This window comes from Vitis riparia, chromosome 18 (assembly GCF_004353265.1).
Source record: "Vitis riparia cultivar Riparia Gloire de Montpellier isolate 1030 chromosome 18, EGFV_Vit.rip_1.0, whole genome shotgun sequence".
NCBI classification, from domain to species: Eukaryota; Viridiplantae; Streptophyta; class Magnoliopsida; order Vitales; family Vitaceae; genus Vitis; species Vitis riparia.
In genome coordinates this window covers 29686034-29741669 of record NC_048448.1, presented here as the reverse complement: position 1 = coordinate 29741669, position 55636 = coordinate 29686034, and the positions used below count along the sequence as shown (strand labels likewise).

The 55636-nt window shown below is 31.7% G+C and overlaps 3 protein-coding genes across 5 annotated transcripts; 1 reads left to right on the top strand and 2 right to left on the bottom strand.

Annotated features, from left to right (window-relative positions):
• Positions 1 to 9220: 9220 nt before the first annotated feature.
• LOC117906370 (coatomer subunit beta'-2-like) lies at positions 9221 to 22358 on the bottom strand. Of its 3 annotated transcripts, none has more exons than XM_034819365.1 (10): positions 22314 to 22346; positions 11283 to 11303; positions 11103 to 11164; positions 10947 to 11001; positions 10634 to 10670; positions 10223 to 10548; positions 10010 to 10141; positions 9771 to 9919; positions 9588 to 9656; positions 9221 to 9452 (listed from the first exon to the last, which is right to left on the bottom strand). In XM_034819365.1, the coding sequence occupies exons 1-10, from the start codon at positions 22314 to 22316 to the stop codon at positions 9332 to 9334; spliced, it is 975 nt and encodes a 324-aa protein (XP_034675256.1). In that variant the 5' UTR covers positions 22317 to 22346; the 3' UTR covers positions 9221 to 9331. The 3 variants fall into 3 exon arrangements, with proteins under 3 accessions (XP_034675256.1, XP_034675255.1, XP_034675254.1); XM_034819364.1 differs by lacking the exon at positions 22314 to 22346 and adding an exon at positions 11441 to 11503; XM_034819363.1 differs by lacking the exons at positions 9221 to 9452; positions 9588 to 9656; positions 9771 to 9919; ... (4 more) ...; positions 11103 to 11164; positions 11283 to 11303 and adding exons at positions 19870 to 20334; positions 20466 to 20534; positions 20650 to 20798; ... (4 more) ...; positions 21993 to 22054; positions 22176 to 22196 and having other exon boundaries at positions 22314 to 22358.
• Positions 22359 to 26621: 4263 nt separating this feature from the next.
• On the bottom strand, positions 26622 to 28995 carry LOC117907587 (coatomer subunit beta'-2-like). Its single transcript, XM_034821178.1, has 10 exons — positions 28933 to 28995; positions 28794 to 28814; positions 28613 to 28674; positions 28457 to 28511; positions 28139 to 28175; positions 27728 to 28053; positions 27515 to 27646; positions 27276 to 27424; positions 27093 to 27161; positions 26622 to 26957 (listed from the first exon to the last, which is right to left on the bottom strand). Exons 1-10 carry the CDS (start codon positions 28933 to 28935, stop codon positions 26849 to 26851), a joined length of 963 nt encoding a protein of 320 aa, XP_034677069.1. The 5' UTR covers positions 28936 to 28995; the 3' UTR covers positions 26622 to 26848.
• A 20416-nt stretch (positions 28996 to 49411) lies between these two features.
• On the top strand, positions 49412 to 50575 carry LOC117907352 (zinc-finger homeodomain protein 2-like). Its single transcript, XM_034820861.1, has one exon. It carries the CDS (start codon positions 49555 to 49557, stop codon positions 50386 to 50388), a length of 834 nt encoding a protein of 277 aa, XP_034676752.1. The 5' UTR covers positions 49412 to 49554; the 3' UTR covers positions 50389 to 50575.
• Positions 50576 to 55636: the final 5061 nt, after the last annotated feature.

Genomic DNA, 55636 nt, shown 5'->3' with positions numbered 1-55636 from the left:
CGAAGTAATAACAACTCGAACTCTAAATCTTTTCTTAACATCTCAAAATTGTATAGCTTATGTATTCAATGTAGCAACATTGAGCATTTAATAAATCTGAAAATAAAATGATAAATGAAATCTTAATATGAATGAGTTTGCAATATAACATTGTCAAAGTTATATACCCCATTTCCAAATTGTTTAAAGGCTTTTAGACTAGGTTCTAGTTTAGAAAATAAGTCATGTACAACTTGAAATAATTCAGGATTACTACCAACTCCATCTTTGTATTGGAATCAAGGATTGAGGTAGTATGTAATAAAAGTTAAATATAGTTAGAACTTTAAGAAGAAAGCTAATATTATTAAAAAAAAAAAAAAAAACATATGATCATGGATTCATTGATAACTGTTAATAATTGAACAATAAATGGAATTACTTATGTATGAAATAAATGAAGAAACATTTTAATCCCAATGTTTGATAATGATATCTAAAACCTATGAAGTACCCTTTAAAAAGTTGAGATTCTCTTTCATTGATCATGTGAATCAACTACTGGGAACCTCGAATTACTCTATTCACTGGCCATGGATCTCGTAGGGTGCATGTTATTTATCTCAAGGGCTCTCTAGATCTAACGTAGTGAAAAACAATGGTTTCAAAAACAAATAATTAACATAGATTTGGAGATTAAATGCTGAAACTTGCAATATGGATGTTCCCAAATTGAATCTCATCCGAAAAAGATGCTAAAAATTGTGGAACTTGTCTACCTAAGAATCTTTCACCCAATCTTTTTCCATGGGTCCAAGCACAAGAAAATGATGGGTTTCTTTCTTCTATGAGGGTGGCTAAGGTTTCTCTCTCGAGGCTCTCTGGAAGTTGACATGCAAAAGTTGAAATCCTAAACCCCTAAAAGGGTTTATATAGGGCTCTTTATGGGCTTGAGTGACTTAAACCCAAATTGAGCTTGGGTCACCAAATCTAGCCTACCTAGATCGTACTTAATTAATTAACCCTATTGGTTCCAATTAATTAATTAACCTAGACCAAAAAGACAATTCATAAGATCTAGTCCAACCTTACATTTTTATCAAAATTTTCTTATGCAAACCATCTAAAACCCAAATCCCTCAAAGCAAATGTACCACCATGAACTAGGATCACGAACAGGAATTGTTAGGACCTATAGGAAAATATTGGCTCCCTCATAATCAAATTCTGAAGTTGACTCAGTACTCCACTAAAGAGAGTCAACTGCACTCCAATATCCTATCAAATTATGAGTTCAAGTTCAGGTTTGTAACCTATTATTTATTACATGCGGACTTCACATAAACTGATGTCTATAATCTAACAAGGTAGTGTTATCAACCCATCAAGATTATTTTTCTAATATTTCATTTACAAGTTCTCTTATTATGTGATCAACTGTCACACTCTTGTTCCAAGGAGTATATACCAAATTACACTAAAGGAATTAATGCGATTACAAATTTCATGATCACATGTCCTTATATCACCCAAGGGGACATGTTGTCTCAATCCCATGAGATATAATGGTATCTTTATTGAGAATATCTGTTGTCATCGGCCTCCATCAACAATGACTCAATCCATAGAGAATATATAACCACTTTAAGGTCTCCCCAATAGGCCAAAGACTCCTATTGATTTTATCATAAGCTCAATATCATCTTAAGGTTTAAAGTTCATGCAACATAATAGTTTGGTGAATCATAATGATACAATAACCACATATACTAGCACACTAACCATTGAAAGTCCATCCTAACGGTCAAGAAGAGTTTTCCTTCCAATTAGGAGGTCATGCACTACAACCTCTACTAGATTACTTAAATCAATGAATTGATTGTGAACTATTTATCATCTTATAAGGAACCAATGACTTGTATCTTTTGTGCAACTCCTAATGCACTTAAGTCATGTACAATACAAATGATATGAGTTTGAATGTTCAAAACAATATCTATGCATAAAATGGAGGGAAAACGAAAGATAAATCTAACATTTTTACATCATGTCTTGATTTTAAGGGCTCTATCTCAACTCCTACTATAGGGCAAGGAATGGAGATGTGAACGTATCATAAACTTCGTTTATGACATATTCACATATGGAGATGTCCAACACACATGTTGAAACCAAAGTTAGACAAGGTGAAAACAAGTTAGGAGGTATATTAATTAGTCTATAAGATGTCTAAGAGGATCTTAGGAATTATTACTTATATAGCGAAAAGGATTAAAAGGTATTTGTTAGTATAAATGTCAAATCTTTTGTGAAGACTATATGATGAGCAATTAGGGAAAGGGTGAAATAGATTGAAGATTACTAAAAGATAATCCACATTTGCACAAAATACTATAGATTTAGGAGCATAAGCACCTACCATCCTTGAAAATTCTGATACACAAGTTTCATATTGTAGTGGGAGGGTTGTATACCACATATTATATCCAATGAAGTAATGAGCGATGTTATGCTCATTTTTGGCAAAGAACTATAGAAGCAGAGTTCCTTGTGTTCTAACATACTTTAGATTTTGTAAAAGCACCTAAAAGGTTAAATCCTGTAGGTGTAAGTTAGTCTACAAGAGGGAGAGTAAAGTAGATGGAAAGGGTGAGACTTTTATGGGTAAGGTTGTAGCTAAAGGTTATAGTTCAAAACATGTTTTCGACTATGAGGAAATCTTTTCATTAGTGGTCATCCTCAAATCCATCAAAGTACTCTTATACATTATGATGCTTTCGATTTGACAATGTTCTTGAAAAAGCATCTTGATGGGAGCATCTATATGATACTACCAAACATTGTCATAGCAAAGGGCTAAGAGCATCTATTATATTGCAAGTTGCATAGTGATGTTTTAAATCTTAAATGAAAGTGGCAGTCTATTCATTGGGAATAATATAAAGTTATTTTCATCAATCAAAGATTAGCCCACTTTAAAATCAAGGTATTAGATGGATGTTAAACATATACTCAAGTATCTTAAGAGAACGAGGGGTTATATGCTTATGTGTCAGTGTGATGAGTTGGTACCCCTTGGTTATATTGATTTAAACTTTCAATCTGATAAGGACACTTGCAAGTGTACCTTTAGGTATATTTACACTCTAGCTGGTATATGTTGCTACTTTTTAAGCAACAAAGGAAGTCATTTAGCTTATCAAATTCCCCATGAGACTTGGGGGTAGTTCACTTGGTTGTACTATCCATGATCCTATTTTGTGATAATAGTATATCAATGACACAATTTGAAGTACCAAGAAACCACCAGAAAAGAAAACATATAGAGGGAAAGTACTATTTTTTTTTTTTTTTGTGAGATAGTTTATAGAGGTTATATGACTATGGAGTCAATTCTTTAAACCTAATATGATATAATAATAAATGTATTTCATTAGTATTTATATTATGATTTTGGTTTTCCATTCACTATCCTATTTATGCATTATCTCTATTAAACATTCAAACATATATTACATTATACATGACTTAGGTGTATTAAGAGTTGCATGAAAGAACCAAGTTATAGGCTCCTTACAAGTTGATGGCTTGTGCATTAGGAGTCAACTTTAGAATTAAATTCTAAGAGAACTAGTATTTTCATACGAATCCCAATGGTGCCCGCTCAAGCTTATATTCTTTGGTGGCATATTATTTCAAGGATATTTAGGCTCTTTATTTATATGTGTATAAGGACATTTTGCTAAATACACAATGTTACACACAAGCTTATGAATAGTATTTTTGGATTAGGCAAATTAATTAATTGGAGCCTAATGGAGATAATTGATTAATTAGGACTCAATAGGTTAGATTTAAGTGACCCGAGCCCAAAATGGGCTCAAATAAGCCCCTTAAAGGTTTAAAGCTTGCAACTTTTTCTATTTAGTCTTCTAGGGAGAGAGTCCTAACCTCTATCCCTATAGAGAGAATTCCACCATCCTTGCTTAAAGTCTAGGAAAGAGTCATTAGGTGAAAGATCACAAGGTTTTTGAGATCCATGACCCTCTTCACCAATTAGAATCAATCTAAGAACATCCTAATCACCAGTATTATTGTTTTGAGCACCTATATGTAAGATTCAATTGTAGTAGCATGTGCCCCAATGATCTAGAGCTTGGAATGGATTTTTCCTGGAATTCCAATATATTTTATCTTGGAATTAATATTTTCATGGAAATTTATTTTCCATCAAATTACTAAGTTTCCTTAAAACTTCTTGGTAACTTTCTTATTAATAAATTATCTATCATGAATCTTTCAAAAATATTTATTATCTTAAATTGGAAAGCATGCATAATGAAAATACCATATTTTTAAGATTTAGAAAATAAGATCATTTATCCTAAAGAGAAATTTTTATTCTTAAAGATCTCAAAAAATATTTTGAAAATATTTTAAAGATAAAATCTTGAAGAATATATATATTTTTCTAATGTAAAGGAAAAAATTACTCTTAATTTATTTCATAAAAGAAAATCCTTAATACATGTATTATCCAATTTAAATAAATGTATCTCTTTAAAAAAATCATGAAATTTATTTTTCATAAGGATCACCAAAAAATTAATTTTTATTCATATGCATGCATATTCACATTCATATAAAATCAGGCTTATATAAAGAAAAAAAAACATATATAGAAACAAAATAAACGAATCTCATGGGCAAGAGATTCTATTGTGAACGGTTAGAGTTTGGTGAGTAAGATTTTATTTGGTCTGACTCGAAAAGTTTACAGTACTACATATGTGGTGAAACTATAATTATAAGATTTTATGGGGGGTCTGTGGTGGTAGTGAAGAGATTGGGCCGATAATATGTGTGTGTGTGTGTGTGATGATGTACAATTTTAGGGTAATGATGATTATGTTTTTGTTGTAACCGCTCGCAACTCTCCCTTCTTATACCAATTTTTTTATATAGTGGATTTTCTTCTCATTTGCATGTCGTTTTCCGCATCTAGGGTTTTCCACATAAATCATTGTGGTCTTATATTGTTTTTTTTTTATTTTTATTTTTATTGTCTATTCTCACAATTGTGTAACATGAACATTTTTGGCAAATTCTTTTTTGAATCAAACATCGAAAACTTGTTAAAAACCCAAATGGTAGTCACAGAACCAAATTGTAGGTCAATTTGGAAATTGATAAGTGGATGCCGAGAAACTTATAAGTTTGTTTAATTATTCTTTACCCTCCGATAATGGATGCAAATTAGAAAAAAATTCCATAATATTTTAAATTATATAAGAATTATTTTTATTTTATTCCGAGTTCTTAAAGAAAAAAGGTTTGAAAATGGGAAACTATTAAATTATTATGTTTTGAAATGTCTCTTTTAAAGAAAGTATTATAATTTGTTGTCCGAAAGAAAATGATTTTTATTAAAGAAAATATATATTAAGTTATTAAAATTATACCTATCGATTTTTTCTTCTTGACCGTTTAATATTTGTGATATTGAATTTTATTATAAATAAATAGGTTTGGATGATGGTATAAATAAATGAGAATAAGGTATAATATTATAAAAGAATAAAACACCGATTCAAATTCGTGAGACTCCAAGGTGCATACAAGATACAATACACCATTATTTTGATACCAATTGAAAAAGTCAGCCCTTTTATTATTTTTATTTCCTTTTTTTAGAAGAATTAAAAAGTTCTCAATTTTAAAATTGTTTGTTGTGAAGCTTTAGGGCGTGTTTAGGAATGTTCTTAAAAACGGTTCCATACAACATTTTTTTAGAAGAGTTTTTAAAAATTGTTTAATGTTATTTTCAGAGATAAAATTAGGTTTGGAAACTGAATTTTGAGAAACAGTTTTCTATTCTTAAAAATAAGAAGACACTTTTGGTTGAATCAATAAAAACAGTTTTGTAAAAAAAACAAAACAAAAAACTTGCTTAAAATTTGTTTTGTAAAATGAGTGTTTTTTTTACCATTATTAAAATCATGTAGTAAAAACAAATTATGTATGAAATTAAAATTTTAAAATATAAATACTTGATTAGAACAACAAAAATTTTCATTAATTTAAAATTTTCTATCTTTAAGTAATTTTATTTTATCTTTTAAATTTTCATTATTAACATCGCCTTCAATCCCGTTAGACATGGGTTTGCATCCCTACCTTTGCCAATCGGGCCCATACTTTTTGATGGGTTGAATTGGTCAGCCCACCCAAATGGGTCATGGTTGCATGGGCTCAACCAAAACTAATACGATGGGTTTTGGTGGATTCATCTTGAAGATAAAGGAGACAGCTAACATTGGCAGCCATGGGTGGAGGAATGCAGAGGGTGTAGGGGTTTCCCTCCACGTGTCCTCCCCCAAATCAAAAACCCTTGGTCTGTCAAAGGTAAGTAGACGATCCATCTGGATCCATCCGTCTGAACCAAAACAAACTCCGTTTGGCGCAAGAGGAAAGAGATTTCCTTTTTTTCGGGTGCTAAACAGAATGAATAGACCAAGTCAATTGAGATTTCCAAACGGATTAACTAACACAATCGGAGACTCCAAGCATTGAACAGATGGATAATCACATCTAGTGCCTGAGTAATGACCCAGATAGAATTTACGCCCGAAAGTCAATGTCTATTAATTGCTACGCACAAGCTGTGACATTGACAAACATAAATACATAATCAACTACATGGTCTGAGGCTCTTGCTCGACAGCCAGCAAATGGTACCAGACAACAAATTTTGTTTGGTATGATTGCCCAATCTGCATAGAGATGATGACGTTGACTCTCTTGCTAAGGCTTGATTTCCGCCCTGATGGAAATCATCATCACAAAAAAGGCATGAAGGCACCATCGACGCTATGGCGATGGTGTCATCCACTCTATAAAAACCCCTCGAGAAGCATGAGACAAGTATGTGCATATAGAGCCATTCAAAATAATTAGACCCATTCTTACTATTTTCTAACTTAAGCTTTAGAGGGGCGTGCCTAGACCACTTGTCTGGACATCCTTTTGTGCAAGGAAAAAGCCCATCTGACTCTAGAGAAGCTAGACAAACTCAAATCTGGTTGGCACTGCACCAACAAAAAGGGTGAGGAAAAATCTATTGCAAATCTGCAAAAGAAATAATGAATTCATTTGGGTTGTAAAACCCATTTTCATGATTGTCTCAGTAGCTTCAACCCCATAATGATTCAAGAATGGAGGCATCCCGAAACAGTCTCAAAAACCTTCAGTTCACCATCAAACTCAGGGTTTTGGAGTGGGACAAGCTCTACCACTCTGTTTCTTCCTTTGCTATTTTTTTTGGAGGAAAAAGGTTTCGCAAAAGGATTTTTCTTGTTCTCTGTTTTTATGCTCAGGGCATAATAGCAAAAACAAGAGAAAACTTACTTTTGGTGTTCTATGAAAATAACTTGTTTTGGGAAGAATTTCCTAAAAATAGTTTTTAGAAAACTTTGGAACCAAACGTGTTTTTTACCTAAAAAAAGATGAGGTGTTTGTTGTTTTAAAAAACTGAAACCAACTTTTGAGAATGATTACCAAACACACCATTAACTTCTATCTTAAGGAAAACAATATTTAAAATTTTCTATCACATAAAAAGGTTTAGGCCTTGTTTGGTAATTGTTTTTAAAACAGTTTTGAAAAATAGTTTTAAGAACAATTTTTGAAAACTGTTCTTTGATGTTTTGTAGAACAAAAGTATGTTTGAAAACCTAAAATGTTTTTAACCTATTTTTAATATTTTTAAATATATTTTAAAAATGATTTTTATATCTATAACTTTAGTTTTAATCATTATATATGTTTATATGATTATTTTTTAAAACAACTCTAAAAAAACAACTAAAGATGTTATCTTAAAACACTATGTTTTCTATTTTCTGATAACAGAAAACAGAAAACAATTTCTGGTTGTCAAAGGTATTTTTTAGTTTTTTTTTTCTAAAAAACAAAAAACTGTTCTTAAAAACTATTGCCAAATAGGTCCTTAACTTTCTCAATTTTTTTTTCCTAAGAAATTTTTATATAACAATTTTTTGTTTTTTGAAAACTTTAATATATTATAATATTTTGGAAATCTGAAAATTTCTCTATTTCAATCATGATTACATAGTAAAAATATCTACAAACATGATTTTAAATTGATATTATAATATATTTTTATTTTCCTCAAATGTCAACAATCAATCAAAATTATGCTAAAACATAAGAGATTTGTGTTTTGATCGAATATTAAGTACTTTTAAGTATCATAGTTTAAAGATTATGAAACGATAAAAGGAATGTATTAAAAATAAGATGGTGGATAAAACTTTCTTACTTGCCCGTTGTCTATTGTTTTTCCCTTTTCCATAGAGTCATAAATAATGATTAGTTTGAAACTATGAGAATATTGGGTAAAATTTAATATTTATTATTTGATTATTTTAGTTGGTTTTAAGTTAAATAGTTCTTAAGTTATTGAATTATATCGTATTACTTATTTTATATTTTAAGTACTAAAAGTATTAAGACTGTTTAGTAAAGTGAACTTAAAATTAATTCTCAATCCTGAAATTGACACATTTACGCTTATTAATTTTAATTAATATTTATTTTAATAATTTTAATTTATTTTTATTTTTATTAATTTTATTTATAAAACATTGATATTTAAAGTATTGTAAGTATATAAGATAACCATAAAATATTTACTATAAAAAATGAGTCATGGATATAGAATCATAATTTTAAAATATATTTTTACCGATGTGAACAAATGAGATAAAAAGGATTTGACATTAAAGATAAGTTAATAATTTGGATTTAATACTTTAAACTTAAAAATAACCTTAAGTTATTTTATCAAATATGCTTAATCTGTTTAATAACTTAAATTAAGTTATTAAATTATTTTATGTCATTAAATTGATTTCCCAAATGGCCTTTGCCTTGACTTAATTGATTTGTTTATTAAAAAAACGTCAACAACACTAAAATTTGGAAGACATTACCAATTCAACCAAGAAATTCCATAATATTAAGATGTCAGTATTTATAGAAATCATCCATCTACTTTTATTTTCAAGTATAATCCACATTGGAATATCATTAGAACGATTCTATAGATTATTCACCATAGTTGCCTTTAAGCACACCCCCATAGACATAGGGATCTTGAAAAAAAGAGATACAAATTAGGCTGCTACAAATATTTTCATCAACCATTCATAGAAGCTGCTTTTACTTGAAATTGCTTAATATTATGACATTATTCTTCCCCGTCTATCTTCTACTCAAAGATAAGAGTTATTCAATCAGGAAACGCCCATGGTACATAATGGTAATACTATTAGTTGTACAAATCAACATTCTTCTTCTCTTCCTCCTCAACCCGGATGCCCATGGAAGCCCCACTGTAAGAACTGAGAACTTTTACCATAATGGTTCCTTTGTCATAGCCAATCACAACCCTGTTGAGAGAAGCAATGATAACAGGAGGGAATAGTGAGAAAAACAATTTGTTTCTTTGTATGCTTTTGAACATATAACCAATCCTCAAACTGATAAGGAAAAATGAAATAAAGGATTAACAAACTCAAATATACCTGTTTGATTCTTTCATGCACCCAAAAGCCCAAACTCTTTCAAAACCATAGTTCAGTGTGTTCTCAAGCCTGCAGTTGAAAAGGATGGTTAAGAAAAATACAGAATTTCTAGCTACAAGAGAACACTCGAATGCCCAGAAAGTTTCCTGCTGATAAGAAAATTTTGAGCAATGAAACTGTTACCTGTAAGTAGCTCCATCCCATATGCGAACGTTCCCATCCTCAGAACCTGTAATGATGAGGGGAAGTTCAGGGTGAACACACACTGCAGAAACATTATTTGTGTGTCCTTCCAGTGTTTGTACACAACTCTTGGCTTGATAATCCCAAACCTGTTTTCAGAGGATTTATCAACGATTCAACCAATTTTTACATAGACATATGATCTACATAAAGCTATGAAAAAGTATAGAGTTTCAGACCTTAGCAGTATGGTCATCCGAACCGGAGATCAGATATGGTTTAGAGCCTCTCATGAAGTAATCAATACAATTCACTCCTTTTGAATGCCCATCCAGTGTAAAGTCTGGAGCAGGTGAGCTGAGATTCCAAACCTGAAAACAGGCAGTATTGCCTTACAATGACCAAAAAAGAGTAAAGAAGCAACCAACCAACAAATGAGAATTAATTCAGACCTTTACGGTGCCATCAAGCGACGCACTTGCAAAAGTGTGTGCGTCTTTGGGACTAAATGCCACTTGCATCACATAGTGGGCATGTCCCTGGAACGTTTGAGTGCACTCCCAACCCTTCTCCCAATCCCAAAGCTTTATTAGCATGTCATCAGAAGCTGAAAGCACATATGGAAGGGTAGGATGGACTGCAACACTCCTAATGAAATCAGTATGAGCCTCAAATTCTGCAATCTTCTCCATTGTATTGTAGTCGAAGACGCGGATAAATTTGTCATCAGCCCCAGTAACAACCCATTGTTTGCATGCTATAAACTTTGCTGACCGAACTGCAAACATACATTCAATTGTTAAACAAGGAATTATGCATTCAAGTATCTTCAGGAAAGGCGAAATATGTATCTGCATGGGTACCTGGTGATTCCGAGACCTTGAAAGACTTTACAGTTTCCTGGAATATATAGCACCCAAGTGTAAGCACTAAATGCATGAAAAATTTTCTATCAATGAAGTAAAGATTCACTTCAATTCGCAACAGACCAATCATCTAATGGAAGCCATTTTTGCACTGAAGCTCAAGATTTCATATTGAAAATATTTAGTTCCAACTGACTTCTAGGATGGTAAAGACTATTATGATCACAAAGGTAAAAACCCAACAAAACCAAGTGGGTATTTAGAAATTGAAATAGGCCAATTCTATGATACAAGATCACAAATTCCATACCTGCGAGTGGTAGTTCCAGATACACACAGTTCCTGAATACAAACTTGCTAGAATCCTGAAGGAAGAAGAATCATGCTACATGCTTTAGTGAAACAATTAAACACCTCCATTGATCACATTGAAAGATTGTGAAATCAAAGCAATTCATAACTATACCATGGTTCCTTAGGATGTAGATCCACAGATTTGACTCTTTCTGATTGTTGAACAAGTTCTTTCTGGCCAAACAAACAGTTAACCTCAGCATTTATAGATTAATTCACAAATTTAAAGAAATGCAAACTGAACCTATGTCTTAAAAAGAATTTGAAGTAAATAAATAAAAATTTGAAGTACCTCAATGTCCAATACGGCGGCCTGTTGTACCCAAAATATGGAAAAAAGAAAAAAAAAAAAAAAAAGGAAAAAAGATTGGTTAATCTAAGCCAGTTCTTGGGTTTTCCTCCATTTTACTCAAGACTGATGGAAAAAAATAATAATAATGAGGGACTCACCATTTTTTAGGGTGGAAAGCTGCAAAACTTAAGGGATCGACAGTAGAAGAGAGAATATTGTAGAGGTTTTGTGGGTTTATGGCATGCATTTCCATCTCTTTAAATACTATGGTATCCTTTGTAGTTAAGAAAATGAACCTGTCTCAATCTATGAATCCATATCCACTTGATACTCTTCTCTTAGTTCTCTATGTTGTCACCCAAGAGCCTGAGTCCGTCCATTACTCTGAGATGGAGGAACTGAGGGTGGAGATGAAGTTTCAATTATGTTGTGGTTTGACCCATGTGGGAAGAGTAAAAGGAGGGACTGTTCCAGGAAGGTAAGAAAAGTCAAAATATAGGACCAAAACCTTGTACGCATTTTAGTATTGAAGTTTGAACTTTGAACAAGTCAAAAGGGCCAGCTTGGAGTTTTCCACAGGATTGCGTACCCTTGGTCGTTTGGTGCGTGGATAGAAAACCGCGTCATTTTGCTTATTCTAAATCTATCATGTCCACTGACCCAAACGATTTCTGATGGGTACGTGAAAAGAAATGGAAGTTTTTATTGATGAATTCAACTCCATCTAAGACGTACAATGTAGAGTAATAGAAAAAGTTAAAACAGGTGATAGGAAATTGATTCACATGTAAATTAGCAACACCATGTCTGGTATGATTTCTTAAGGCAAAATTGGTTGACTTAATATGATTGGTTTACGTTTCAGTCCAATGGAACTAGGAAAAATTGAATCAAATTGTAGGAAAAATAAGTGATGACTATAAAAATAATTATAAAAAAATAATATAAGATATCTCACAAGTAATATAGATAGTCACAATTAAAATAATTAAAAATTATAAACAATCATAAAGAACTGATCAATAATACATATCCCGAAAATATCATACTAAAACAGATGCTAGAAAAAAAAATTTAAATATTAAGCCAAAAAATCATAAATAAAACAAATATTCTAAGAGCCTAAAATTAATAAGACCCAAAACTTCACTTATAAAAACCCAAATATATAGGACCAAAAAAAAAAAAAAAAAAAAATCAGGATGATTAATGTCTTACAACAAAACACCTTACTTAAAATATATTCCCAACAAGACCTAAATTCTTAAACCCAAACTTAAAATTTATTCCAAAACAAAGCCTAAAATCTTAAACTTCTTCTTCGGCTCATCCTCCACCTTTTTCCTACCTAATCCTTCTTTCCCTCACATCCTAATATCTCAAACTTTTTATGCCCAAGGATGATAATATCAAAAAGTGGTAAAATATCAATGATTCAATTTTACAAAAACATTATAATCATACGAGAATTTGGAAAAAAAAATATATCAATAAGATGAAAATTCATAAAATAAAAAAAAAACAAAAAAAAAAAACTCATAGAAATATTAGGCAAAACTAAAAAAAATGATACAAAAATAATTAATCAATATATTATGGTTATTTGTGAGTAAAACAAAATAATACATGTATCATATAATTGATGACAATCAACAATGATATAATATGCGTTAATAAGAAATATGAAGTTTCAAAGTGTGAGCTAAAAACTAATCTCAAGTGAATCCTTAATTTCATTAAATGTTAGCATTTGTTCCAAATTCCTTTATAATGATTTCCTTTAATACCAAAATTAAGATCAATATGGTTCCATGACTCTTGAGGATGACAGAAGCCCATCTTGATGAAGACAATACTAGTACCATGACATGGAATTTGCATAATATTGATTTTAATTATGAACATCTCATACATAAGTCTCTTGACTCCTACCTACCACTTCTCCATGGATAGGAAACTCCAAGTTCACCCATGTGTTTGTTTCAAGTTATCCTTGCATTTGATATGGAATGTAATATGAAATTTGTGTAAGAGGATAGTTAAATATACCATTTTTATCATCGGTTGCACTTGAAACTCATCCCATAATTGCAAGAAGGTGGTTGGTCATAATTCATCACATAAGGAGAATAAACGAGTGCCTCATATGATCAGTTACTATGTTGAGTCCCAATACTCCTAGAGTCAAAACTAGCTAAGAAGGAGTCTTTATCAAATGTTGTCATACTTGGTTGTCTCATCCCTCTCCTCCCTCTTTGTGGTTTTCTAACAACTCCAATGCTTAGGCCAACTTTTCTAGAGTCATGGTCTTAATCTTGCATGCAATGTGTGAAATCAACTTCATTTATGAATGAGTTTGCAATCTAACATTGTCAAAGTTACCTCATTTCCAAATTGTCAAAAGGCTTTTAGACTAGGTTCTAGTTTAGAAAATACATCATGTACGCTTGAAATAGTTCAGGATTAGTACCAACTCTATCTTTGTATTGGAACCTAGGATTGAGGTAGTATGTTATAGAAGTTAAATACAATTAGAATTTTAAGGACAAAGTTAATATTATTCAAAAAAAAAAAAAAACATTTGATCATGGATTCATTGAAAATTGCTAACAATTGATAATAAGTTGAATAACTTATTGCATGAAATAAATGAAGAAGCATTTTATCCTAATGTTCAATAATGATATCTAAAACCCATAAAATACCCTTTAAAAGGTTGAGATTCTCTTTCATCATGCGAATCAACTGCTAGGAACCTCATATTATTCCTTTTCCTGACCCTGGATCTTATAAGGTGTATGTTATTTATATCTAGGGCTCTCTAGATCTAACGTAGTGGAAAACAGTGGTTTCAAAAACCAACAGTTAACATAGATTTGGAGACTAAATGTTCAAACTTGAGATTTTGATGTTGCCGGATTGAGTCTCATCCAACAAAATGTCATAAACTACAATTGTCATCATAGAACTCGTCTACCTAAAAATCTTCCACTAGAATATCTCTCTTTCCATAGGTCTAGGCAAAAGAGAAAGGTGAGTTTCTTTCTTCTATAAGGGTGGCTAAGGTTTCTTTCTAGAGGCTTTCTGGAAGATTACTTGGAAAAGTCCAAATCATAAACCCCCTGACGGGGTTTATATACGGCTTCTTATGGGCTTAAGTGACTTGAGCCCAAATTGGGCTTAGGTCACCTAATTCAGCCACCTGGGTTCTAATTAATTAATTAGCCCTATTGGCTCCAATTAATTAATTAGCCTAAACCAGAATGATAATTCATAAGATTTAGTGCAACCTTACGTTTTTATCAAAAAGTTCTTATACACACTTATGAGTCTAAAACCCAAATCTCTCAAAACAAACATGTACCCATGAACTAGGATCTCAAGTAGAGACTGCTAGGACCTATAAGAAAGTACTAGCGTCCTCAAAATTCTATTCTGAAGTTGACTCAATACTACACTAAGGAAAGTCAACTACACTCTAATATCCCATGAAATTACAACAAGCTAAAGTTCGGGTCCATGACCTACTATTTATTGATCAAGACTTCCCATGAACTAGTATCCATAATCTAATAGGGTAGTGCTATCGACCTATTAAGATTACCTTTTCAATTTTTGAGTTTCAAATCCTCCTATTATGTGATCAACTAACATATTCTAGTTTCAAAGAGAATGTGTCAAATTCCACTAAAAGAATTACTACAACAACAAATTTCATCATCACATGTCCTCTGAATCACCCAAGGGACATGTTGTCTCAATCCCATGAGATATCATGGTGCCTCTATTGAGAATGCTTGTTGCCACCAATTTTCATCAATAATGACCTAATCAGTAGGGAATGTATGATCACTCTAAGGTCTCACCTATAGGTTAAAGTCTCTTATTGATTTCACCACATGCTCCATATTCTCTTAAGGTTGAGAGTTCATGCAACATAATAGCTTGGTGAATCATGACAATCCGATAGCCTTACATCGTAATTCATCATAGGTTATATCCAATATGTAACCATATACACTAGTGCACTCACCATGAGAAGCTCATCCCAATGACTAAGACGAGTCATCTCTCAAATTAAGAGGTAGTGCACTATAACCTCTATTAGCTTGCTCAAATTAATGAATCGATTAAGAACTACTTATCATCTTGTAAGGAACCCATGACTTGTATCTTTTGTGCAACTCCTAATGCATCTAAATCATGTACAATGTAATTGATATGGGTTTGAATGATCAAATTAATATCTATGCATAAAGTGGAAGAAAAACCTAACTTTGTTACATCATGTCTTGATTTTAAGGATTATATCCCAACAGACTCCCACTATATGGTAAGAAATGGAGATGTGAACAGGTTGGAAACCTAGTTTCTGACATATTCACATATAGAGGTGTCCAACACACATATTGAAACCAAAGTTAGACAAGATGAAAATAAGGTAAGAGGTATATTAGTTTGTAATATATCCAAGAGTATCTCAAGAGTTATTACTTATATAGTCAGGATAATCAAAAGTTATTTGTTGGTACAAATGTTAAATCTTTTGTCAAGACTATATGATGAGTAATTAGGCAAATGATGAAATAGACTAAAGATTACTAAAAGAAAATCCATATTTGCACAAAATACTATAGATTTAAGAGCATAAACACCTACTATCCCTTAAAGTTCTAATACATAAGTTCATGCATGTAGTGGGCGGATTGTATCCCATAGATTATATCTAATGAAGCAATGAGCGATGTTGATGCTCATTTTTGGGAAGGAGTTATAGAAGAAGAGTTGGAATCCTTGTGTTTTAAAGTAGTCTAGATCTTGGAAAAGCACCTAAAAGGTTAAATCCCATAGGTGTAAGTTAGTCTACAAAAGGAAGAGCGGAGTATATGGAAAGGGTGAGACTTTTATGGGTAAGGATGTAACTAAAGTTTATAGTTCAAAACATGTTTTCGACTATGAGGAAATATTTTCATCGATAGTCATGCTCAAATCCATCAAAGTACTCTTATCAATTATGATGCATTCAATTATGATGTATGTTAAATGGATGTTAAGATAATGTTCTTTAATAACTATCTTGATAGGAGCATTTGTATGATGCTACCAAACAGTTTCATAGCAAAGAGCTAAGAGCATCTAGTATATTGCAAGTTACATAAATTCATTTTTGGATTAATGCAAACATATTGCTCATTAGACAAGTATTTTGATAAAGTAATTAAGACTCTTAATTTTGATCAAAACAAGGATAAGTGTTACTTATAAAAGAATATAGAGGCAAGCATGGTAGTGTCTTAAATCTTGAATGAAAATGACAATCTAGTCACTGGGAATGATGTAGGGTTATTGTCATCAATCAAAGATTAGTCCACTTTAAGATTAGGGTATTGGATGGATGTTAAGTATATACTCAAGTATCTTAGGAGAATGAGAGGTTATATGCTTATGTGTCATTGCAATGAGTTAGTACCCCTTAGGTACACAAATTTAAACTTCCAATCTAATAAAGACTCTTGCAGTCGTACCTCTAGGTATGTTTACTCCCTAGGTGGTATATATTGCTACTTTTGAAGCAACAAAGAAATTCATTTAACTTAGAAAGTCCTTCATGAGACTCGGGGTAGTTTGTATTACCCATGATCCTATTTTGTGATAATAGTAGATCAATGACACAATTTAAAGTACCAATAAACCACCAGAAAAGAAAACATATAAAGGGGAAGTACTACATGTTTTGTGAGATAGTTTATAAAGGTGATTTGATTGTGGAGTCTATTTTTTCTGTGATGCCCAATCTATTTTTAGAGCTAGTGGGAGTTTGTTAAGATAAAGCCCTTAAAAGCCTGACCTGATATAACAATAAATGGATTTCATTAGTATTTACATTGTAATTTTGGTTTTCCATTCACTATCCCATTTATGCATTATCTATGTTAAGTATTCAAACATATATCACTTTCATTGTATATGACTTGGGTGCATTAAAAGTTGCACGAAAGATCCAAGTAATAGATTCCTTGCAAGTTGATGATTTGTGCATTAAGAGTCAACTTTATAATTGGATTATAAGAGAACTAGTGTTTTCCTATGGATCCCAATGGTGCCCACTCGAGCTTATATTCCTTGGTGGCATATTATTTAAGGGTTATTTAAGTTCTTTATTTATATGTATGTATAAGGGCTTTTTAGTAAATACATAATGTTACACGACAACTTATGAATAGTCTTGTTGGATTGAGCTAATTAATTAATCAGGGCCCAATAGAACTAATTAATTAAGACTCAGTGGGTTAAATTTAAGTAACCTAAACCCAAGATGGGCTCAAGTCACTTAAACCGATGAACAAGTTTATACGAAACCCCTTAATAGGGCTTGCAACTTTTTCCTATTCAATCTTCTAAGGATAGAGCCCTAACCTCCATCCCTATAATGGGAATTCCACCATCCTCACTTGCCAAAGTTTAGGAAAGTGCCATTAGGTAGAAGATCACAAGATTTTTGAGATTTGTAGCCTGCTTCACCAATTAGAATCAATTTAAAAACATCCAAATCACAATTATTGTTGTTAGAGCACCTAGATGTAAGATTCATTGTCATTATTTCTTACATTACTTATATCTAGTATCCTTAGGATTGTGATAGTATGCACCCCCAATGATCTAGAGCTTGGAATGGATTTTTCTTGGAATTAATATTTTCATAGAAATTTATTTTCCATCAAATTACTAAGTTTCCTTAAAAAAAATTTCTTAACTTTCTTATTAATAAATTATCTATTATGAATCTTTCAAAAATATTTATTCTCTTAAATTGGAAAGCATGCATAAGGAAAATACTATATTTGTAAGATTTAGAAAATAAGAGCATTTCTCCTAAAAAGAAATTTTTTATTCTTAAAGATCTCAAAAATATTTTTGAAAATATTTAAGGATAAAATCTTTAAGAATAATTTTTTATAAAAAGGAAAAATTACTCTTAATCTATTTCAAAAAAAAAAAAAATCCTTATTACATGTATTTTCCAATTTAAATAAATGTATCCCTTTAAAAAAATTCATAAAAAATTATTTTTTTTATAAGGATTACCAAAAAATTCATTTTTATTCACATGCTTGCATATTCACATTCATATATAACCATACTTATATAAGGAAATAAAAACATATATGGAAACAAAATAAAAGGAGTATCCTAGCCAAGGGATTTTGTTGTGAACATTTTTGGCAGAATCTAGCATCCAACACTCGTCAAAAACGCATCGAAATGGTAGTCACCAAACCAAATTATAAGTCAATATGGAAATTGATAAGTGGAGACCGAGAAACTTGTAAGTTTGTTTAATTATTCTTTACACTCTTATAATGGATGCAAATTGGAAAAAAATTCCATATTATTTAAAATTGCATAAGAATTCTTTTTGTTTTATTCCGAGTTCTTAAAGAAAAAAGGTTTGAAAATGGGAAACTATTAAATTATTATGTTTTGGAATGACTCTTTTAAAGAGAGTATTAAAAATTGTTGTTGGAAAGAAAGTGATTTTTATTGAAGAAAATATCTATTAAGTTATTAAAGTGAATTTTTTTTCTCCTAAGAAAATTTTTCGTAACTATTTTCTGTTTTTTGAAAACTTTAATTAAAAATATATTTTGGAAAGTGTACAAACTTCTATATTTCAGTCATGATTTACATGGTGAAAATATCTAAAAACATGATTTTAAATTAATATTATAATATTTTTTTATTTCCTCAATGTCAACAATCAATCAAGATTCTGCTAAAACATAAGAGATTTATGTTTTTATGGAATATTAAGTACTTTTAAGTATTATAGTATAAAGATTATGAAATGATGAAGGGAATATCTTGAAAATAAGATGGTGGTAAAACTCTCTTTCTACTTGTCCTTTGTTTATTTGTCTTTCTCGTCTCTAGATAGTCATAAATGATAATTATTTTGAAACTATTACATATAAAACTTAATTCCTATTACTTAATAATTTAAATTGACTTGAAGTTAAATTATTCTTAAATTATTGAATTAACACTTATTATTTATTTTTTACATTAAGTATTAAAAGTATGAATTTGATAAAGTTAACTTAAAATTGATTCTCAATCATGAAATTGACACATTTACGTATTTACCCTTATTAATTTTAATTAATAATTATTTTTAATGATTTTAACTTATATTGATATTCATTAATTTTAAGCAATAATGCTTTTTATAAAACATCCATATGTAAAGTATTATGGATATATAAAATAATCATAAAATATTTATTATAAAAAATGAGTTACGAATATAGAAATATAATTCTAAAATATATTCTCACAAATGTGAGTCTCAAATGAGAGAAAAATGATTTAACACTTAACATAACTTAATTATTTGGACTTATAAGTTAAAAATAACTTTTAAGTTATAATATTAAGTTATTTTATTAAATATTATTAATTTATTTAATAACTTAAATTAAATTATTAAATTGATTTATCAAACAACCTTTACCTTCACGGATAGGAAGATAGGATATTATTTATTAAATAAAGGTCAACAACGCTAAAATTTGGAAGAGATTACGAATTCAACCAAAGAAATTCCATAATATTAAGATGGCAATTATTTTCAAGTCTGATCCACATAGTAATTCCAAGCTGACATATGGAAGCCAATCCAAAGAGCACACAAAATAGAGCATTAGAACTATTCTATAGCTTATTCCTCCGAGTTGCCTTTAAGCACACCCCCGAAGACAGGGATCTTGAAAAAGGGAGATATTAATTAGGCTGCAACAAATATTTTCATCAACCATAGAAGCTGCTTTTACTTGATATTGCTTAATATTACGACTTTATTCTTTCCAGTCCATCTTCTACTCAAAGATAAGAGTTAATCAGGACACGCCATAGTACATAATGGTAATACTATTAGTTGCACAAATCAACATTTCTTTTTCTCTTCCTCCTCAACCCGGATGCCCATGGAACCCCAATGTGAGAACCGAGAACTTTTACCATAATGGTTCCTTTGTCATAGCCAATCACAATCCTGTTGAGAGAAGAAATGATATCAGGAGGGAATAGTGACAAACAATTTGTTTCTTGCATGCTTTTGAGCATATCAGCAATCTTCGAACTGATGAGGGAATCATGAAATAAAAGATGAACAAACTCAACTACCTGTTTGATCCTTTCATGCACCCAAAACCCCAAACTCTTTCAAAACCATAGTTCAGGGTGTTCTCCAGCCTGCAGTTTGACAAGGATGGTTAACAAAGATACAGAATTTCTAGCTATAAGAGAACACCCAAATGCCCAGTAAGCTTCTTGCTGATAAGAAAATTTTGAGCCATGAAACTGTTACCTGTAAGTAGCTCCATCCCATATGTGAACATTTCCATCCTCAGAACCTGTAATGATGAGGGGAAGTTCAGGGTGAACACACACTGCAGAAACATTATTTGTGTGGCCTTCCAGTGTTTGTACACAACTCTTGGCTTCATAATCCCACACCTGTTTTCAGCGGATTTATCAACGACTCAACCAATATATTTGTATACATATGATCTACATAAAGCTGTGAAAAAGTATTGAGTTTAGACCTTAGCAGTGTGGTCATCCGAACCCGAGATCAGATATGGTTTCGAGCCTCTCATGAAGTAATCAATGCAATTCACTCCTTTTGAATGCCCATCCAGTGTAAAGTCTGGCGCAGGTGAGCTGAGATTCCAAATCTGAAAACAGGCAGTATTGCCTTACCGTGACCAAGAAAGAGTAAAGAATTAACCAAACAACAAATGAGAATTAATTCTGACCTTTATGGTGCCATCAAGAGAAGCACTTGCAAAAGTGTTTGCGTCTTTGGGACTAAATGCCACTTGCATCACATAGTCGGAATGTCCCTGGAACGTTTGAGTGCACTCCCAACCCTTCTCCCAATCCCAAAGCTTTATGAGCATGTCATCAGAAGCTGACAGCACATATGGAAGGGTAGGATGGACTGCAACACTCCTAATGAAATCAGTATGAGCCTCAAATTCTGCAATCTTCTCCATTGTATTGTAGTCGAAGACTCGGATAAACTTGTCATCAGCCCCAGTAACAACCCATTGTTTGCATGCTATAAACTTTGCTGACCGAACTGCATGCAAACACACATTCAATTGTTAAACAACAGTAGTAACCTTGTCAAGAAGAAAATGCAAGGAATTATGCATTCAAGTATCTTCCGGAATGGCGGAAATATGTATCTGTACCTGGTGATTCGGCGACCTTGAAAGACTTTACAAGTTCCTGGAATATATAGCACCTAAGTGTAAGCACTAAATTCAAGAAAATTTTCTATCAATGAAGTAAAGATTGACTTCTATTCGGAACTGACCGATCATCCAGTGGGTGCCATTTTTGCACCGAAGCTCAAGATTCATACTGTAAATATTTAGTTCCTACTGACTTCTAGGATGGTACGTAAAGACTATTATGATCACAATGGTGAAAACCCGCCAAAACTAAGTGGTAGTTCCAGATACAAGATCACAAATTCGATACCTGTGAATGGTAGTTCCAGATATACACAGTTCCTGAATACAAACTTGCTAGAATCCTGCAGGAAGAAGATTAATCATGCAACATGCTTCAGTAAAACAATCAAACAGTTCCATTGATCACATTGAAAGATTGTGAAATCAAAGCAATTCATAACTATACCATGGTTCCTTTGGATGCAGATGCACAGATTTTACTCTTTCCGATTGTTGAACAAGTTCTTTCTGGCCGAACAAACAGTTACACTCAGCATGTTATAGATGAATTCACAAATTTAAAGAAATGAAAACTGAACCTGACTTAAAAAGAATTTGAAATAAATAAATAAATAAATATTTGAAGTACCTCAATTTCCAATACGGGGGCCTGTGGTATACGAAATTAATATGAACAAAAAAGAAAAAGATTTGTTAATCAAAGCCAGTTCTTGGGCTTTTCTTCTGAGAATGATGAAAATAATAATAATAATAATGACGGACTCACCATTTTTGAGGGTGGAAAGCTGCAAAACTTAAGTGATCGACAGTAGAAGAGAGAATACTGTAGAGGTTTTGTGGTTTATGGCATGCATTTCCAGTTCTTGGTTTAAATACTACAGTTTCCTTCGTAGCTAAGAAAATGAAACTGTCTCAATCCATGAATCCTTATCCACTTGGTAGTTGATACTCTTCTCTTAGTTCTCTATGTTGCCATTATGTTGCCACCCAAGAGCCTGATTCCGTCCATTAGGGTAGAGATGAAGTTTCAATTATGTTGTGGTTTGACCCATGTCAGGAGTAAAATGGAGGAGAGAGAGTGCCGTGAAGGTAAGGGTCATGCTACCTAGAATTTTCTAGAAAAAGCATGATACCTCCTGAGACACCATAGAATATTCTAGAAAAATATAAACTTTGAACAAGTCAAAAGGGATTGTTTGGCGTTTTCCATAGGATTGAAAATCTAGAAGAGGAAATGAGTGAGGAGAAGAACCCAAGAAGGCCGTATCGTACCCTTTGTTGTTTGGAGCATGGGTAGAAAACCGCGTCATTTTGCTTATTCTAAATCTATTATGTTCACTCACCCAAACGGTAAACAGGCAAGAGGAAATTGATTTACATATAGATTAGAAAGACTATGTCTGCTATGATTTCTTAAGGCAAAATTGTTGAATGAATGTGATTGGTTTATGTTTCAGTCAAATAAAACAATATTTCTCATGGAAAAATTGAATCAAATTATAGGAAAAATATGTGATGGCTTCAATAAATAATTATAGAAAAATAACATAAGACATTTCATAAGTAATATAGATACAATCACAATTAAAAATTGAAAATTATAAGCAATCATAAAGAACTATCGAAAATACATATCCCAAAAATATCATACTAAAATAGATGCTTTATTAAAGAAAGCGATTTTTATTAAAGAAAATACATATTAAACTATTAAAATTATACTCGTCGATTTTCTCATCTTTTCTATTAAATATTTGTGATGAAATTTATACCATCGGATGATTTTATAAATAAATCGGATTGGATGATGGTATGAATAAACGGGAGTAAGGTATAATGTTATAAAAGAATAAAAATAATGTTGAAATTCATGAGACTCCAAGTCTCATACAAGAGACCACTATTTTGATACCTATTGAAAAAGTCAACCCCTTTGATTATTATTATTATTTTAGAAGAATAAAAAAGTATTTAATTTTCAAATTGTTTGTTGTGAAGTTTTAATATCTATTTGACAACTTTTTCTAAAAAACAATTCTAAAAAATCGTTTTTGAGAATAATTTTTTTCAATTGTTATTTGACTTTTGTAAAACAAAAGTTTGTTTGAAACTTAAGACATTTTTAATCTTTTTTTAACATTTTTAAATATATTTCAAAAATATTTTTTATATTTAATGTTTTATTTTTAATTATTCTACATATTTATATAATTATTTCTTAAAATAACTATTAAAAAACAAGTTAAAATAACATAAAACAATTAAAAAATATTTTGTTTTATGTTCTTAAAAACAAAAATACAAAATAATTTTTAGTTGTTAAACATGTTTTTTATTCTGAAAAACCAAAAACTATTCTAAAAATCAATTCTCAATAGGCCCTTAACTTCTATTTTGAGGAATACAATTTTTAAAAATTTTCTATCACATAAAAAGGTTTAACCGCCTTGATTTCCTTTTTTTGTTTCCTAAGAAATTTTTATATAACAACTTTCTGTTTTTTGAAAACTTTAATTAAAAATATATTTTGGAAAGTCCGCAAAGCTTGTTTGGTTGCTATTTTTGAAAATCGTTCTGGAAAATAGTTTTTGAGAATAGTTTTTAAAAACAGTTTGTTGTGTTTTTAGAAAAAAAAAAAGTGTTTGAAAATTGAATTTTATAAAACAGTTTTTGTTCTCAAAAACAAAATAAAACATGTTTGGTTGAGTTGATAAAAAAGTTTTTTAGAATAAATAAAACAAAAAATATATTTAAAAATTATTTTTTTAATTAATAAAATATTTTTTTCATTAACTTGATAGTATAAATTTATAAATAACTTTCATACGTATAATTCATTTAAATTTAAAAAAATTATTTTATTTTAAAAAATTTATATCAGTTATAATTTTTTTAAATAAATAATAATTTTTTAATTTAATAAAGAAGAAAGATTTAAAAATCGGAGCTAGACCTGATCCGATCTAGTTCAGCTTTTGAATCGTATGGGGCTTTGGACAGGCACCGGACGAAACGTCCGGTTCTCTGTGGGCCGGTCAACATGTGGGTTGACCAACCAACCAACCAAAACACACGTGGGATTTGTGTTCTACATTGGGCCTACAACAGCTTACCCACCACCAGCCCACGGCAGAGGTCTTGTTCCGTGTGGGCTATTTATCGAACTCATTATATTTGTCAGTTTCCGATGTGGGATTTGATTATCTGGTTATAAAGAATAATAAATGCAACACAGTTGCATTGTGAGGATTTGAACCTTGGATTAAGGTTTACAAAGGAATGATTCCAACCATTATGTTGCACGACTCCTTCTACACGTATTAGGTAACAATGTTTTATATTAATGTTGTTTGCAAATTTTTATACATTTAAACAAATATAAATATTTGTATTCATGTGTATTTTTATAATAATTATTAACAATAAATATGAAAATATAAATTAATTAATATAATTTTTTTAAATTTTAAAATAATAAAATGCATAGATATGTAGATAAAATTAAATGTTATAATTTTCTTCTCATATGTAAATATTATACATATTTTATTTAATAAAATTTGATATATTAATACATTTATATTTATGTTTATCATTTAATAGACATATCAAATACAAAAAAATTGAAATGCTATAATTTTAATATTATATAAATTTCTTAAAATTATTTTAATTTTAATAAAATATAAATTATATATTTATGACATCACCGGTTCAATTGTGGTTTGACTACCGGTTCAACTAATGAACCGTGAATCGATAACTTTTCCGATTTAATGACCGGTCCGATTCTGAAAACATTGAAAGAAATGGTTTGCAGGTAGGGGTGTGGTAGTTGGGTGGAATTCACCTTTGTGGTAACATAAAAAACAGGTAGGAAAATACAAAAAGAAATAAGAGAAAATACGAAAAACAATCTATTTTTTGACCAATGAAAAAACAATAAAAATATCTTTTTATTGTTTTCAAAAAAGTGGTTTTTTAGAACTCGGAAAACACAAAAAACAAAAACATACCCCTTCCCCAAATAAGTTTTTTTGTGTTTTTTGTTTTCAAGAACATAAAACAGTTCTTGAAAACAGGAATCATATTTTAGTCATGATTTACATGGTGAAGATATCTAAAAACGTGGTTTTAAATTGATATTGTAGTGTTTTTTTTATTTCCTTATATTTCAATAATCAATCAAGATTTGTGATTTTAACCTAAGAGATTTGTATTTTTAAAGAATATTAAGTGCTTTTAAATATCATAATATAAAAATTATGAAACGATCAAGGAAATGTATTAAAAATAAGATGGTGGATAAAACTTTCTACGTGTCCTTTGTTACTTTTTTCACATAGTTACAAATAATGATTAGTTATAAATAATAATTATTTTGAAACCTTGTTAAGTATCAGTCAAGTTTAATATTTATTGCTTAATCATTCAAAATGACTTTAAGTTAAATTGTTCTTAAATTATTGAATTAAACCTTATTATTTATTTTTTATTTTAAGTATTAAAAGTATTAAGACTATTTGGTAAAGTTAAAAAAAAATTCAATCATGAAATTGACACATTTAGCCTTATTAATTTTAATTAATCTTTATTTTTAATGATTTTAAATTATATTTATCTTCATTAATTTTAAGTAATAATTTTATTTATAAAACATCGATATTTAAAATATTATAAATACATAAAATAATCATAAAACATTTATTATAAAAAAAAAGTTATGAATTTAAAATCATAATTTTAAAATATATTCTCACTAATGTGAGCAAAAAAATAAAAAATGATTTGATAATAAGTATGAGTTAATTATTTAGACTTATTACTTTAGGTTATAATATTAAATTATTTTATCAAACATAACCTACTTAAGTCATTAAAATGATTTATTAAACTCTCTGATTTTGTTTATTAAAAAAATGCCACCAAACACTAAAATTAATTCGCAAGACATTACCAATTATTTTAGAAATCATCCATCCACTTTTATTTTCAAGTATAATCCATCCACATTGGAATATGAAGGTGACCTATTGAAGCGAATCTAAAGAGCACACCAAATAGAGAACAACGATTCTATAGCTAATTGCTCAGAGTTGCCCAAATACATGGGGATCTTGACAAAAGGAGATCTAAGTTAGGCTGCTACAAATATTTTCATCAACCATTGATAGAAGCTGCTTTTACTTGAAATTGCTTAATATTTTGACATTATTCTTGCCAGGCTATCTTCTACTCAAAGATAGTTATTGTATCAGGACACACCAGAGTAGATAATGGTAATACTATGAGTTGTACAAATCAACATTCCTTCTTCTCTTCCTCCTCAACCCGGATGCCCATGAAACCCCCACTCTGAGAACGGAGAACTTTTACCATAATGGTTCCTTTGTCATAGCCAATCACAACCCTGTTCAGAGAAGCAATGATAACAGGAGGGAATAGTGAGAAAAACAATTTGTTTCTTTGTAGCCTTTTGAGCATATAACCAATCCTCAAACTGATAAGGAAAAATGAAATAAAGGATTAACAAACTCAAATATACCTGTTTGATTCTTTCATGCACCCAAAAGCCCAAACTCTTTCAAAACCATAGTTCAGTGTGTTCTCAAGCCTGCAGTTGAAAAGGATGGTTAAGAAAAATACAGAATTTCTAGCTACAAGAGAACACTCGAATGCCCAGAAAGTTTCCTGCTGATAAGAAAATTTTGAGCAATGAAACTGTTACCTGTAAGTAGCTCCATCCCATATGCGAACGTTCCCATCCTCAGAACCTGTAATGATGAGGGGAAGTTCAGGGTGAACACACACTGCAGAAACATTATTTGTGTGGCCTTCCAGTGTTTGTACACAACTCTTGGCTTCATAATCCCACACCTGTTTTCAGCGGATTTATCAACGACTCAACCAATATTTTTGTATACATATGATCTACATAAAGCTATGAAAAAGTATTGAGTTTTAGACTTTAGCAGTGTGGTCATCCGAACCCGAGATCAGATATGGTTTCAAGCCTCTCATGAAGTAATCAATGCAATTCACTCCTTTTGAATGCCCATCCAGTGTAAAGTCTGGCGCAGGTGAGCTGAGATTCCAAATCTGAAAACAGGCAGTATTGCCTTACCGTGACCAAGAAAGAGTAAAGAATTAACCAAACAACAAATGAGAATTAATTCTGACCTTTATGGTGCCATCAAGAGAAGCACTTGCAAAAGTGTTTGCGTCTTTGGGACTAAATGCCACTTGCATCACATAGTGGGCATGTCCCTGGAACGTTTGAGTACACTCCCAACCCTTCTCCCAATCCCAAAGCTTTATGAGCATGTCATCAGAAGCTGACAGCACATATGGAAGGGTAGGATGGACTGCAACACTCCTAATGAAATCAGTATGAGCCTCAAATTCTGCAATCTTCTCCATTGTATTGTAGTCGAAGACTCGGATAAACTTGTCATCAGCCCCAGTAACAACCCATTGTTTGCATGCTATAAACTTTGCTGACCGAACTGCAAACATACATTCAATTTTTGAACAAGGAACTATGCATTCAAGTATCTTCAGGAAAGGCGAAATATGTATCTGCATGTGTACCTGGTGATTCCGCGACCTTGAAAGACTTTACAAGTTCCTGGAATATATAGCACCCAAGTGTAAGCACTATATATATGCATGAAAAATTTTCTATCAATGAAGTAAAGATTCACTTCAATTCGCAACAGACCAATCATCTAATGGTCGCCATTTTTGCACTGAAGCTCAAGATTTCATATTGAAAATATTTAGTTCCCACTAACTTCTAGGATGGTAAAGACTATTATGATCACAGAGGTGAAAACCCACCAAAACCAAGTGGGTTTTTAGAAAATGAAACAGGCCTATTTCTATGATACAAGATCACAAATTCCATACCTGCGAGAGGTAGTTCCAGATGCACACAGTTCCTGAATACAAACTTGCTAGAATCCTGAAGGAAGAAGAATCATGCAACATGCATCAGTAAAACAATTAAACACTTCCATGGATCACATTGAAAGATTGTAAAATCAAATCAATTCATTACTATACCATGGTTCCTTAGGATGTAGATCCACAGATTTTACTCTTTCTGATTGTTGAACGAGCTCTTTCTGGCCGAACAAACAGTTACCCTCAGCATGTTATAGATTAATTCCAAAATTTAAAGAAATGAAAACTGAACCTATTTCTTAAAAGGAATTTGAAATAAATAAATAAAAATTTGAAGTACCTCAATTTCCAATGCGGGGGCCTGTGGTATACGAAATAAGAACAAAAAGGAAAAAAGATTTGTTAATCACAGCCAGTTCTTGGGCTTTTCTTCATTTTACTGAGACTGATGAAAAAAATAATAATAATGATGGACTCACCATTTTTTAGGGTGGAAAGCTGCAAAACTTAAGAGATCGACAGTGGAAGAGAGAATATTGTAGAGGTTTTGTGGGTTTATGGCATGCATTTCCATCTCTTTAAATACTATGGTATCCTTTGTAGCTAAGAAAATGAACCTGTCTCAATCTATGAATCCATATCCACTTGATACTCTTCTCTTAGTTCTCTATGTTGTCACCCAAGAGCCTGAGTCCGTCCATTCATCTGAGGTGGAGGAACTGAGGGTGGAGATGAAGTTTCAATTATGTTGTGGTTTGACCCATGTGAGAAGAGTAAACGGAGGAGGGACTGTTCCAGGAAGGTAAGAAAATTCAAAATATAGGACCAAAACCTTGTACACATATACACGCATTTTAGTATTGATGTTTCAACTTTGTACAAGTCAAAAAGGGCTTGCTTGGAGTTTTCCACAGGATTGGGTACCCTTGGTTGTTTGGTGCATGGATGGAGAACCGCGTCATTTTGCTTATTCTAATCTATTATGTCCACAGACCCAAACAAATATCGTATGGGTACGTGAAAAGAAATGGGTGTTCTTTTTTTTTTTTTTTTAATGAATTCAACTTCATCTAAGACAATGTACGTAGACTAAGTATAAAAAGGTAAACAAGCGATAGGAAATTGATTCACATGTAAATTAGCAATTGATAAAAGTCAAAACTCAAGCTCACCACAAGGAGCCAACAGCTAGTGCATCTTCAGAGAATCATCCAGTTGTTGACACGTTATTGTGCATTCAATTAAGAGCCAAGGGCTAGTGCATCTTTTGAGAATCATCCGGCTGCTGGTTTAGTTTATAAATAGGAAACAAATCCTATTCTTTCCATATGTAATAGCATAGCTCAATTGATTATAGCTAAACTCAAGCTAAATCAATTGACTTACCTTCCCTTCTACCAGTCTTTGTATATATATTTTCTCCTACAACAATGTTAAAAATACAGAATGAGAATTATCATTTTATTCTCGTGTATAAATCATATATCCTTCATACTTCTTTATGGTATCAGAGCACATGGCCAAGAATTCAGTTTCAGAACCTTGCCTCACCTTTCAGTCTTTTCACCAGTGTGCAAGCTTGGTATCTGTGAAGCTATCTTCACGAATTATCTTCTTTGGAGATCTTAGATTCTATCTTTAATCAAGAGTCTTGGTCTTGAAAATCACCTCACAGATGTTGGAACTCCACCAGAAGAAATAGAGAATGAAAATGGCATGAGGGAAATGAATCCAAGCTATGCAATCTAGGTGAACAATGATGGCCTCCTAATGTACGTCTTGGCTTATGGGGCTAATAACAAAAGATATGTCATGATCCAAATTCCGGACAACCCAAAATTTGGCCCATAACCCCATGTCAAAGGTTTGACCCTAAGGGTTCTTCCTAATCCACTCTGGTAGTCAACCAAAATGCTCTGAATTTTATTTTTTTTCCCTAAACATAAATCACATTAGAGCTCCCTCCAACTACTAATCTAATCAACCACTACTCAAGGCAACCATATATAATAATTATCATTAAAATCTAGAAATAAGAGTTCACATTTAAGCAAATTAATTAGAATAAAGTCTCATTACAAAAACATGGTTTCAAAGTTTGTTAATACAAGTTCCAAAATAAACCAACATAACAAATACACTATAATCCACTAGGTTGCTCCAAGATCTCTTAGGGCATCTTGAAGTCCTCTCTACCTTATCTGTAGATCTTTAGGAGTCACATCTACATCTAAAAAGATATAAGAAGGAAGGGGTGAATATTCCACATTGCTCAGTAGGGTGTCTTACACCCAAGGGGTTAATTTGGAATTACTAAGGTTCACGCGAACACAAAAGAAACATTCCACCAAAATTGATCAACCCACATATTTTAATTTCTATAATTATAACAATTCAACACTTAAATAAAATGCATGTAGATATGTGACACATAGTCATACAATGCACTATCATTCTCGGGCTTTCACCAAAGGATACACGTCCATACCCAAATACACTCCCCATTTAGAGTCTTCCTGGGGTAGATTTTTTTGTCTTTCACCCTAGCGATCTCACTCTTTAATTCGCCTCACACAAACCTTTACTTTTCATTACTATTTTATTTTTTTCTTTCTTTTTCCATTTCATGCATTTTTCACGGTTTTTATTTTTTCTTCACACAACTATAATGCAAATGAAATGTAATGAGGTTAATTATCTTCATTAACAAATATCACAATATCAAATAAAATTTCAACCAGTCCAAATATCATTGAAATTACAATCATACCAAAATTCCTTAATTTTCCAAATACCCCAATAATTCTAATAATCAAATATAATTATTTTCTCCATAATAAAATTACCAAAAACAACCAAATAAATTTTCAATAATTCAAATCTCAGTTGAACATAATATATACCAAAATTCCATAATTTTTTCACAACCCCAATAATTCCAATAATCAAATATAATAATTTTCTCTACAATAAAATTACCAAAAACAACCAAATAAATTTCCAATAATTCAAACATCACTTAAGCATAATTTCCACCAACATTCCATTATTTCTCAACAATCCCAATAATTCCAACAATCAAACACAATTATATTCCATAATTAAACACTTCCATTATCACACAAAAATCCCAAGGAAAATTCCTAAATCACCTAATAAACTTTCTCACATCATAAATATTACTTATTTACCTTCCAACAACGAGATTTATAATTTTTTTTTTAAAGAAAAGTGCATTAAATAAAAGTTTTAGGGTTAAGTTTCCCTACCACAAATCTAACAATCGGATTGTTGAAAACGAAATAAGCCATCGTAGGAATGTTCCTCGCCTCAAGTAGAACTTTCTCTCAAAATTTCACGTGAAAATAAGCTCGTTTGGTCGTTGAAACGACCGACCAAAGGTGGACGGCGTTGTTGCTCTCCCCTGCACCGGAGAGCCTCTGCCACTCAACTTCCTCTTCTTCTTTCCCTTCTTCATTTTCTTTTTCATTTCTTATTCTTTTCGCTTTTAAATCTCCCAACCACCAAGTGGCCCAGGCCCAACACCATTCAAAAGCCTTATGAATTTTGATTTCTTTTGTTTTCCTTTTTCAAATTCATTTCACTTTTTTTTCTTAATTCATTTTTCATTTCATTTCATTTTTTTTTTAACAACACACAAAATAAATTATTAAACACTATCCCAAAAAATTTTGATTTTCTCAAATTTATTATTAAGCAATTTAATTTAATTTTTACTTAATTAGTTATAATTCATTTTAATTAATTCATTTTTCGTTTTCGCTTTTTGTTTTCATAAATTTTCAATTTCTACGATCCTAAGAAATTTTCTACCATAAAGCTGACATGGCACAAAAAATTCAACTCACTTAATTGATCAACAAAATATTTCAAATTCCACCAATCCAAAATTGACACATGTTCTCCAATCATTTTTTTTTTTTTTTTGACTTTTCAACCACCATTCAATAGAAGACTTTTCAAATTAGAATTCTAACATGGCCTAAAATACCCAGTCATTACAAGATATCTTTAGTATCACCATTGGATGACAATTTGCTCAACAGATTTGGAATTCTATTAAAGAACAGCTGCTACCTGCAACCAAAGAAAAAAAATCATGATTGAAGGACAATTTCTATGCAATCAAGAAATGATCAATGAAACTTGATGAATATCTCAAAAGGTTTAAAGGTATTTTTTATAACTTAGCTACCATTGGTAAGCCATTTCCAGAAGAAGACAAAGTGTTTCGATTAGCAGAAGGTCTTGGTTCATGGTATGCTGATTTCAGAACTACAATGCTTACTAAACCACCATATCCAACTCTTAACCAGATCATTATTGCTCTTCAAAATCATGAACAAGTGAATATTATACCTAAAGAAAAAGAAGAAAAATATGTCCTTAACCACAATCAAGTCTTTTTCAATCAACAAAGAAGCAACAAGGGTACTAGAAGAAAATGTACATTTAGTGGTCGAAATAGAGGTGTCTCCTATGGTAAGGGAAGCAGAGTGCTCAACAAAATAATCCTTTAAGATTCAACAATCAAGATCGTCATTAGCTTCATCAGAGGCAATGTATCTTGTAGGGCAACTTAGAATAAGAAGGAAACAATTTTAAACAAGGATCAAATGAGAAAGCAATTGTCATATGCCAAATATGTAGCAAACCAAATCACACAGCTACAATATGTTGGGATTGATATAACCAAGCTTTCCAGATTGATGAAGGTCCTCAAACACTAGTACCTTAAATCTCAATGACACTGTAGATCCAAACTTTTATGCAGACTCCAAAAACCACCTCTCACATGACAAACAATACAATAAACTCGACCAACTTACAACCTATAAAGGTTTAGATAAAATTTTTGTGGGTAATGGTCAAGGGCTTCAAATATCACATATTGGTGATACTTTCTTAACTATTGGCCATGGGAAGTTAAAGCTAAAAAATGTTTTAGTTGTGCCTAACTTAAAGAAAAATCTTCTATCTATTGGACAACTTACCATTGATAATCAATGTTCATTTGAATTTGACTCTCATGGTTTTGTTGTTAAGAACAAGGACAACAAGGTTCTGGCGAAAGGGCTTAGGTAAGGCAATCTTTATGCCTTGAAAGAAAAAAAAGAAGCTACTTTGAGTGTTATCTGAGGGACTACGACAAATTTGAGTATTTGGCATCAAAGACTTGGACATTGAAGTCTTTGAGTTTCATAGATTTTAAGGTCTAAAAATAAAATAAATATATTTAGTTGAATTCAAAGGCCTATGATTTGTGTTTCATGTCAACAAGGCAAAAGTTGTAAATTGCCTTTTGGACAATCAAATACTATTTCAAAATTTCCTTTACATAAAATTCATTGGGATTTGTGGGGTCTTGCCCCATTAGTTCGTCTCAAAATTTTCAATATTATGCTCTTTTTATTGATGATCATACTCGTTTTTCATGGTTGTTTCCCTTGAAAATAAAATTTGATTTTTTTCACTTGTTTTCTTGAATTTCAAAGACAAGTTGAAAATCAGTTTGACAAGAGGATAAAAATCTTTCAATGTGATGGAGGTGGTGAGTTTACAGCATCACCATTTATTACTCATTTTGAACAATGTGGTATTGTTAAACAAATTTCATGCCCTAGAACTCCAGAACAAAATGAGGTTACTAAATGATAGTATAGACATATTGTTGAAACTGCTCTTACTATGATGTTTCATGCTTTTTTACCATTAAAGTATTGGGTTGATGCTTTTCTTACTACAAGTTATCTCATAAATAGAATGCCTTTGTCTACTTTAAACATGCAAACTCCATATGACAAACTATTTTTCAGGAGTTTAGATTATAGTGGCTTAAGAGTGCTTGGTTGTAAGTATTTTCCTTATCTTCAAGATTACAATACCACCAAATTTCAAAGAAAAACATATCCTTGTGTTTTTATTGGCTGTAGCCCTATGCACAAAGGTTATAAATGCCTTGAGCCTTAAATAAATTGTGTCTATATCTCTAGACATGTTATTTTCTATGAACATGAACTTTCCTTTGCTACCAATGCTACTCACACTATCTCTTCTGTGCAAAAACCAAGTTATATTACTTATTTCCCTGATATTCATGAATAACTAAATTCAAGTCACACATCCTTCAACCAAGTCATACCAAACACCTTAGCATCAATTCCTCTTACTATCATTCCTGTCTTAAAACCTACTATCACTATACCTCCTATCACTAATGTATATTCTCCTTCTTTAACGAAATCCACTCCTACCACCTTTACACCCAATTCTTCCTCTCCACCCCAGATTTAACAAACCAACTATTTGTTGATCTTCCCATTCCTTCCCATCCTACATCATCACAACCTAAACACCCTCATTCTACACTGGTACCTAATCTTATTTCTCATTTCCCTTCACCAGCAATATATACATCACTTTTCCCTAGCAACAACACTCATAGTATGATTACTTATGCAAAATTTAAACAAAATCCTTCTTTGGCTCTCCATGTTAATAGCACTACTCCTACTGAACCTAAAACTCTCAAATCCACTCTTAAACAACCAAAATAGGTAGTTGCTATGCAAGAAGACATGTTCTCCAACACAATAACACATGGAATTTAGTTCCTAGACCATGTAATACCAATATCATTGGTTCTAAATGGGTTTACCGTATCAAGTACCATGAAGATGGCACCATTGAAAGATTTAAAGCCCAACTTTTGGTCAAGGGCTTCACTCAAGTTACTAGTGTTGACTATATTGAGACTTTTAGCCTTGTTATCAATCCTACAACCATTCGTCTAATCCTATCTCTTATTGTCACCTCTAACTAGATTATGAAGCAATTAGATGTTAAAAACGCCTTCTTACATAGTCATCTCAAGGAAACAATCTACATAAAGTAACCTTCAGGGTTTGTTAACCCTTACTTTCCTCCATATGTTTATCTTCTTAAATGTTCCCTATATAGTTTGTAGTAAGCCCCTTGAGCTTGGTTTTAGTATTTATCACAAGCCCTTATCCAACTTGGTTTCTCTAATAGCAAAGTTGACTCATCATTATTTATCTTGCATACAAGTTCTTTAATTATTCTAATCTTAGTTTATGTTGATGATGTTATTGTAACAAGTAGCAACCTTGCTATAATCCAATGAATCAGCACTATTCTTAGCACCAAATTTGCTCTCAAATATTTGGGCCAACTGAAATTTGTTCTCGACATTGAAGTTAAATATTTTAGTGGTGGTTTGTATATTTCCCAAGCAATGTATACCAAAGACTTCCTTCAAAAATCAGATATGCTAGATTGTTTTGCCATGGCCACACCTATTTCTACAAAAGATTCACCAACTACAAATGATTTACAACATGTCAATCCAACCAAGTATTGAACCCTGGTTGGTAGCCTTCAATATCTAACATTCACTAGGCCAGATATTACTCATGTAGTCAATAGAGTATGTCAACACCTTCAACAACCAACTAAGGCACATTTCAAGGTTGTGAAACGAATCCTACATTATTTAGAGGGCACCCTTACTTATGGAATTCACTTTTTGGCTCAAAGTTCAATATCCTTATATGCTTTCTTGATTATGATTGGGCAGGTTGTCCAATAAAAAGGAAAAGTACTACTGGATTTTGTCCTTATCTTAGTGCTAATTGTATTTCTTGGTCTTCTAAGAAACAAGGGACGGTAGCACGCTCTTCAGCTAAAGTTGAGTACCACTCCATGGCTATAGCTATTGCCGAATTGACCTAGCTCACCTTCCTCTTACATGACACTGACCTACCACTTCCTCAACCTCTACTTCTCATTTGTGATAACATGAGTGCCACTCATATGGCCAAAAACACAGTGTTTCATGCACGAACAAAGAACATCGAATTAGATTAACATTTTGCTTGTGAAAAAGTTGTTATGTGACACCTTCATGTTAAAAATGTTTATAGTCATCTCCAAATAGTTGATGTTCTCACTAAACCTCTAGCTAAAAGGGATTTTTCTATTTTCCATTGCAAACTGGGAGTTCAATGCATGACCATCACTAACTTTAAGGGGGTTGATAGAAGTCAAACTCCAGCTCACCACAAAGAGCTAACAGTTAGTGCCTCTTTAGAGAAGTAGCCAACAACTAGTGCATTTTCAAATAACCATCCAATTGTTGACACATTATTATGCATGCAATTAAGAGCCAACGGCGAATACATCTTTTGAGAATCATTCAACTGCTAGTTTACTTTATAAATAGGAAACAAATTCTATTCTTTCCATATTTAATAACACAACTCAATTGATTAGCTAAACTCAAGCTAAATCAATTGACTTACCTTCCCTTCTACCAATCTTTGTATATATATTTTATTGAACAACAATGTTAAAAATACATAACGAGAATTATCTTTTTATTCTCGTATATGAACTATTTATCCTTCAAACCTCTTTAGCAACACCATGTCTGCTATGATTTCTTAAGGCAAATTTGGTCGACTTAATATGATTGGTTTATGTTTCAATCAAATGGAACTACATTTTTGGTGATGGAAAAATTGAATCAAATTATAGGAAAAATATGTGATGGCTATAAAAATATTATTAAAAAATAATATAAAATATCTCACAAGTAATATAGATAAAATCACAACCAAAAATTTAAAATTTTAAGCAATCATAAAAAACTATCAATAATAGTATATATCCAAAAAATATCATACTAAAACAAATGCTAAAAAATAAAAATTTAAAATATTAAGCCAAAAAAATCATAAAATAAAACTAAGCAAACATCTGAAAATTAACAAGACCCAAGACTTCACTTATAAAAACCCAAATATATAGGGCCAAACCAAAATCATCAAGACTAATGTCTTATAGGAGAGAAAAAAAAACCCTACTTCAAATTTATTCCCAATAAAGCCTAAATTCTTAAACCCAAACTTAAAATTTATTCCAAAACAAAGCCTAAAATCTTAAACTCCTCTTCTTTTACTTCTTCTGCTCAACCTCCTCATTTTTCCTACCTAATCTTTTTTTCCCCTCACATCCTAATATCTCAGCCTTCTCCTACCCAAGGTTGAAAATTTCATAAATCAGTAAAACATTGATGGTTCGATTTTATGAAAATATCGAACGAAAATTTGGAAAAAAATTTCAATGAGATGGAAATTCATCAAAAACTCATAAAAATATTAGGGATAACTCCAAAAAAAAATAATAAAAAAAATAGTAATCCATATATTAAATTTTTTTGTGAGTAAAAATAAATAAAATATGTCTCATATAATTGATGATACCCAATAATAATAACATATGTGCTGATAAGAAATATGAAGTTTCAAAGTGTGAATTAAATATTGATTTCAAGTAAATATTTAATTTCATTAAATGTCAACATTTGTTTCAAATTATATCATAATGATTTCCTTTAATACCAAAATGAGGATCGATGTGGTTCCATAACTCTTGAAGATGTCGAGAGTCCATCTTGATAAAGACAATATTGGTACCATGACATAGATTTTACATAATATTGATTATAATTGTGAACATGCTATGCAAATGTCTCTTAGCCCATACTTATTGCTTCTCTATGGATAACAAACTCCGAGTTCACTCATGTGTTTGTTTCAACTTGTTCTTGCATATGAAATGTATGACATTTGTGTAGGAAGATAGTTAAGTATACCATAATCGTTATCAATTGAACTTGAACTCATTTCATATTTGAAAGGAGGTGGTTGGTCATAATTCATCACATAAAAAGGATAAACATGAGCCTCATTTGATGAGTTACCATGTTAAGTCCTTATACTCAAAGTCAAAATTGGCAAAGAAGGATTCCTTATCAAAAGTTGTCATCTTTTGTTGTCTCCTCCCTCAATGTGGTTTTTTGAGAGTTCCATTGCCTAGGTCAGTTCTTCTAGAGTCACGTTCTTCATCTTGCGTGCAATGTGTGAAATCAACTTCATTAGCGAATGAGCTCAATAGACGTTGACTTTAGTCTTTTTGTCCATCATTCTCACCATCACCTCTCTTTCCTCGTGAGCCATCATAACTAAAACTAGAAACACTAGCACCATTACTTTGTCTAACACTCATGGAGTCAATATATACTAACGCCAATAGGATTTGTTGGTCATTCCATTCCTTGCTCAAATGAATTTTTTGTGTCTATGTTGAAACTCTCACTATAAACTTCTTCAATCAACACCTTCTCAACATCAGCTCTTGAATCATGAACATGTGTGGCAATTTGTGGATCGAGATTTCCATTGTTATCATCTAATTGTAGGGGTTTATCATTCTCAACCTCCATAGCTCGTTGTTAGGAATCCTGTATTACTTTGTTCCCTGACCCTTGATCTCGTAGAGTGCATGTTATTTATCCTTAAGGCTCTCTAAATCTAACGCAATAGAAAAGAAAGGTTTCAAAAACCAAAATACATATTAGAAGTAAAGATAGAAACTCAAACATGTTATCTGGATGTTCTAAAATCAAATCTCATTCGATGAAGATGGTGAAACTACAGTAATCATTGTAAATCTTATCTGCCTAGGAGTCTTTCACCTAATTTCTTCCTTCATGGTTTTCAACATGAGATAATGGTAGGTTTATCTCTCTCCCATGAGAATGGTTAGGGTCCTTCTCTTTGAAATCTAAAAAATCTAAGCAAGAAAACTGAAGTCCTAACCCCTAAGGAAGTGTTTATATAAGCTTCCTTCTGATCTATTATCCATTACATGTAGACTCCCCATGAATTGGTTTCCATAATCTAATATAGACACATGGATCACCTAAGGAGACACATTGTCTTAATTCCAAGAGATATCATGGTACCTCTATTGAGAATACTTGTTGTCACTAGCCTTCATCAACAATGACCCAATTCGTATAGAATATATGACCACTTTAAAGTCTCATCCATAGGTCAAAGCCACCTGTTGATTTCAATACAAGCTCAATATCCTCTCAAAGTTAAGAGTCCATGCAACATAGTAACTTAGTGAATCATGACAACCTAATAGCCTTATGTTATGATTTATCGTAGGTCCTATTCAATATATAACCATACACATTAATACACTCATCATGGAAAAACTCATCCCAATTGTCAAGACAAGTCATCCCTCTAATTATGAGGTGGTACATTACAATATCTACTAGATTACCCAAATTCAAGAGCCTACTATGAACAACTTATCATCTTGGAAAGAACTTATGACTTGTATCTTCAATGCAACTTCTAATGTACCCAAGTCATGTACAATGCAAGTGATATGGGTCTAAATACTCAAATTAATATCAATACAAACAATGGATAAAAATGTGGAAACTCATGTCTAATTTTGTTACATTATGTTTTGCTTTTAAAGACTCTATCCAAACTCCCATATCCTTAGTCTTTTGTCAAAATGAATTTTCTTCATTATTGATATGGCTCCTTGATCACAAACGAAGGGTAGGCAAAAGGAAATCCAAATTAGTTTTTAAATTGTGTTTTTCTTCTGGTTGTTCCTTTAAGTTGGAAATTAGAAATCTCTATTTTGTATTCTATTATTTAAGATTGCTTAGCTTGCTTGGTAATTACCTTTGTTTCTCCTTAAATTATTTTCAAGAGGATTTAAACCATCTGAAGCTTTTGATTATAAAAAAAAAAAAAAAAAAAATACATTCTAGGTCTCTAGGGTAAAAATTTCATTTTATTTATTTTTTTTTTAAAATGCAACTCATTTTTATCCAAGTTGCATTCTCTTTTCTAACTTTCTAAAACTCCCCCCTCTTTTTTTTCCTTTTTTTTTTTGTTTGAACTTGTGCTCCCAAATTAATGGGAATGTTATTGGCCTTGGTCAATTTTAAATATTCATTTGAATTTGACGATGCACAAGTTGCGTAAATTGAATGAGGATTTAATGGAACTCTAACATACAAGAACTTTCAAAACTCCTTCTTGTTGTCTTTTAGCCTAACTATTGTCCCTTTTGAAATAAAATTTGTTTTGATTATTTTTAGTGTCTTAAAAAAAATTTCTAAGGATTGTATGATGTTGCTCTCTTCTTGAAATTGATTTTGGAAATTTGAGTGAGTAAAAAATCTTCTTCCAATTGGGAGTTAGTTTAATTTCTTTCGTCATGTTCTATTTAATTTTTAATCGTTTTTATTTAAATGGGTATTTTTTTTCTAAATTCTTAACTTTCTGAAATTGAGTTCTGACATATAAAACATTGAAATATATTTTTTCTAGTATGAGATATGGTTTTTTGAAGTTGTACCCGCTATACTAGACTAATTCTAGATAGATAACATGTTTAAAAATTGTTTTGCATGTCTTCTATTTGTTTTCTTAGTTTACACCTTGATTGATTTGTGTGATTTTTTGTATGATTTTAGGAGAGTTTTGGTTATTTTCAAAAAATTGGTTAATGCATGTCATTGCTTTCTTATCAATTTTGAACCTTCTATAACTTTTGCACATTGGTTTAGCTTCAATAATGAATTGTATGCATATCCCTTGTGAATAGGCAATATTTTCTTTAGACTCTTGACATTTCCTTTATATTATACATATATCATGCATGCTAGGATTTAGAATCTCGTTATTTTCCTTTGTAATTTATTCTAACTGCCGTTGTTTTATGGAAGTGCATTGTAATTAACATATACTATTTAGGTACACCCCTCATTTTTACTTTTAAATTCCACATATATGCATGACGTCGCATGTGCGAGAATCATCATGCTTGATATGTCTTCTATTTTTTTTTTTTTTTGGTTTCTTGATTATCCTTTGTTTAGCTTGCTTTGTTGGAGCTATTGATCTAAATGATAATGCATGTTGAGTGATATGATATTCAAACTAACCTTGATGTCTTATGATAGAGCATGAGTTGCAGTCCAGGTATACACCCTATCCCTCCTTTATACTTGTGACTTGAAATGATTGTTTGGCATCTTAATATGTTGTTAGAATTTAGGCAATCACCTTTAGCTTTTCTTGGTACCTTCAACCAATCAATTAATTATCATACTTCCCTCAATTTACTCAGTAGAGACCTTTTTAAAGCTTAGAAGGGTGCTATCTTTAAAGTATCTTCCCAATATGTAACCTAATTCTCAAACTTAAGCTCGAATTTTTTCAAAGATACGTTTTACCAAAAGTTTAAGTCATTTTTCTTAAGGTTTTAATTTCTTATTTTATTTTCCTTTAAAAAAAGATAAAAATAATAACAACTCTAGTTTTTTATAAATACAGTTTTTCACCTAAAAAGTAGGTCTCGCCATCGAGTCGGGACACATGAAAAATACGGGTCCATATGACTGACCAATCTACTAATTGAATCATTAGTCAAGCCATTGATCCTTATTAGAAATCTAAGTAAATCAATATCACAACTTATTAAAAATCCATGTCATTACATCCCATAATTGGAGTGTTTATTGGAGTGTCCTTCAAGTTTTGTAGAACATGGCTCTATAATAAGCCACATATATCCATATAATTAAGGGTAACAAATTTTGATATGATTCATCAATACAACTTGAATCCAACTTGCTTTTTGTGGGTTTGGGTTGATTATAATTGGATTTGGATCAAATTTATGTCAATTTACATAACTCATTTAATAAATAGGTAGTTTTTGGTCAACTTGCATAACACGAATTTGAACCAAATTGTTTCATTTAATAATCTTATTAATTAACTTAATTATAACTTTAAACTATTTAACTTATTTTTTACTCATTTCAAATTTGTTTTTAAATAAATAAGTCAATTAAATCATAATTAAACATATATAATTGAAAAACTAATCATATAGACTAATATGAAATCTAACTCAATTTGATTATTAAATACAATAATCTGATTATCCAATGGGTTGTAGACTTATTACATGTTTAATAATTAGATAGTATTTAGGTTTTTATTTTTAATTTGATTATTATTTGTGTTGGATTTTAATTAAAAATTAAAGACATTTTTATAGAGTTCTATATAGTTCCACAACTTTTTAATGGTTGTATGATTATAATCAAGGATGAAAGTGTTAAGATATATAGCCTCCGACCTAATGAGTGTAGGAGAAATTTCAAAACTTCAACGATTCCACAAAATAAACGATTTATCATCGATATTTTCCGGATATTTTGGGTGGAATACCGATTTATCGACCTTAACCAAATAAGCAATTTATCATCGATGTTTTTCCGATATTTCGGGTGGAATACCGATTTATCCATGCCACGTGGGTCATTTTATGTTTTGAATTCTAAAATTTTAAAATGTTTATTGGGCTCACGCGGATAAGAAAGCCACTCCCGCCTGTCCTGCCTCCCAGCCCAGCCCACCAAGTTGCACTTGATGTTTATTGCAGTTTATGCTTGAACGAAAATAATTTGAATTGGAGTTTGAACCCTGACCATGAACAGTTGAAAGGAAGCCCGCACCACCAAGGTAAATTCGTTTGAAGCGATTTGGAATACATACTTTGTATATATCTATCTTCACAACATTATGATTATGTTTTAGTGGTTAAAAAATATTAAGGAAAAAAAATGATTTTTTTTTGTTATATTATGAAAATTATCAAATATAATTAAAAATAATTAAAATTTGATGTATTTTAAAATTATTTAATCTTTATATCAATGAGTTAAAATAAGTTAAATAAGTTTAAAATGGTAAATAAAAATAATTTATTAACTTTTAATCTACTTTTTATTTTCTTTTATGTTTTCTTTCTTTTACATTTTTCCTCAATTTTTTCAAAACCAAACATAACCTATATATTAAATTCTTAAACGTTAATATCTTACAATTATGTATTTATATTGCAAATAAATTAATTGTAATTATCACAATTTTTATATAATAATTATATAAATTTATAAATAAAATTATTAATATTTTAAAATAAAAAATAATTATGCATGTATTATTATTTTTCCATGTCATTAAATACATCAAAATTAGACAGATGTATATAAAATATATTTTCAAATTTTAAATATTATTATTGAATATCACAAATTATATCAAACACATATCAAACTTTTTCAACAAAATGCCCGTAATGTGTGTATTATTACTTTTGATATCATTTATTAGAGTTTTTAAAAAAAAAAACATTTCTTTGAATTTTGATAAACTTTTGTCTCATCTATATTTTATATCAAAATTTTCACCGGTATTTCCAAATATATTTGTAAAATCGAATGATCAATATATCCATAAAAACTGATATTTTCAGCCTTCATGGATATTTTTTCTTGATTATTTCTTTTTTTATCAAGGAACTTTATGGCTCGACAATGCATCTATAAGTATGCAATATATGTTCTAATTTAATTTAAAATTTACCAAATAGCATTGCAATTAAAATTTAAAAATATGAACAGACCCACAATTACATTTGGGAAAGTTGTGCTTTGGGCTTCCATCCCAACATAATAGCATTTTCGAAACCCAACAATGGGAAATATGATAATCAACTTTTAACATGAAAAGTATTATCATTTCTGTGCACTCTGAGCTTACTCTATCTTCTGTGCCCAAATTGCCCTTCCATTTCTCCAGCTCAGCATCATGTCACCCCCTCTCATTTGGAAGCTTTCTCTCATCTTTCTTCATTCCCGAAAACCCAAAAATTCTCTCATTTCAGTTCAAAAACTCAAATTCAAAACTCTAAGGCGATGTCAAAAGGCGTCTTTCGGCTCATCTAAGAGCCATGGGAGTTCAAGAGAATTCGAAAAAAAACGAAATGGAGCTCGGGTGGAGAGAGTAGGTACCCAAAAATCGAAACCCTAACCTCCAAATGCGTCATAGACTCACAAATTTGTGTCCAATATAGCTCTATCAGCAAGAAATAGCACCAAACATCTCTCTTAGACCATTAAATCGGTAAAGCCCTTGAATAACCAGGGGAAACTGTGCAAAAAATGAAACACGAGAGACTCTTAAAGTATTAGGTCCCAATGAACCGGTCGACCGATCCTCAACCGGACCTCAACCGATGATTGTACCTTAAGTACTACGTTAATAGCCCTTAGGTACAACTTTAATTTACCTTAGGTACTACCTTAACTGACTTTAGGTACTTCCTTAGTTAAACTTGGGTATTACTTGTGTGAAGCCTCAAAACTTCATTTGTGAATATTACTTACTTTATTTGTGACCTTTAAAGCATGTCATTTTGTGATTAATTAGTGTAGTCAATTAGTTCACCTTTGGTATTTTGGTGATTGTACCTTAGGTACTATATTAATTGCCCTAAGGTACTACCTTAATCTACCTTAAGTACTACCTTAACCGACCTTAGGTACTACCTTAGTTAAGCTCATTCAACTGTCTAAGAGTGGGTTGGTGTCCTTTTCAGTTTTAGACATAAAATCGGTTGATCGGTTACCCATTTCCGGTCGAGGCCTAGTCGAGAATGAAGTAAATAATATCCACAAATGAAGTTCCGATGCTTCAAATAGGTAGTACCCAAGCTTTACTTAGTTAGTACTTAAGGTTGGTTAAGGTAGTACCTAAGGTAGACTAAGGTAGTACCTTATGGCTATTAAGGTAGTACCTAAGGTACAGTCACCAAAATACCAAAGGTGAACCAATTGACCATACTAATTAATCACATAATGGTGTGCTCTAAGGGTTACAAATAAAGTAAGTAATATCCACAAATGAAGTTCTGAGGCTTTAGATAGGTAGTACCCAAGTTTTACTTAGGTAGTACCTAAGGTCAGTTAAGGTAGTACCTAAGGTAGATTAAGGTAGTACCTTAAGGCTATTAAAGTAGTACCTAATGTGCAGTCACCAAAATGTTAAAGTTGAATCAACTGATCACACTAATTAATCACAAAATGACATACTCTAAAGGTCACAAATGAAATAAGTAATATCCACAAATAAAGTTCTAAGGCTTCACATAGATAATACCCAAGTTTAACTAAGATAGTACCTAAGGTAGATTAAGGTCGTACCTAAGGGCTATTAAGGTAGTACCTAAAGTACAATGACCGGTTCATCGGGACCTAATACTTTAAAAGTCTCATGTGCTTCATTTTCTACATTGTTTCCTCTGGTTCTTCAAGGGCTTCGTCGATTTAATGGTTTAGGAGAGATGTTTGGTGTTATTTCTTGCTGATAGAGCTATCTTGGACACAGATTTGCGAGTCTAGGACGCATTTGGAGGTTAGAGTTTCTGTTTTTGGGTACCTACTCTCTCCACCCGAGCTCCATTTCGTTTTTCTCATATTCTCTTGGACTCCCATGGCTCCTAAATGAGCCGAAAGGCGCGTTTTGACACAGTCTCGGAGTTTTGGATTTGGGTTTCTAAACTGAAATGAGAGAAATTTTGGGTTTTCATGAGTGAAGAAAGATGAGAAAAAACTTCCAAATGAGAGAGAGTGACATGGAGATTAGGATGATACTGAGCTGGAGAAATGAAAGGATAATTTGGGCACAGAAGATGGAGCCGATTCAGAGTGCACAAAAATGATAATACTTTTCATATTAAAAGTTGATTCTCATATTCCCTATTATTGGATTTCAAAAATGCTATTATGCTGAGATGAGAAGCCCAAAGCACAACTTTGCCATTACATTTCTTATGGCAAATTTCAGTTCATGTACGGAATTTTCACACTTCTAAAGTAAGACTGCCAATACCTTATTGTACTTCCAAAAGGACAAAGCATTCATCTTCAAAAGCCCAAAATTGCTCCTCCACCAAAATGCCACTAAAAAGTAAAATCATAAGAATATTTACTTTATGTATTTTGTTTTTTTTCTCATGTTTTATTCTCTTAATAATTCATCCTTAGAAAATTATGAAACTCCAATAATGGCGGAAGAATCTTGGCAATAATGGAACCCATTGAACCTTGTGTCTATAGCTACCATGATTTCACCCTACCCTCCACTTCTCATTCTTATTGTACTTTGTGGCTGTCTGCTTTCCCTTATTAAAAAGACCATTGGAGACATAGAAATTCAAAACATTCGACCCACCAATTCTTGTTCTCTACACAAGATGGTCAAATGAAAGGCAAATGGGGGACATTATTGTTTTGAATTTTGAAGAGTTTTTAAGGAAAATATCAAATAAAGAAAATTAAAAAATAAATAAATTTGGATTTAATAAAAAAAAAAATTATTTGTTTTTTTTTTTCATAAATAGAAAGTAAGAAATTTAGAAATATTTAAATTTTTATTGAATTTGATTTTTAATTTCTTAGATTTTCTTCATTCGGGGGTTTCAAGTGTATAATATTTTATAATTGATATTTCTTTAATTACTTAATAATAAAATCTATACTATTAATTACATTAATTCTTTATTTATTATTTTTTTTCCTTTAATTTCTTTTATATAGTGTGTTTATCAACAATTACAATTAAAAAATATTTCTAATTATTTAAGGTTTTTTCTATTTTAAATTTTTAAGAATCTATTTGAGTGTGTAATTGAAAAATAATATATTTTTTATTTTTAAAAAATTTTAACATTTTTTTTTAGAAATAATTTTTATAAACAAAATAAAATAAAGAAGAATTTTTAGAAAATAAGTAAAATTACTTTTATTAATTTTTTTTAAAAAATTATGAATACGTTTGATCATATTTTTTAAATTAAAAATTAAAAAATAAATTTGGAAAACATGGCAATCGAGAACTAAGATTGCAATTCATTGAGTTTCCTTCCCAAAGTACAAGACATAAAAGAACGGAAAATATACAAAGACAAAAAAAACTTATAACACATTGTGATTCCAATATACATTTATTTTTAAAATTTTATCATATACTTTTTATTTTGACCGTTCCTAATATATCCGCGCTTAATTTAAAAAAATAAAAATTAGCAAGATGTATTATATTTTATTTTACCGTTGAATTATTATATTATTATTATTATTATTATTTTATGATTTAATATAAAAGTATAGTGGATAAAATGGAAATTCAAAATTCATTCATCAGTATTTGAAAGAAATTCTAAGGAAGACAACAAAAGATGGATAATGGTACTTGTGACCATGACACCTTGTTTGAAGATTTGGCTTTGTGTCCTGAGATATCCTGTACCCGATTATTCAACCGTAAGATCCGTAATCACTAAAATACTCGCTTTGCCTCCCACTCTCTTACGTATTGAGATTTCCGCACGCGCTCTTAATCAAGGCCATGAAGTTTCCACTTTCCACGAGAGTGAGGGTGGCCCGTGGTCGTTTACGCAGCGAGTCTTTGCTTTGGTAGCGAAAGTCGTATTGTTTGGAGGGAGAAATAATTACATGTGTCAGGTGTCAGTTAATTAGGGGGAGGAGAGGGTGGGCGGTGCGGTGGGGGTGGGCGGTGGTGGTGGTGGTGGTGGTGGAGGTCTGTTACCTTGAAAGCCACGCTCCAGATGGGTGGGGGCCCACGGCATGGCGCGAAAAGCGTGACGTGTGGGATTAAACCCCAGCAGAAAAGCCCATACCAGTGGATCTCGTCAGCGAATCAGGGCCGTCGGATGCTCTGATGAGGTTATCAGAAACCCACGTGGGTGGGTCCCGCTTTTCTGATAATGAGACATGGACATTTCACGAGCTTGCTTCAGAGGGCGATCTTAACTCAATGGGAGTCTGACACGTGCGCGAGCGCTCTCACGTGTGCGAGACCGTTCCTGTTCGATTGACACGTGTGGATGCAGAGGCTGCTCTAACTCGTGAGTGCGTGGAGTTCCCGAGTCGACTGGGACCGTGATTCTGGTTGATTAATTGGAGGTCACGTGATTAAGCTCATCCAATGGCAGCGCTGAGGATTTTCATTTCCAACGTGGTGTCCGACGCTCGAATAATTCCTTTATTTTGACAAAATAAATAAATAAATAAATAAATAATAGAAACCATCATATCACTTAGAGTTTCAAATGCTTCTAAATATTAATTATAACGGAAAAAGTCTAATAAATGAAATTAAGATGTTTGAAAAAAATTTTAAAATCATTTTACAAAATTAAAAAATCAAAATATTTTCATAAATGATTTTTTCAAAAAAGAAAACATTTATACAAAAACCAATTCAAGTAAAATACAATCAAATCATGATACTTTTAAAAAACGTTTTTATAATAAATAAATTTTGACAAAAAAAATGGATGTTTGATAAATTTACAAGAATGTTCTTATAATCAACTTAATTTTTTTATTTCTATTTTATTTTCTAATTATGAATACGTAACTTTAGGAGTATCATAAATTTTAAAATAAAATAATAAAAAATAGTTGAAATTTTGTATAAAAATAAGAGGTCTATTTGGCTATTGTTTTAAAAAACAAATTTAAAAAATAGGTTTTGAAAACTATTTTATAATTTTTATAAAATAAAAATTTGTTTGAAATATTAAAATATTTTTAATTTATTTTTAATATTTTTAAGAATAATGTTTATATATAATGTTTTATTTTAAATCATTCTATAAGTAATATTATTATTTTTTAAAACAATCGTAAAAAAAAGTGAAGATAACAAAAAAAACTAAAAAATGTTTTCTTAAAAACATCATATATTTATGTTTTTAAAAAATATATATATAAAATAGTTTTTGGTTGTAGAACGTATTTTTTATGTTTTTATTCTAAAAAATTATTATAACAAAAAATTATTCTAAAAAATTATTCTAACAAGTGGGATAAGATGTAATAAAATAAAAAATAATATAATTAAATTTTATTTTATTTTTTTAATTTTTATGACACATTCATAAAGTGCATGCTGCAAATATGTCTAATGTTTATCACTCTTTTCGGGCATATTGCTTAAACCTCAGCTGCGATAAGTTGATCAAGTTAATTAAGATCGAATAGTTTTGAGTTGGAGGAGTGAGTTGGCCGAGTTGTGACCTAGCTGACTCAATTCGAGTGTGACGCCGTCCTGGTCTTAAAGGCATTTGACGCGGCATTCCAAATGATGATTACGCCAACCGCAATCACCATCTCTCCTAATTCTTCCGCCTAACCCACCACTTCTCCCTCAATCTTCCTCTGAGTTAAGGTTGTTCAATTTTATCTTGTTCTTTTTTGTTTTTTTGTATTTGATTTTGTTTTTGTGGGCATGAAAGGAATGGAGCTGAGCGTAGTTCCGTACGGACGCAGCGCCAAAATGGAGGTCGATGATGTAGAGGAGGATGAAGCCGCCGAGAATAAACCAATGGTCATGAACCCCAAAGCAACCGCCGTAAAGCCCAGGTACAGAGAGTGCATGAGAAACCATGCCGCCTCCATCGGTGGCCATGCCAGCGACGGCTGCGGCGAGTTCATGCCCTCCGGCGGTGGCGGCGGAGGTGATGCGGCTTCGCTGACGTGCGCGGCGTGCGGGTGCCACCGCAACTTCCATCGACGGGAAGTACCCGGTGCAGCGCACCTTCATCACCACCTCATGCACCCCGGACCCCCTCATGCTCATCCCATGTTGCTCTATAACACCACTCCCAGCCCGAAGAATGCTTCCGTGCATGCGCTTCCTCATAAGTTCCTCGGTGTTCCCGCATTTGGTGGCGTTGATCATCATAATCATCATCCTCATCATCAGGATGATGGGGAGAGGCAGTATGATCGGCGGTCGGAGACGCCGGAGAGGGGGGATGTGCAGATGGCCACGATGATGACGACGACGAAGAGCAAGAGATTCAGGACCAAGTTCACGCAAGAGCAGAAAGAGCGAATGCTGGAGTTGGCCGAGAGGCTGGGTTGGAGAATACAGAAGCAGGACGACGTCGTTTTGTCCCAGTTCTGCTCCGAGCTCGGGATTAAGCGTAATGTCCTGAAGGTGTGGATGCACAACAACAAGAATGCACACCGCCGCAGAGAACCTCCACCCGAGTCTCCTCCTCCTCCTACGCCTCCACCTCCACCGTCCATGGCGCCGCCGCAAGCTGCCGGAGTGTGACGTAATCACGTTAATTAATTTCTATTTTATTTTTCTTTGTATTAATCCTAATGATTGAAAAAAAAAAATCTAATCCAAAGGACTGAGTTGTTCGTTATGTGTAGTTTGTATTAATGGGAGATAGCTTATTTTTCATGGCATTTAAAACATACGTGAAAATATTTATGAATTTCACGTAGTTTAATCATATGATAATTTTCTTCTATTATAATTAACATTCGCATGCCTCATTCATTCTTAAGCTCTTCAAAATTTTCTTTATTTTTTTTAAAGTGAAAAATAAAATTAATGATTTATTTATTTATTATTATTTATGGAAAATTCAGAACAGCAAGTGACACAATGGCGTGTATGGCAGTGCTCATTCTCTATCAAACAGTAACTGGCAATCACTTCAGAAACAGAAAAAAAGAGCAGCCAACGACAAGCACACAGGCCATGAGAAACAAAGGGAAAATAAGGGGAAAGAAAAGGAAAAAGATGAGGGGAAAATGGAGTTGTGTGGTGTAGTGGTTCTTGTGCCCAAAAGCAGCATTAGTGGAAGGAAATCACATGTACGATTTGTATCTCTATATATATTGATGGTTTTCCATAAGGATATCTATATAGAAATGGACCAATCTTAGGCCCAAAATATTTCTAATTTTTTTAATGTTTGAAATTTTTTATCATTCAAATATCAAAAGGAAACGTTTTCTCAAATTAATTTGAGGAAACGTTTTCTCAAATTAATGTCAAATTAATTATTAATATGATGTATGTCACATGTACAATTGATCTATTACTTTATACTTATATCTTATTATTTTGTGTAACTTAGGTTTCATTTTCTTATCCTCTTTATTTATATTTTAATCATATTTATATTTTTATCCAACAATTTAGATTTCATTGTATATTTTCAATCATTAATATTACAAACGTTGGGATGTAGAATAGAAATCAAAAGTTCATTCCATTCTCTGGGGAATGAGAATAGAAACCAAAAGCCAAAAGTTGATTGGATAGAAATTAAAACTTTTGTAGATTTTGGTAATAAATAGCTAAAGCATGTCCAAGCCGTTTGACCCAGTCAATTTCCTTGGTTTTAAACATTACAAAGTCACTTATGGGTTGCAATCGCGTGTACCTTAAAATATGGGAGTGGAAATGTAATGAAGATACGTTCGAAATTCAAGTTTGAAAATTCTTCTTTTTTGGCGGTGATTGAAAAGTTATAAAAAAATAATAATAATTGGAGAATATTGATCAACCAAATGAGTTGAATTTTTATGTGAGATTTTTTAAGATAGTAGAAATCAAAGTTTATTGAAAAACAAAAATCAAAGAACGGAAACGAAAAATGAAAAAAAAAATAAATAAAATATAACAATTAATAATAATTAATTATAGAAAAATTTATTGGTATTTGACAATTTATTTAGTGTCGTGATATATATATATATATATATATATATATATATATATAGTTGGGTTCGGTCGTAGGCCACAAAAAGTGGCCAAAAGTTTTTAAACAAAAAAAAAAAAAAAAAGGAGAAAGAGAAAATGGAGGGAGAGTGGCAATGAATTGAGGATTGTAGGGAATAAAGCATTGTCGTTCTTCGCCCGATGATTTCGACAGCCAAACGAGCTCCATTTCAAGTGAAATTTTACAGGAATACTCCATTCGACACGAGGAACATTCGTATGGTGTCGAATTTCATTTATACGGTGCCATTGGGATGTCCCAAAGACTCAGAGTAGGCGATATAATGTGAGGGAAGAAAAAAGTAGAATTGCAACTCATAACATTTGTATGATTTTTTAGTTTTCCAAATATGAGTAGTATTGTAATCGTTTACATAGATTCTCTTGTATGCTCCATATTCCAGTTGTTTAGATTTTAGTATTGTTTATTTGGTTATTGGTCGTTGAATTCAAAAATGTCACGTATTATGTATTAATCATGAAACACATTTGTACATGATGTGAAGAATTGCTTAGGTTGAAGTGAAATGTGATTGGATTCGAGATAGAGTTGAAGATGGAGTTTCTTTCATACCTTGAGTGGTCAACTAGGAGGCCAAACAGTTTACCAGCTAGGAACTGTGAGACCTTATCTTTTTTATCTCGTTTATCACATCTCCCTTACCTTATTATTGTGACATTTAGTGTGATTGTTTATATTATATGCATCTCAATAGAATATATGGTGTGTTGTTGAATGATAGGAAAAAGATTTTATAAAAAGGAAGTATTGAAGGCGACATAGGGGATTTAATTGATTGAGAGTATTGAAGTGATATAAGGGATTTAAACTAAGGGATTTTAATAGGAAATAAAAATCAAGTGACGTTATAATTATTGGGACATTTGGAATTGCATAACTGAAATATTTAAAAGTATTAGTGCATTTGAGTTATAAGATATACGACACTAGTAAATTATGAGTCTATTGAATGCATGAAAGTAGAATTGCATCTCATAACATTTGTATGATTTTTTAGTTTTCCAAATATGAGTAGTATTGTAATTGTTTACATAGATGCTCTTGTATGCTCCAAATTCCAGTTGTTTAGATTCTAGTATTGTTTATTTGGTTAATGGTTGTTGAATTCAAAAGCATCACATATTATGTATTAATCGTGAAGCACAAGTGAGATGTGATTGGATTCGAGATAGAGTTGAAGATGGAGTTTATTTCATAACTTGAGTGGTCAACTGGCAGGCCAACTAGTTTACTAGCTAGGCACTCTAAGACCTTATTTTTGTTTTCTCTCTTTTATCACATCTCCCTTACCTTATTACTGTGACATTTAGTTTTATTATTTATATTATATGCATCTTAATGAGATATATGGTGTATTTTTGAATCATAGGAAAAAGATTTTATAGAAAGGAAGTATTGAAGGCGACATAGGGGATTTAATTTATTGAGAGTATTGAAGTGATATAAGGCATTTAAACTAAGGGAGTTTAATAGGAAATAAAAATCAAGTGGCATTATAATTATTGGGACATTTGGAATTGCATAACTGAAATATTTAAGAATATTAGTGCATTTGAGTTATAAGATAGACGACACTAGTAAATTATGAGTCTATTGAATGCATTAAAGTATAATTTCATCTCATAACATTTGTATGATTTTTGAGTTTTCCAAATATGAGTAGTATTGTAATCGTTTACATAGATGCTCTTGTATGCTCCAGATTCCAATTGTTTAGATTTTTGGATTGTTTATTTGGTTAATGGTTGTTGAATTCAAAAGCGTCACGTATTGTGTATTAATCGTGAAAATGTTTGTCATGATGTGAAGAGTTTTTTAGGTTGAAGTGAGATGTGGTTGGATTCGAGATATAGTTGAAGATGGAGTTTCTTCCATACCTTGAGTGGTCAACTGGCAGGTCAACTTACCAGCTAGGGACTATGAGACCTTATTTTTGTTTTATCTCGTTTATCATATCTTCCTTTTACTTATTATTATGATATTTAATGTGATTTTTTATATTAAATGCATCTTAGTTGGATATATGGTGTGTTGTTGAATGATAGGAAAAAGATTTTATAAAAAAAAAGTATTGAAGGCGAATAGGGGATTTAATTGATCGAGAGTATTGAAATTATATAAGGCATTTAAACTAAGGGATTTGAATAGGAAAAAAATCAAGTGACGTTATAATTATTGGGACATTTGGAACTGCATAACTGAAATATTTAAAAATATTAGTGCGTTTGAGTTATAAGATATACGACAATAGTAAATTATGAGTATATTGAATGCATGAAAAAAAAAACGAATAAACTTTATAAGTATTAGTGAGAAATCTTATATAGAGAATGTTCTTGTTAGTAGATTGAGTAGGAAACATGCATCTTGTTAAAAGGAAAAACTAATACAATGAGAAAAAAAAACTATAAACTTATTTTTGAGAAATTAGGATAATATTTTGTTTGCCAAATGGATTTGAGATTTGTTTTTTTGGAGGAAAGTGTGTTAGTTTACCTTTATTGCAGTCCAATCCGTGCTATCAGTATGTGTTGAGGAAGGTCAATAAATTTCTTAGCTTGTCTTCGCAAAAAGGAAGAAGCCTAGAAGGACATTAGAAAAATTCCAGTGGTGAAGAAGTTTCAGGATGTATTTCTAGATGAGTTGTTAGGTTTACCACCACATAGAGAGTTTGATTTCTTTATTGAAGTATATCCAGGAACAGATCTTATTTCAGTAGCCCCTTATAGGATGACCCCTCTTGAGTTAAAGGAGTTGAAAACTCAGTTGGAGGAATTGTTGAGTAAGGATTCTATTCGGCCAAGTACATCGCCATGGGGAGCCCAGTGTTATTTGTGAAGAAGAAAGATGGCACATTAAGGTTGTGTTTTGACTATAGGAAGTTGAATAGAGTTACTGTGAAGAATAAGTATCATCTTCTAAGGATAGATGACTTGTTTGATCAATTGAAGAGTACGGAGTATTTTAATAAGATTGACTTGAGAACTAGGTATCATCAATTGAGGGTTAGAGAAGAAGATGTCCCCAAGACCGCTTTTAGAACAAGATATGGGCATTATGAATTTTTAGTTATGCCTTTTGAGTTAACTAATGCTCTTGCTGCTTTTATGGATTTAATGAACCAAATATTCTGTGCTTACTTGGATCAATTTGTGATTGTCTTTGTGGATGACGTCTTGATTTACTTAAGGAGTTTGGAGGAGCATAAGCAACATTTGGTAACCACCCTAAAAAACATTGGAAAGACACTAGTTGTATGGGAATTGGGACAAAAGTGAGATTTGGATTATTGAAGTGAATTTCTTAGGCCATTTGGTTTTTAAGACAGGAATAGCAATGGACCATTCCAAGGTGGAAGCTAAGTAGGAGTGGCAAAGTACTACTCATGTGTTCCAAGTTAGAAGTTTCTTGGGTTTGGTTGGATACTATAGGAGGTTTGTGGAAGACTTATCTAGAATTGTAGCATGAATGACTCATTTGACTAGAAAATGAGTGAAATTTGAATAGAATGAGGACTGTGAGAATGCTTACTAAGAGTTGAAGCGAAAATTGACCATTGCTCCAGTGTTAAGTAATCCTACTAGTGGAAAGCTATTTACTGTTTATTATGATGCTTCTACAGTGGGGCTAGGGTGCGTGCTAATGCAGCAAGGCAATGTGATAGCTTATGCCTCAAGGCAATTAAAGTCGCATGAGTAGAACTATCCATCACATGATTTGGAGCTTATAGTAGTGATGTTTGGCTTTAAGACTTTGAGA

Excerpts from the sequence above, each read along its gene's own strand:
- LOC117906370 (XM_034819363.1), bottom strand. Across the intron at positions 22,055-22,175 it reads CCCCCGTATTGGAAATTGAG|AAAGAACTTGTTCAACAATC; the intron begins GTACTTCAAATA and ends TTGTTCGGCCAG. Across the intron at positions 20,799-20,887 it reads CGGATGACCACACTGCTAAG|GTGTGGGATTATGAAGCCAA; the intron begins GTCTAAACTCAA and ends CGCTGAAAACAG.
- LOC117907587 (XM_034821178.1), bottom strand. Across the intron at positions 28,176-28,456 it reads TCTGGAACTACCTCTCGCAG|GAACTTGTAAAGTCTTTCAA; the intron begins GTATGGAATTTG and ends TATATATTCCAG. Across the intron at positions 28,054-28,138 it reads CAAGGTCGCGGAATCACCAG|TTCGGTCAGCAAAGTTTATA; the intron begins GTACACATGCAG and ends GTATGTTTGCAG.
- LOC117907352 (XM_034820861.1), top strand. The coding sequence starts at position 49,555 with ATGAAAGGAATGGAGCTGAGCGTAGTTCCGTACGGACGCAGCGCCAAA.